The sequence below is a fragment of the Lemur catta genome, chromosome 17 (assembly GCF_020740605.2).
Source record: "Lemur catta isolate mLemCat1 chromosome 17, mLemCat1.pri, whole genome shotgun sequence".
Lineage (NCBI taxonomy): Eukaryota > Metazoa > Chordata > Mammalia > Primates > Lemuridae > Lemur > Lemur catta.
In genome coordinates, this window is record NC_059144.1 from 46,579,718 (window position 1) to 46,633,011 (window position 53,294).

A 53,294-nucleotide genomic window follows, 5' to 3' on the forward strand; every position below is an offset into this window, starting at 1 on the left:
GATGCACTTCCTGTGGGTTTCTACTCAAATGCCCCCTTAAAACATAGGACTTTTGTGTCAGGCTCAGTTATACTGCAGTAACTAACAACCCCACACTTGCCATGTCTGGACACACCAAAGGTTTGTTCCCACACACACTACCCCTCCAGCACCACTGCCAGCGGGCCGTGATGGTCACGCAGACACCCCAGCTCTGCCTGTGCTTTCGTGGGCACAGAGTTGGGGGCCAGGGGAAGGGAGTATGGCAAATCACACAGTGGTCCTTTCCTCCCTTTCATATTTTGTTGGCCAAAGCAAGTCGCAGGTGTCTGGAAGGAGAGCCGAAAACATAGGTGAACAGCTCCATGCTGCCCCTTCCTTAGTCACGCTAATCACAGCGGCACCTGGCTCTAATGCCCTTCCTCACCGCTCCCCTCCTGACGGTTCAGTGCCTCGATTCCCCCGAAAATACAGCCTCCCTGAGGCAGGGCTCTGTCTGGTTCTGCTCACTGGGCCTGCAACATTGAGAACCCTTCCTGGCATACAATACGCACTCGAATTGTAGATGAATGGATCAATAGTAATATGAGTAGCTACGATCTGAGAATCCTTCCCATGTGCCCGGCACTGTGCTGAGTGCTATTCACGTATTTACTCATTTGATCCTTGTCTCAACCGTGTGGGGGATGTAGGTCTATCTGACCCCTATTTTCCAGGTAAGGAAACTGAGGCTCAGAGAGGTTGAGACATTTGCCCGAGGTCACGCAGCGAGTAAGTGGGCAGAACCAACCTCTTGACCTCTGAGGGGCCATGATGGGCCCAGCTACTTATGAGGAGGAGGGCAGGGTCACTATGTCCAAGCACAGCAGTGGGGACAAGGCCTGGTGATCATTTTCAGAGTACAGAGTAACCATGGCAGAAAATAATAAAAGTATCACCAGTGATTGGGCACAGACACCGTGTTAAAGGAGGTACACGCGCTGTTTGTCTCACGCACAGGTATTGCTGGACTCCCTGTTGGGCAGAGGAGTGAACTAAGGCAGTGACAGCACTTCTCGGGCTGTGCTCTTCGGCCAGGGAAGCTGAGGCCCTGGCGTAACACTGCTTATGAAGCGCTCAGCGCAGTCTCTAGTGACTCTCAGAGCTTGAAAAACGTCAGCCACACGGTCGCTGGAACAGGGAAGCCCCTCAACACTGCGACTGCAGCAAAGCTGCCAGTGAACTGGAGGCGCCCGGGGGTACTTACCGCGTGCCAGGCTCTGGCGTCATCCCACCCAGTCCTTGCAAACGTTACTGGAGATCGGAACTGTTATCATCTTCATTTTACCAGGAAACTGAGGCTCAGAGAGGTTAAGGAACTTGCCAGAGTCTGCAGCAAGAAAGTAGCGGAGCCAGGACTTGAATCCAGGCCTGTCTGCGAAACTGCAGAGCTTATCCTTGCCCTGGCAGAGCGCCTCTGCAGGGACCGGAGCCGGGGGAGGCACTTGCGTGCCATCTGCAGACCCCGCAGGGTGCAGCCTCTCCCTGGCTCCCGGAGAGCCCAGGCCTGCTCTGTGTTCTGGTTGTTCCTGGGCTGCCCGGGCAGGGAGGAGCCAGCACCCCCGGCCCCCGATGCCCCTGAGAGAAGGAGAATGTTGTTGTCGGGAGGGTTTCTTTCGGGGGTGGCCCTGGAAGCCACAGACTCAGCTGCTGGAGGCAAAAGACAAACGCGATGTGTCACCCAGCAGCTGACGCGTCAGTCTCCAGGGCTGGGCGCATGAAGAGGGGCCTGTTAGCTGCACACCAAATCCAACTTCGCTGGGGGAGCTGTGATTTTTGGTAAATTTGGCCTCCTTTCTCATGTTTGACATTTTCCCTCTTCTTCTGAGGCACTCTCCGGGTCAGCTTGCGAGACGGCAATCGCTGGGACAGCAAATGGCGTGACGGCCCCTGTCCTTTTTGTGGGTCTTTTCAACCAATCAGCTCATGAAGGGGAGTGTGAGGCACCTGATTTGGGGGAGGGGTCCCCTGGTGGGCTTCCCTGACCATCTTAACAAAATTTCACAGACTGTGGGGAAACCCTGGGTAGGAAACTGCTGTTTCTGCTTTTAAATTCTACCCCTGGCTCTCTCTGTAGATTTCCTTGGCCAACTTCAACCCGGACACCGCACAGCCGGTTCCCTCTGGAGGGCTAGAGCTGGACGCTAACGAAGTCACCACCAAGCTCTCCGGAGTATTCTAAGAAGGGAAAGAAGCCGGGAGGCAGCAGCTGAGGCCACCAGCCAAAGCTATCAGCCTGTGCAGGTCACAGCCCCCACAGGATACAGGCTCGTGCGCCTCGTGACTCAGTATTAAGAGATAATTGCACACACAACTGTTTTCTTTTTCTTCTTATCCATTTATCTGCAACTCTAAAATACCCACCCTCTTTTGCATAATATGCAACAAGGAAAGCTGTCCCTGTTGTCACATTGCCACGTGCTTGTAAATTCCCCTGTCTATTAGCTTTTCACTCTGTGTCCAGCTGCTGTTACTACTCGGGGGACAACACCTCCACTGTGGCCCTCTTGAACTTTCCATCTTAGGTTGTGTTGATCTTTTTGCTACTCACACCAAAGAAGGCAAACTGCAGATTCAAGAGGCCCCTTCCCGAGTCATGTAAGCTGCTGGTGAGGGGCACATGGACAGTGCCTGCGGTCCCTGTCCTCACACTGAACCCTGGCCTTGGAAGCCAGAGGGTGTGCTATAAAGATTCTACTCCCCAGGGCAGCCTGATCAGCCTTCTCTTTCTATTGCCATTTCAAAGTCCCTATTACAATTTTCGCTGCTAGATGGTGGTATTTAGTTTGACCAAAGTGTGACAAAGTCACAAATGTATTCCCTTTGGGACTTTTCTCACTGCCCCTCCCGTTTTAAAAAGTAAGACGTTTCAAACAAACTGGAACTCACTCCCCTTTCAGCTCCTTGCTGTGTCTGTCCCTTTGGGTGCCGTATTTTTCCTCCTGTCGCCATCTGACTCTCATTTGTTGCCTGCAGCTCGAGCTCCAGGAGGCCTTGCAAGCCTTTTGCTGCTTGCTGCCCGGTGTCCAGAACACGGAGTGCCCTGTGCCTTACAGGAACTCAGTCAGCACTTGAGGAGCAATGGCACTAATCCATTCACTAAATATTAGTCATTGGATGTCCCATGATATGAGCTGAGTTCTGCAGAGGACATAAATAATGAGCAGATGGCGACAGTGTGTGGATGGCTGGGCGTAGACGCTGAGCTACTTCTTCCACATCTGTTGTCGCCCTGAACCAGGGAGCAGCAGGGCTTGAGGTCAGAAAGCTGGGCTCCAGTGGCCAACTGCTTGGGTTCACTTCTGGCCCCTGCACTCAGTGGATCTGTCACCTTAGGCAAGTGCCTCAGGCTCCCTCTGTGTCAGTTTCCACATCTGTAAAATGGGGATAATAGGATCACTGGTTTCATTGGGATGCTGTCAGATTAAATGAGGCAACGCATGTAACACACTTAGAAAGACACCCTGCCGGACGCGGGGCAAAGGCAGCTAACCTTATGGCAGCCCTGTGAACCATTAAGATCCCCACTTAGCCGTGAGGAAACAAGGGAGGTACCAGAGCACTCACAGCCTGCGAGCACACAGAGCCCCGGAGCCCACCCTGCCCTCAAGGAGTTTGCAGCTCAGTCCGGGAGAGGAGACAAGCGCAAAGGCCTGTGCTGTGCATCGCACTGTTAAAGAAAGGTCAGATGCAGACAGTGTGCTTCATTTCCACCATTCAGGTCCCTCTCCTTCCAGGACTGGCTCCGAGCCTGTGCCCAGGTCACAAACCTGTATTCTGTGCCATCCTTAGGCCTTAGACCGGACTCCTTTGTCATTCCAAGGGAATCCCCAGTTATGCAAGGACACAGGCTGGGGTGTGACCTCGGTGTCATGTGGTGTTAAGCATTTTACACAAATAGGATGTTTGAAGAGTTCTCTGTGAATAGAAAAAGCTCCAGTAGTACACATCACAACCCAATCGCATGCATTCCCAGTGCAGGTTTAGGGCGGGCAATTCATTCACAGGCTGAGCCCAGTTATGGGACTGACGATGTCCTCTAGCAACATCCACGCGTTGCCTGTGTTTCTTTTCTGCCTCAAGAGTGCTGAGCCTGGGGTCCGTAAGACAAACGGCGCGGCTCCCACGAGCTCCCTACTCCCGAAGCTGAGGCAAACTGCTCCTTGCAAGGCATGACTGTTGCAGCCTCACCTAAGGAAAGTGCCATTCCCTGCAGAGCAAGCTGCAACCTGCCTTAGACCAAGGGCCCATTAGGGGTAGTCATTAGCTGGTCCTCGCCTTTGAACCTTGCCGATGGTGGTATTTATATTCTTAAACCTGGGAGGGGAAGGGAGGCATTTCATTGGGGTGGGCCTCATTTGAGGAGGTAAGCCATCAGCTAACAGACTCTGCAGAGGACTTCCCAGAGACTTTGAAGGAGATGGCCGGCTGTTTAGTGCTCAAGGTCACCAATGGCTATGGGCATGGATGACAGACTTGGACTATAGACTAGGGAGAAAAGGTAAAAATTGGCAACAGTGGTCAGTGTTAATGAGTACTTCCTAGCGGCCAGGCACTGTGCACAACTTATTTAAAACTCCTCATGAATAGGACTTGTTATCCCCATTTCACAGAAAAGGAAACTGAGTCTCAGAGAGGTTAAGTAATCTGCCCAGGTCACACAGCTGAGATGCCTGAGGGTCGGACGTCTGTGATGTCGGTGATGTCTGACTCCAGCTTCCACACTCTGCGCCTCAATTGGTCCACGATTCTCCCTTTTTGTGAAGCAGGGAAGAAGCCAGCTGCGAAGGGGAGAAGAGGGAGAAGAGCACAGGGGGAGGATGAGAGGGAGGCCGGGTTGTAGGTGTTAGGGAGTGAGTCTGGGCAGCCTGGGTGATTCGCCCCAGGCCTCCGGAGGAGCCTGACCTGTTTGGCAGGAGGGTCAGCTGACAGCCATCTTCAGAACTCCAAGGGCAAATTCAGGAGGTGTGGCCACCAAAGCAACTTCAAAAGCAACTGTGTGTGTTTCGCCCTTGGGTATCAGTGGGACTCTTTGGGTTGCAAGTGACAGAAAAGCTAATCAAACCAGCCCAACAGAAAAAGATAAATATTAGCTCATGTAGCTGAAAAGTGCAGAGCAGATGGCTTCAGACAACGCTGTTTCAGGGGTTCAAATGATGCTTTTCTCTGTCCCGTCTCCTCTCCCAGGCAGGCACTGCCCCAGAAAGATGGTCACCAGCAGGCTCAGTAACTCAGGTGGAGAGAAATGCCTCTCACAGGCGCCAAGAGAAACTCTAGGGCTGAGTGGCATTGACTCCGACTAGCTCAGCCTGGGTCAGGTGTCCGTCCCTGAACCAATCACTGCAGCGGGGGCTGGGGGGGGGGCGGGGAGGAGGCTCTCCCTAGACAGAGCCAGGGCCAGCCCCACCTGAACTCCGCAGGCTGAGAGGGAGGCTGAGTCTCTGGGCTGGTCTGCCCCGGCTGCCGTAACAAGATACCCCGGACTGGGTGGTTTAAACTCCTGCATTTTCTCACAATTCTGGAGGCTGGCAGTCTGAGATCCGGGTGCCAGCATGATGGGGTTCTGTGCGGGCTGTCCTCCCGCCTTGCCGACGGCGGCCTTGTCACTGTGCACGCATATGGCCTTTGCTCAGTGCGTGCGCAGAGCTGGGGCAGCCGGGAGCGAGCCCTCCTGCGTCTCTTCCTAGAAGGGCACTGATCCCATCACATCACACTGGGACCTATGACCTCACCTGACCCTAATTACCTCCCCAAAGCCTCGTCTCCAAATGCCATGGCCACGGCGGGTTTAGAGCTTCCGTGTATGAATTTTAGGGGACACAAGCATTCAGTTCATAACAGTCCCCAATGGAAATTTCCAGAAGAAAGTGCTAATCATTCTGAGCAGAGAAGAAAAAAACATCAAATGTCTTCTACAAAAACTTTTTATTAAATGGAAATCTCTCACAGTGTCCATCCTTCTCCACTTCTGTTGTCAACCACCGGCTGGAGGAGTTCTGGCCATAACCCCAACTGCTCCCTCTTTTGTAGCCCCTCGTAAGGCTGTGGGCAGAACACCCCTCCTAAAGGGTGGGCTTCCCCCTTTTAACAACGTTTTCTTCTCTGATTATAACGTAACCTGTGACCACAATGGAAATTAGAGAGAAAAATTTGTCCATAATCTCCCACTCAGAGGAAGCCATATTTCCTTCCAGTTTGTGTTTGACACATTATAGATACATTTTATATAATTGAGGTCATTGCATGTACACAACTGTGAGTGCTGCTTCTTCACTCAAGTAACTAACCATTTTCCTGCCTGGTTCAAATCTCTTTGTAGAGATGCGCAGAACCAAGTGGGGGGATATGGAGCTGCGAGTCTCCTGCCCACACCATGGCCAGAAGGTCTGGACAAAGAGTCGGCGGTTCACACCGGGGCCATGTAGGGAAAGCGTGTTGGGGAACAGCCGTTCCCAGATAAAGAGAGTGGGTCTGTTTTGTGCAGACAAAAGAGTAAATGTCAGTACTTACACCTTATTCCGCCAGGCCTCTGCCCTGTCCTGGCTTCCCACCGGGCAGGGGACACTCTGCTGGGTTCAAGCCTTTCCTGCCACGGGCTGCCCAACCCTGTTATTCTTCAAGGCCGGGCTGGCTGTGACACCCTCTGTCACACAACCCCTGTGGTTCCCAACTGAGGGTTATCTCACCCTCCTCTCTGGGTCACTGCAGCCATCGTGTGTGTCCATGGTCACCTGGTCTTCCCTGAGGATGTTCCTTATGCAGCACTACTTGACGAGACTGTATTGGACGGGTGCTGTGCTCAGAGCTGGGGATGCTGTGGGCGGCAGACAGACGTGGTCCTGCTCTCTGATGCTTACAGTCTGGCCTGGGGGATTGGATAGTCAATCACACAAAATGACAACTAGACAAGTACTCTGGACCTCAAGGCCATCCCTTGAGGGGTTTCTTCTGGGAATCAGAGTGGGCTTCACAGAGGAGGTGACAAGGTCTGTGCTGAGTCTGAAGGATAGGGAGAAGTTGCCTGGTCCTGAGGCAGAGAAGAGAGCTCTAGGCAAAAGAGACTGCATGTGGCCAGGGGAAGGCAGGGCTGTGGCTGCTGGGAGGATGAGCTCTTGTTGACGAAGAGGGAGCCCCAGCTAGGCCCTTTCACGCTGCACCTTGGTTTCTCCCTGCAGGACTGGCAGGTGTGTTCACGGTTCTGATCCCCTCCTCTTGCCCTCACCCAGCTCAGGACTTTTCATTTTGTGTCATAGCTAGTGAGGCTGCTGGCTTCTGGCTGAGTCTAATGCTAAGCGACATCCTCAGGAGATAGAGAAAAATGGACAGAAATGTTTCTAGTCCCAGGAGTGAGGCACCTCCCAGCAGACAAGCCTTGCTGATGTCATTGACTACTCTTTGGAGATGATGAATGAGAACCTGCTTGCCACAACGCCCTCATCCAAAAGATGAGACAACTGAGGCCACCACCAAAGAAGCCACCATGAAATGATGATACACTCCAAGCCAGTCCCTCCCCAGAGGTGTCTCATATCCTAATAGTTAAGAGCATGAACTTGGAGCCAAGGTTTAGCTCTCAGTTCTGTCACTTACCAGAAGTGCAATCTTGCACAAATTGCTCAACCTCTCCAAGCCTCAATTTCCTCATCTGTGAGATGGGGAGGATAATTTTCACCTCCTAGGGTTGTTGATTTATTTTAAGTGTACCTTTCACTCAGCCAACTGAGTTTTTCAAGTGTTCACCTGATTGTGCTCAGTTCCCCCGTTTAGGCTGTGAGCTCCCTAAAGGGAAGGACTCTGCCTGCCTTGTTCACAGTACGTCCTCAGTAACTAACACTGCCTAGTGCAAGGCAGGTGGAGAGGAAGTATTTGTGATAACGGTAATGGAAAGCCCTCAACACAGTGCTTGGTACATGGAGAACCACCACCGACATAGGCAACCATCAGTAACCCTGTCTCAAAAAGCAAACAAAAAAACCCCAGGTATTTCGTGGTTTATATGAAATTCAAACTTAACTGGGCATCCTGTATTTTATCTAGCAACTCTACCATTTCCCCACACCCTCCCCTGCAGACTGGGTGAGCCATGACTTTGTCCCACTTGCTCCAAGCCTTCCAGAGCAGAAGACAGGAATTCTGAAGCCCTAGGAAAGGAGTCCTGACTCTGGGGACGAGGTCCTTGGGAGAGGACAGTGGGGCGAGTCCCTGGAGCAAGGGGGCTCCGAGGGGCCACCTTGAACAGAGGAGGTCCATTGTTTATGATGGGAAACTAGTTTTAGTTTGAAAAGGATCAAATAACCAGGAACTGAAAGAACCAAGATTCCTGGGGTGGCCCTGTGGTCAGGTGGCTCTCCTGGGGCCAAGCCCCCCAGCACGACATCCATGCAGGCCCAGGCACCCAGAGCCCCTCGGAGCCCCCTTGCTCCAGGGACTTGCCCCACTGTCCTCTCCCAAGGACCTCGTCCCCAGAGTCAGGACTCCTTTCCTAGGACTTCAGAATTCCTGTCTTCTGCTCTGGAAGGCTTGGAGCAAGTGGGACAAAGTCATGGCTCACCCAGTCTGCAAGGGGAGGGTGTGGGGAAATGGTAGAGTTGCTAGATAAAATACAGGATGCCCAGTTAAGTTTGAATTTCATATAAACCACGAAATACCTGGGGTCTTTTTGTTTGCTTTTTGAGACAGGGTCTCGCTGTGCTGTCCATGGTGCAGTACAGTGGCTATTCATAGGCACAATAACCCTAGTGCACTGCAGCCTCCAACTCCTGGACGCAAGTGATCCTCCCACATAGCTGGGATTACAGGCATGCGCCACCACACCCAGCTACGAAATAACTTTTTAGTAAAACTGCATCCCAAATAGTACACAGGATGTAGTGATCCTTTAAAAAAAAGAAGTATTTGTTGCTTATCTGAAATTGAAATTTAACTGGCTGTTCCTGTATTTTAATTTGCTAGATCTGCCCTACAGAGTGGGAGAGCTGGGTTTATAACCCAGGCTTGCCTGACCTGTGTGGACCTTTCTCGGGTCCTGCAAAATTAGGATGGCAACATTAGGAACTCCCTGGGGATGTCAAAGGAATTAGGAGAGGCTGAGTAAAAAGGGCTTTGTGAGCCCTCAGCTACTACATAGACATTAATAAGGGCAGGAATTGTGTTTGCCTGGATCACAGCTGAACCCAGTGCCTAGACCTGTAGCTGACAGAGCCCTGCGCTTGCGCACTCCACCCAAGGGGCTTGTCCGTCCAGCCCTCCCCCGCCCCGCGCCCGGGGGCGCGGTATGCGCATGCGCCGGCCCCGTCAGAAAGCGCGGGAAAGCGCGCGCAGCCCTGCTTGGGAGCGCAGGGTGGGACGCACCGCGCGGCCTCTGGAGCTTTTTGCTGCCTCCGACGTCATGGCGTTTGCACCTATGGGGCCGGAGGCCTCGTTCTTCGAGGTTTTGGACCGGCACAGGGCTTCCCTGCTGGCCGAGCTGAGGCGAGCTGGCGGGGAGCCCTCCGGTGGGGGGACCCGCCTGGCTTCTAGGTACAAGAGCTCCGGCCAAGGCTGAGGAAGCCGGGGAGGGGCCATGGCCGGCGGCGCGAGGCAGCTGCTCTTTGGAGGAATGCGGGGCGCCCCTCGTCGCCCGGGGGCCTCGCTGGTGTAGGGGCCGGAGGAGGGGCCGGTGGCGGGCAGCCCGAGAAAGCCCTTCCTTAGTTCTCCCCCGGCACCTTCCTGGTGACAGGGGCCTCCGTGTCTCCTAGAATGTTCTTCTAGAATGTTCCACGAGCATCCCTGTATCTGGGTTTGAAGGTTTCCTAAGATCCTTACAGGTCAGGGAGTTTGGGCTTCAGTTTGGCTTTGTATTTTAATTTTTTTCAGATAAAATTTTAATTTAAAAAGCTTTCAGGATTTTCTTTGACAAGGGAGGAGCGCGAGAGCCTGAAGGCCGTGAGCCTGGGCCAGCAGCGGTTCGCTCAGAGTGCGCGAGACGTCGGCGCGTTTTAAAGGGTTCATAATGAGACGTTTTTCTTGACTTGGAAGTGAATGTATATATTTTAAATGATTTATTTAAAATCAATTACAGAAATTCTCCAGCTGCCCAGGTTGGAATTACCTACAGAAAACATGATTCCGGCCGCTTTTACTCAAAATGCTCCGCTGTTTTGCCGCCTTGAGCTGCTTGTCTGGTTTATCGGCAAAGTTTTTCCAGCCTAAATGAATTTCTTGTATTTTGAAGCGCAACGACTGAAACATCCGGAAAACGCAAGAGCAAACACGTTTTTACAAAAGGACTTGGTTGAGAGAGAACTTACAGGGCGAGGGAGGGCGAGGCTCGTCTGACCAGGGGCCTAAACCCTGTTTTGTTCAAACTGGGAAAAACACATGAGATATTTGGGTCAGTTTTTGCCCTCAGTATTAGAAAGTATTAAATGTTTTAAAGTCCATTTTTGGATGACATAAGTTTTCAGTAAAAGCTCAGCAGTTTCTGTGGAAGTTAAAGCCCTCAACACTTTGCCCATTTTCTGGATTTGATCTGATTTCTCTTCCTAGACAATATGCTAATGGTATTTATAACAGAACATTTTTTGAAGCTGATGGCTGGTGAAATTAAAAGTCAGCTGACAGAAAACTGGGCTCAGTCTTCGTATTTTGCCGTAGAGTGGTGCAGTAGTTGCCAAGTCATCTATTTGGTGCAGAACTCATGATTTATTCTTTTTATGGTAGTGATTAAACTTTTTCCTTTTTGTATCACTAAATTTCGACAGGGCTGATTTTAAGGCACGAGATCAACTAGGGTAAAGTGCTATGAGAAGTGGTGTTTCTTTTTGAAATATTTTTGCATTCCACTTTTGGGAAATACTCAAACGATTATATTGTTTTCAATTAAAACATTTATAAGTAGTATCTCAAGCCAACAAGTATGTATTTAAGTACAGCTAGAGTAAAGTAGGTTAATATGAAGAGTAGATAAAAATACAGTACATCTACTTCAGGGGTGGAGCATATCATCTAGTCCAGGGGTGGAGAACCTGCAGCCTTAAGGCCACAGGTGGCCTTCTAGGTGCTTAAGTGCAGCCTTTTGACTGAATCCAAATTTTACGGAACAAATTTAAAAGCTGCACTTAAGGACTTGGAAGGCCACGTGTGGCTTTAAGGCCGAAGGTTCCCCACCCCTGATCTAGTCATTAAGGTAAAAGGGAGATCTTAATTCAATTGGTAATTGTTTGAGAAATAAAATTATTAATACATGCATCTCAGAGCAGAGGAGAGGAAAAAGAAAAAAATTACAAGTAAATGAAATTTCTTTTTAAGTAACCACCGTAAATGCAGTTGTTTTATTGCAGTACTGATGTCAAAATTCAGTGGGAGAGATCACTGTTGATGTGGGTTACCTACTCTTAAAAAACAACCAATGGAACAAAAAGTGATTTTAGTATCATCTGGGGAAATCTTATATACTATAAAGTCATAATTTATTATTAAGATTGAATCATAGTGTGTTTATTGTTTTAGTTCTGAGGTTCTTGCATCTATAGAAAATACTATCCAAGACATAATTACAAGCTTGGCCAGAAATGAAGCACCTGCATTCACAATAGACGACAGATCAAGCTGGGAAAATATAAAGTGGGCATTTTGCATTTTTATTTTTAAATACATTATCTATGTCATTATTTGAATTTAGAGTTCTAGTCATATTTCATTCTTTTTATTGCCTTTACCCTGCCAAAAAAGGATTTAGGAAGTTACAAAATACATGCTATACAGAATATGTAAACTAGAAGTCGGTGTGAAAGATAAGGCAAAGAAAAAACAATGCTAGCAACAAAAAATTGTAGCTTCAAAAGAGGTTACAATTCAAAATGCATGTGATAAAGTCTTATAATCTTGCTGAAAATAGATACCAAGCTTCAATCTGAGCTTTCTAGCACTTAGAGGGGGAGATAGGATGGGTGCAATTCTCATCTATACTGCAAAAGCAAACACTTTCTCAGGGGAAGTATTTAATGTAACTAATCCTGATACCCAGACGGAAATAAAAGTATCCTGAACATCAAGCACGTTTACAAGGCTCTTTTTCCTGGAAGATTTTCTACCTCTGCTAAGTCATTTGTCCAGAAGGGGCAAAATCAACAAACAGCTTTATCAAAAGTTCTTGAACGTAGTTATGTAGTTTTTTGTTTTTTTTTTAGCTTGTAAAATCTTCTCTGCTGAATAATGAAAAACACTGCACAATGGTCTCATATTTTGTAAGAGTTGCAGAAACAAAATAAAAGGAATTTTGAGGCTCCTTAGTCACTATTATTTTGTGATCAATGTAATTAATATTAACTGTATACTTTGACTCATACTTTGCATCATATTTGGAAAGATGGATTTCATCTAGCTTCTAAGCAGCTGACACCTGACATCCTTGCCCGATGTCTTCTGCCACCTTTTGGAGAGGCTAGGTAGTTCAATTTAACAACCTAATATAAATTGTTATTTTATGTAATGTAACTCTGCAGGCAAATCAAAAATAAAATATTTCAAAACTTACTGTTAAATGAGTAAATTTTAAAAATGAGTAAAATGCTAAAGATTGTGAAATATTTGAGAACATTTTACATAGACTAAAAATATCTTCCCAGGAAAGAAGTACACCTATACACACACACACACACACACACACACACACACACACACACACTCCCTAATCAAAGATATTTAACTCATTTATTTTAAATACTTTATCTTAGTGCCTCTGTATGTCACAAACCTAATTACCTAGTTACCATCTGGAATGATCTAAGCTTACAAACCAGGTGACCCTAAAGCTTTTATGCTTACATTCAGAAGAAATGTGGGATTTAAATGATGTGCAGAAGACCTAGGTGTATATTGTCAGACAAGTGAAGTCATATCCACTTTATTCTCTTGCTTTAAACAAAATCACAGGTTTGAAGATTCTGTGGGTCTTCAGATGGTATCTCATTGTACCACAAGAAAAATCAAAAGTGATTCACCAAAGTCAGTTCAAAAATTTGGTAAATTAATCTTTTTTAGCTTTTAGTCATAAAGAATAAATATATTTGGTTATCTTCTAGATTTTATTTGTTTGTAGTTAAACAATTTTACTTGTTCTTCAGTAGATCACCCTTGTACTTGAAATAAAAGTCTAGAATTTTTCATTGTCAATAACCATGGAAGTAGATTATCATTTCAAAATAAATGTATTTTTCAAGGTATGTGATTCAGTGGAAAATTATCCTCTCAGTTTTGCTGTCCATAGAGCAACTAACTTTATCTGATTCTTCAGGCAATTATTCTGTACTTAACCCTTCTATCTTGGAAAGATAATTTTTTAAATATTATGGAAAGCAACTGAAAGTAAGTTAAAATCCTAGATAGCAGTGTCTTCTGAGTTAGTAGGAGAAATGATGAGTAACTTGTTTTCTGCATCTTATTTTCCAGCTCTAATTCTGAAAATATTGTCAATGATTTATAAATTAGTACAGAGCAACACTTATGCAACCAAAAGGTAAATATATTGTTCTGGTAAATTACTCTTTTTTTTTTGTTCTCTTTTTTTTATTTTTTATTGTTTTATTTTTTATTTTTTTAAGACAGAGTCTTGCTCTGTTGCCCAGATTAGAGTGCCATGGCGTCAGCCTAGCTTACAGCAACCTCAAACTCCTGGGCTCAAGCAATCCTCCTGCCTCAGCCTCCCAAGTAGCTGGGACTACAGGCATGCGCCACCATGCCCGGCTCATTTTTTCTATATATATTTTTAGTTGTCCAGCTAATTTCTTTCTATTTTTAGTAGAGATGGGGTCTCGTTCTTGCTCAGGCTGGTCTCAAACTCCTGAACTCAAGCAGTCCTCCCACCTCGGCCTTTCAAAGTGCTAGGATTACAGGCATGAGCCACTGCACCTGGCTGTAAATTACTCTTTAAAATGTAATATGAGATTTAGTTGGATTAACTATTACTATATGCTTTGAAAAGTTATGTAAGCCTAAACTATGGGCAATACATTACTTTTTTTATATGTTGTGTTTTCATTCAGTTAAAGCTTTCTTCAAATAGCACTCCAGTACTTGTCATATTTAAAGAGAATATGGTTAACTAAAAGTATATTTTTTAAATTTTCATAGAGACATATATTACACTGACAGCCAACTCTTTGGTAACCAGACTATTGTGGACAATATTGTCAGTGACATTTCTTGTATGTTAAAAGTGCCAAGGAGAAGTCTGCATATAGTAAGTAGTACTTGGTACAAAATATTTTATTTTAAAACAAAATGTATAAAATTATAATAAAAATAAATATAAACTTTGCCTTCTTTTGATATTATTTGATACTGTATTTTGTCTCACTATAAATTTAAATAATCTGTTCTCAATATATTCCTTTGGATGAATGGACCAGAACATATGAAAACTACCAAATACTTTTACAACCTAAATACCTTTACATATCTTCTCCTTCATCTCCGAAATTCGAATCTGATCTAATACACAAATAATTTAGCAGGTGAACACAAAGAGTGACTTATCAGCATAAAACATATTAGTGAAAAAAGTTTCCAGTATGTCTATTATTTTTTCTAGTTATCTACATCAAAAGGCTTAATTGCTGGCAATTTAAGATACATTGAGGAAGACGGCACCAAAGTGAACTGTACTGGTGGTGCAACAGTAAGCATCATTAATGTTTTCACACTTTACTCCCTTTCAGTTCCTTTGATTTTGAAATGTATTTTATTTCTTGTTTCTTTATGTAGTTCAGAGCTTAAGATTTTAAAATAAAACTGAAGACTAGGTGTATGCTTTACAGGGTTGTACATTACGTAGTTTCAAAATATGCTAATTGTCAAATGTCATATTGAAGTAAACATACACATTCCTTTTTAAAATGTACTATTATTTTCAGTAGAGTGTGGCTTGACCATTTTAGCATGGTTATTTAGTAATCTTCATGAAGGTTTGTAGTTCTGAAAGTAATACATTTAATACTAAACTATTTGGTGGGCTTTGGTAGTAGAGAGCCCACAGTCCTAAGCCAGTACTCCTGCTGGGAGAATTGCTGTGGGTCATGTGTCTGTTTTCTTATTGAGGGGTAAATCTGTTTCCTACTACTTTCTTACTGGGGAATAAGTCTCTAATGACTGGTATAGTCAAAGAAAAATGAAAACATTGTGAAAAGTTATAAAATGTGGGTATACTTGCATTTATTTGAAATAAAAACTGTCTCCTTTTAAAACTTAGGCTGTTGCTGTGCCTTCTAATATTCAAGGAATTCGGAGTATCCTTTAAGTGGGACAACTATTTAAACTTATGGAGTGTTCATTCATTCATTCCTTTGGCAAACCAAACCTTCATAATGCATAACAAACAAGTTAGACCCTATAGCAGTCACGAAGAACACAACATGGTCCCTTCTTTAGGACTCCTTTAGGAGCTCACTATCTAGTGGGAGAGACAGACACCTGAATATAGGTATGTTTATATTTTTGAATGTAAAAATGAAAATACTATATATATAGCTGCTTTTGAATTGATCTATATGGCACTGTAATTTAGTTGGTGATTAAATTGAAATGCTCTTGCCTTCAATTCATCAACCTTAACTTCACAGATTTAATTACAGATGCAAAATTTGTATTAATTGTAGAAAAAGATGCAACATTTCAGCGGCTCCTAGATGACAACTTTTGCAATAAAATGTCTCCATGCATCATGGTTACGGTATATTATCTACCTTTCCTACAATTCCAAAGCTAACGTACACCATGGTGGTTGGTTTTGTACAACATCCTGCTTTCAATATTTGCATCATTTGGATCATAGAACAGGAATTTCCAAGGTGTTTATTTAAACATCCTCAAATCTATCACCTCAAGATCATATTTCTAAAACCACACTCAAAATCTTTCTTCCTGAGTGTTCCTGTCACTTGTCCTATAGTTATCAATGGTCATACTGCAGTGAGGTCCACACATCAGAGTCATTTTGACTCATTCCTTACTTCCCACGGTCAACAAGTCCTTTTGAATTGGCCTTGGGACTGTCCTTTGTTTCAGTCCTTTCCCCGTAATCACTCCCCTTTCATCCTTACACCAAGACGACCCCCGATATTCTCCAGAGAGGCTGCCGACTCCAGTTATCTCTCACTCCACCTATTAATAATTGATAAGCTGCCACACTAATCCTCATCATTTCCTTCCTCTCCAATTCAAAAACTTTTGTTAGTGCCTGGTATTTCTACACTAAACTTTCCGGATGCCTCCTAGTTGTCATTTCCCAGAGGAAAACATTAAAATACACTACTGTTCACTAAGTGCTCATGATGAGCCAGGAACCCTGCTAAGCACTTCACATAATAAGAGTTCACACTTACTGATATTTATCACACACCAACTTCTGAAGACACTCAACAGCCTAGTGAGGTAGGTACTGTTGTCATCCCCACTTTAATAACAGGGTACTGGGATGCAGGTAAATGGTTCACCACAATCCTATGGCTGATCAAGTCCAAGACTGTGATTCAGAGAGTTGAGCTCCATGTTGCTATAATGTCGTAACTCTATGTGGCAGGCATATTTATCCTGATTTTATAGATAAATCCACAGCCTAAAGAGACTAAGCAATTTGCCCAAGATCACACCACTAATGATGGGCAGAGAGGAAATTCAAACTCAGAGCTGTCTGATCCAAAGCCCATTCTTTTTTTTTTTATTTCAGGATATTATGGGGATACAAATGTTTAGATTACACATATTGCCTTTGCCCCACAAGTCAGAGCAACAAGCATGTCCATCCCCCAGACAGTGCACACCACACCCATTAGGTGTGAATATCCCCTTCCCCACCTCCCCCTTCACCTGCCCAACACCTGATGAATGTTACTACTATATGTGCACATAAGTGTTCATCAATTAATACCAATTTGATGGTGAGTCCATGTGGTGCTTGTTTTTCCGTTCTTGTGATACTTCACTTAGTAGAATGGGCTCCAGCTCTATCCAGGATAATACAAGAGATGCTAGTTCACCACTGGTTTCTGTGTCTGAGTAGAACTCCATGGTATACATATACCACATTTTATTAATCCACTCATGTATTGATGGGCACTTGGGTTGTTCCTTCATCTTTGCAATTGTGAATTGTGCTGCTATAAACATTCTAGTGCAGATGTCTTTTTTATAGAATGTCTTTTTTTTCCTTTGGTAGATGCCCAGTAATGGGATTGCTGGATCAAATGGTAGTTCTACTTTTAGCTCTTTGAGGTATCTCCATATTACTTTCCATAGAGGTTGTACTAGTTTGCAGTCCCACCAGCAGTGTAGGAGTGTTCCTATCTCTCCGCATCCACACCAACCAAAGCCCATTCTTAATTTCTATGTGTACTCTGTTTTCCTCCTCTGCTCCATGTGTCACTTGGTTTGCTGCTTTTCTCTTAACATCATTGTAATACTTTAAATTACCTTCCTCCGTAATTATTGTTTTAATGAATTCATTATTCCACCATTTAGAATTTATTAAAGCCTAAATTTAAGCAGGTAGTCTTCTAAGTGTGTTATGATTATTAAGTAATTTAATTTCTATAATAACCTTATAGGGGGTTACAGAGCCCCAAACCACGGAGTAGTTTCCTTACTCATTTAAGTTCCTGCCACTAAGAAGTGGCAGAGCCGAGATGCCGGCCCAGGCTGTCAGGCCTTGCAGCTGGTGCATATCACCACTGTGCTATGCCACCTCTCTATGTTCCTGTTAGATATTTTGGCTATTTATATTAGTTTTTGTCATTTTAAGTAACTCTGTAGTGAGCATCTTTAAGTATGTAAAATTTTTATTATTTCTGTTTCTGCTGAAATATTTCCTTAGGCTCATTTTATAGGACTGGGATAATTCCCAGTCCTTCACCTTGTTGTATATATTATACATTTTTCACAGTCAACACCATAGTCTTTCACCACTTGAAATTCAAGGTAGGGGGATGTATCTTTTAAATTTTTAATAAAATAAGGATGTAGTTGTATTCATTTCATTCTACTGGAATTAAAATGCCTAATTTTCATCTTGCTTTTAGGGAAAGGGAGTTCCTGATCTGAACACAAGACTTCTGGTCAAGAAGCTCTGGGATACGTTCCACACCCCAGTGTTTACTCTCGTAGATGCTGATCCACACGGTGTTTATCACTGGGTTATTCAGAACAATAGTATTTGCAGTTGTGCCTTCAATTCTCAGAACACTTTCATAAAAACATTTGAAAAGAAAATGTTGAGATTAAAATTAGGACTATAATCATTTGAGGCAATTTATAGTGGTTTTTTTTTTGCCGTATTAAACTGAGAACCAGTTTAATACTGCAAATGTCCACAAAATTAAAATTGCATATGTTAGATAAAATCTGAGAGTATAGATTATCTAACTTGTAATATACAGTAAGATGAATTTTATAATTAACTTTCTTTTAACAGGCATAGAAATAATGTGCATCTATAAGTATGGATCGATGGTAAGCATAGAAAAGTAGTTTTCCTTTTTCCAATATTTAGATATTTTATATTCATTGGGGGTGATTTCTGCATTTACTTATCACCACCAAGTAGGCTGAGAATTCCCCAAAGGTACCAGAGAGCCTAGTATCCTATTCCAGGACCAATCTGTGTTTCAGTGGCTGTGATTCCAGCTTCCAGCATGACCAGTGCAACCACAGATGGCAGTGGGAGTAGCTGTGGGCAAGAGGCTATTTATTATCCTGCACTCTCCTAGCCTATTGAAGTAACAACAACACTGATTGCCAAATATACTCTAAATATTTTTTTTTACTCTAAATATTATATATAGCCTTGAATTCTGACTTTACCAGTCCCTTTTCTCCCACCATAGGGAGAAATGAAAACACCAAATTCCACTAGGGTCTGCAATTACCATGTATCAGTAGTTTTCAAAGCGTGGCCCTGGGTCAGCAGTGTCAGCATCACCTGGAGACTGGTTAGAAATGCAAATCTCAGTCCCCATCCAGACCTACTAAACCAGCATCACTAGGGGGGCTCCAGGTGATTCTGATGCATGGTGAATGTCATAGCAGATAGAAAGGATAGTGGAGCAGGTGTAAGATATGGAATCACAAAACATAATAAATGCAGGTTGAAGAGGTTAATTTTTAGTTTTGCTTTATAGAAAATTAATAGAAAAATACAGAGAAGTTTTAACACCTTCACTAAAACCCAGGTCCTAGTTTATTGTAGCTCCCAGTGATTTTCTTACTTCTGTGGGCTTTGGGCATGTGAAGCCAGCTTTAGATTTTTTGTTTTTGTTTTGTTTTATTTGGAGACAGGGTCTCACTCTCTCACCTGGGCTGGAATGCAGTGGTGTGTCATCACAGATCACTGCAGCTTCAAACTCCTGGTTCAAGTGGTCCTGCCTCAGCCTCCCGAGTACCTTGGGACTACAGGCACATGCCACCATGCCCAGCTAATTTTTAAATTTTTTGTAGAGATGGGGTCTCACTCTTGCTCAGAACTCCTGGCCTCAAGCAATCCTCCCACCTCAGCCTCCAAGAGTGCTAGGATGATAGGCATAAGCCACCATGCCTGGCCCTGTTGTTCTTTAATAAATAGAATATTTGACTGCAAAAACAAGTATGCTAGCTTTCAGCAATTTAGCCTCACTTAATATACTTTTGTTCTTTATTTTAGTCCATGTCTTTTGAAGCTCATAATCTCACAGTTCCAGCTATTAGATGGCTTGGTCTCCTCCCTTCTGATCTTAAAAGGTTAGATGGTATAACAGAACTAGAATATTTAAAGTGATGATTCATTGTTACTGTAAGGTTTTTGGAGTGGCCGACACCAGAGAGAGAAAGGCAAGCAGAGTTGAAAGGAATAAGTAAAGAGGCTTTATTGGGGTGCTCCCTGGTGGGGGGTAACGAGTCCCAAGAGAGGGACCCAGGCGAGCTTCCTGGTCTCACGGAGTGGGACCAGAGAAGTTGCCCCGCTCAGAAGTCTGGGTGGGCTTATATAGGTTTTTAGGGCTGGGGGATGCGAGTTTCTCAGGAGGGAAGGTTTCAGCGGGAAGAGTGAGGAATTTCTTTGTTTCAGCTTTAGCGCAGGTATTGAGGAATAGGAGGGGCTTCTTTTTTCATTAGGGAAGGGAGGGGTACCTGCCACCAGCCTTACAGTTACATGTAACAATGAGCCTAAAAAGTCAATACAAGGGAAAGCTCTTAATGTTTTTTATTTATATTGTTCACTATGACTCAGGATTATATAATTATGAATTAAATCCATTAATGTTTCTGTTTCAACTACTAAAATACTTAACACATGAATTTGGTTAATTGTACTTTCAGCTAGCTAAAAAATGTTCTTGTTTTCCTCTTATGGTTAAAACATTTTATAAATTTTTTATACTTAAAAAGCATAGTCTTTTTACTATTTTAATTGAATCCAATTAAATTGTAACATCGACAACATCATTTGCCATATGAATCAATTTTATTATACATTTTAAATTTTAACTTCAAAAATATCATTTTAAGATCATTAAAGTTTAGGAACCTCAAATTTGACAAGTCTATTATTGATATATATGTTCATTATAGAAAAAATATCATTCAGTAACAAGATAAAAATCGTCTACAGATGAGCAGCTTTACTTTTGTAGCTGTTTTGTGCATGGCCATAACTTCTTCACAAAAATGCAATCATACTCTACTGTTGCTTTGTAATCCTCTTCTTTTTACACAACACAATGTGATCACTTTTCCATGTCAATAAATATTCCTCCTTTCAATGTCTTCTATTACTGAGTTAAGATTCTGGATATGCCAGTGTTTATTCAGCCAATCCCTCATAGCCAGACATTTAGGTGGTTTCCAAACCTCTGCTCTGATAGATAGTTACAAGATTGGCCCTCTTGTAAGTAAATCTCTAAGAGCATCTTTAATTAGTCCCTTAGGCTGAATTCCCAGAAGAACTGGTGGGTCAAAGCCTGCAAGGCTTTGACTGCCCTCTGGGTAGGTTAATTATTTTGCATTTCCTGGAGAGTAAGAGTTCACCTGTCCCTCAGCATAGGGCATTAATACTTATTTTAAATCTGTGCTAACGTGATATTTTAAAATGTCTTCTTATTGTTTTAATTGGCCAGTAAGAATGACTTCATCATGTTTATTGAATTTCTTTAAGCAGTGAGCAATTCTTGATAACAGGTGCTTGTTTCCTAAATATGGTATGTGAACAGGTTTGGGGGGATCAGCTACTTGTTACAAAATGAGGGCACAAGAGGAAACATCTCATTTTTGACTTTTGAGTATTTATACTCCCATGAATTAAAGTTTTGTTCAATTTAGTGTATGTACCATGGTCAAAATCCCTTGGGGGTGATCTATTTGTTTGAAGACCATTTTAAACACAAATTCAGAATAAATGATCTGATAATTATTAAGGTGGACGGCCTGGAGAAACTCTAGCTGCATCTCATAAATTCCATCAGTGCTCTCAAAATCCATTCCAAATAAATATACTACCAAAGGAAAAACAGTGTAGTAGCTACACAAGCCTGATTTCAAGGCAAATCCTCTAGGCCTCCCTTTCAATCAAATTGTCACCCCTATTCGGGAGCTGCCCCTGGCAAATGGTCATAATTATGGGGACATCGAAAAGACTATTTGAAACTGGAACTCTTCTTGGGAATCTAGGATTTGTGACTTCAAAAAGTAGCATGTACAATAAATCCTGGACCTCTCATGTTCTATTTTTGAAACACATATCACAGTAAAGTTATATACTACTTTTTTCAAATTTAAAACTAGATAGGTATGTGTGAGAGTTTGAGAGAGAGAGAGAGAGAGAGAGAGAGAGAGAGAGTGTAAAGAGATAGACTAACTTCCATGGCCCAGAATCTTTAATGAATTACAAATAATTAAGTACTCAGTGTTATCTAAAGTCCGTCAATCTCAGTTGCTGGCCATGTGTATTGGAGCTCACTGCTCAAACCATACAAAGCTCTGGGAGGCTTAACTGCACCGCCATTGAGCAGCCTTGGTGTCGACACACATGACGTTAGTGCTATTGGCCTTTGCTTAATAACTAACATCTGCCTTCCTGTCATCATTATCACGAATGTGACCTGAATAAAAACAAAGACTTAGAACAGAATCTTATGTTCTGTGGAAACACAACTTCCACTTGAAACTTTCTGGTCTAGGACATGACAGTTCCCCAAATGCTGGATTTAAGAGGTAGACCTGTACTAATTTTATCTGTTATTTCTGAGTTTCTTGAAATAGTACAATAGATACAGGCAAAATATATGTGATATTCATGTTATAGGAACACTTTGTTTTTACTGATTTTTTTCCTCTATTTTCTACAGGTTAAATATACCTAAAGATAGTTTGATTCCACTAACAAAACGGGACCACATGAAACTTGACAGTATCCTGAAGAGACCTTATGTTACCTGCCAACCATTTTGGAGAAAAGAAGTATAAGATGTTTTGTTTTAAAATTCAAGTGTTGAATATTTGTCTTTCATTTATTCACATAGTATTTTGAAAATATCCTTCTTGAAATTTTATATAACCAAAAACTAACATTAGTGTTGTTTGGCAGTAAATAGTTGTTGAAATTCAATCATATGAATGTTAATAGATGATATCAAATGAATGGAGCTGGTCTGTTTTTACGCTCTTCATAGTTAGATACCTATTGTCAATGGCTGTATTACAGTTTTGGGGATTATAAAGAAGAAGAAGAAGAAAAAGAACTCATTACAAAGATCTCAGACCTTTCCTAGTTATTGAAGGCATCCATACTGCGTATTCTCAAGCCTGATATTTTTAGCTGTAGCAGCTCTAGAATATTCCAGGTGACCCTAAAGGCTATTTATTGCCTGCGGTTTTAGAGAATAAAACAAGTGTAGATTTACTAGTTTGTTGAAATGATAGAACTGCAGCAAAGAACTTGGTATGACTATATTTTACTTTTATTGACAGATGGAAATAATGGCAGATTCTAAAATGAAGGCAGAAATTCAAGCTTTGACCTTCCTATCATCAGATTATCTTTCCAGAGTATACTTACCTAACAAATTAAGATTTGGAGGGTGGATATAAAAATAAATCAGAAGAATTTGTGACTGCCAGAGGCTTTTCCTTAGTTTTGTTTTAGTTGGTAAATACTGTTGCGGAAAGAACATATATTCTTAACTCTGTAAAAGTAAAATAATTTTTCATTAATTAAATTTTTTTCAAAACAAATGCTATGCTCCAATTTTCTTTAGAAAGCTTTATTTTATCCTCTGTAGATACTGATTTCTAGCCTAAGTTCTAAAGTAAATTATAAGAGGATATATGTTACTTTGACTTTTGAATTTTATTTGAAAAAATAATATTTTATACATGTCATGAAAGTCTACAAAAATATTTTATTTACCTTCTACAATATAACTAGTGTTAAAGCATGAAGAATCTTATTAGTAACAATAATAATCATCTAAATTTGAGATGTTGCTAATGAATTATAGTGTCCAGTATTTCCTTCTTATGTTTCCTTTGCCTTCAAAGTGTAGGGGATTTAGTGTAGGGAATTAACCCTACAAATTCATTTGTTAAATTAGTAAAATTTATTATGAATAAATACTTGGGTTGATGTAGTCTTCAGTGTTTTGTTTTATTTTGTATTGTGTGTACTTTTTATTGATAATATTACTTATTTGAAAAGGTTCTCCAAGGTCTTATGGGTTATCACTCAAATTCAAGCATTTGAATTCTTCTCTAGTCTAGCTCTATAAAATGAAGAACTTCTTCAGTTTTAAGATTTATAGAAGCCTCAAATTTTAATAAGGCACTTCTCTAATAATAAAGATGTGATCTTTCCCCCCTCCATAAACGTACCTTAATTTTGCCAGAGAATAGTTTTATGATTTTATTCTGTACTTTCGGTAAACCTTTAACTGCATTGAAAGTTTTAAGCAAGAACATGAATTTATAGAAGTACAGAAATGTTAGGGTAGTTATTTTGTAAAGATAAATGGTAATAACAATAATGAGATACCATTTCCATGAACTTATACATGTCAATCACTGCTCATACAGTATCTCACTTAATTCTCCCAAGAACACTGTTCTTACTCAGCAATTATACCATAGTTCACAGGTGAGAACACTGAGGATGTTACTTGTCCAAAGCCACAATAATAATACTAGGGCACAATAATAACTATCTACCTCAAGAATACATGGGTCCTAGTGCAAAATGTAAATGCAGGGTTCCTTGTTCAAAAGTTATTAAGAATTTCAAGACAACAGCAGCAGAGAATTAAATCAAGCACGGGCCCTTAGTCTTGGGGTCCTGTGGACTGCACAGCTTGGGCTGGCCCTTCTCAAGAGGTTGTAGTAAGGATTAAATAAGGCAATATAATAATAAAGGAAAGTACTCATATAATAGCATTTATTTTGTGCCAGGTGTTTTTCTAGGTGTTTTGTAAACAATATGTCATTTCATCTTCACAGAAACCCTATGAGCCAGGTACTCTTTTTACCATCCCCATTTTACAGATGAGGAAAGGTGCAGAGAGGTTAAAGTAACTTTCCCAAGTCCCATAACTAATAAGCAGTGGAGCTGGAACTGAAATCCGGAGTCTGGGTACATGCATTACACTGGTGCATGTAATGTGCTTCACATGTGGTCTGATGTGCACACTGCTGGGGAAAGATCTATCAATCTTATTTTTGGCCAGTGTCAAATCAAGACCCTTGATGCCATGCCTGTGACATTAACAAGTATGTTGTATTCCCTGGTATCACTGAAACCAAACATTTAATTTTGAGAACATTTTGGTATGCTGTTAATTTGACTGACTTGTGAAACTATTAAAAATTCTAAAAAACATTTTTATGAATCACAGAAGTTTTTTTTTAAATTTATACCATACTTCTTAATATGTAATAATGTCACTGAACTTTGACAAGTTTTGTAAAGGAGGAAATTACTAACTTAAAAATATGTTTAACCTACAACACGTGTGGATTAGGATATACTATCAAAATGGGAGGGAATGACAAATCTACAACAGTTATTCAAATTAAAAAACAAATTTTAAGAAGGCTTGCAGACATATCCAATTTGGATAATTAAATCATTTCAAGTTTGTTATTGGAAATTTACTTAAAATAATTCTCAGTTACTTGGGAAATGAAAATGGAAGGAGAGCAAAATACACTATAGTTTGACTTTACTACCTATCTTTATTAGATGAAGATGAAAAATTAATGCTAGTTGATATTTGGGAACCATCTAGAATTATAGTTTTTATGATAGGTTTCTAAAAAGGATTACTGTAAAATAGATATTTAAGATGGCGACTGCTGACAGTCATCCCATCTACCATCATCTACTTAACTAATTTGAATATTTCCATAATTTTAATCAGGAAAATAACATTAGATTGGAATCTGTTTGTAATTAAAATGAATAAAAACTAGTACAATAAAAAACACATTCAGAGACTGTTTTTCCTTAAGGGTTCATAATGACCCTTATAAAATAAAAGCTGCTTGTAATAGCCCAAGATTTCCAGGAAATTTAACTGTTATCATTGGTGATGTTAAATGATTTCAGAAGTTATGATTTCATGAAAAAAACAAAACAGTGCACGTGCTACAAAAACAGGTAAAACCTGCCAGGATTTCTAGTATGACTTCCTTACTAAGTATCTCTGTTGAACTGCTAGTTTGATGTAGGTATCTGTTCAGTGCTGCTGAAAAGAACAGATGCTTTCAAAACTAAGCTTCATGCACATGTACATTAAAATGTTTTCTGTGGAATGTTTTTGTAACGAACTATTGAGAAACATTTCTGTTTGCTAAATGAACTTCTGTTCACCAAGAAAATGATCCTATAAAAACAAGCCAAGGTCACACTCTGCTGGCAGAAGGTCACTGTTCTCTCAAATTTATTTTGAGTGGAAATTTCTTTAAAATATTTTTGAGTCATTTTTTTAAAGGAATGGGATGGAAGAGTCTGAGACACAACAAAAGAGTTTGGGGAAAGCAGTGAGAATTTCTGTGTGATACTGTGTACTTCTTGACGGAAGAAGTTTCTTGACAGATGTTTTGGTCATCAGCTTTGGATGCCCCGATTCACTGCAAAGCTATGCTTTATGTGTGCTTTCCAACCAAGCTATTTACAAGACTTTAAACCACCATATTAGAACTTTTCAATTAACATTGCAAAACTAAATATCACTTTAAATGAAAATTAATTAATTATAAGCATGTTCAGTTTCTATTCACCTAGAAATGGAAATATAAACTGTAAACATTCATAAATATCCTGTGTAAAAATGGCAAAAAAGTTTACTAGTTTGATATCCACTACCAAAATTTAATTTTAATTATTTTCTATTTTTAAATGATTTTTCACTCATACTGTATGGCTCAGTAATCACCCATGTATACAAATTTTATTGATCTTGCTTTGTGATGAACTATCACAGGATAGTGCTAGTTATTATATCATCTAGACTAGAGGTTCTCAATCTTGGCTGCATTTTAGAATCATCTGGAGAGCTTTTTAAAAAATATTAATTCTCTCCATTCCACCCTAGACCTACTAAATCAGAATCTCTGAGCGTGCAGTTCAGACATCAGAGTTTTTAAAAAGCTCCCCGTAATTCTAAATACCTGATCTAGATCCTTGGTCCTTACTGTGGTTTGGGGCCCAGCAACCTCAGCTGGGAGCTTGGTAGAAATGTGGGTTCTCGTGCCCACACTGGATCTACTGAATCTGTATTTTATAACAAGATCTCACAGGTCCAAAAGCTGCCTGAGGAGGTCAAGGTACGCAGACCACAAGCAGAGTAGAGGATCCAGTGTTTGCACCACAGCCTCACGAGATCCCTTCCTCGTGCTTTGTCCTTCCCTCCCTTCTCTTTCTTCCTCTCTTCCGTCTCTCTTCTTTCCTTCCCCACCTACTTTCTTTCCTTCTCTTTCTTCTTCAGACACTTCTAAAAGGGGAAGAAACACCAATAAGCTGAAATATGTGGAGAGGGCCTGTGTATGAGTCATAACAGTTCCTTAACATTTCTAGAGAATGTTACATTCAGCAAGAGTTGTTCACGTGTTGATTTCACTTGACCCTAATTAAGAGCAGCCTGGAAATTAGGTATTATCCCCAACATGCAGGAGGAAACTGAGGCCCAAAGAGCCCTGGGGTGGCTCAAGGTACCCCAGTTTGCAAACAGAGAGGCCAGGGCGGGAACCCAGGCGGCCGACTTGACAGCAGCTCCTCGGAAGGACTTGCACGTGAATTGACAGCAATCAGAATTTTTTCAGACGTTTAAACACGCTAATTAATTCACAAGCGAAAACAGCTAACTGCCATCCACTAGCCCAAGCTGCGGATTTACAAAACCGGTCGCTTAGCAACTTGCAGCGGCTACACCAACTTTCGACCAATTCGCAAACTGCTGGCATAAGGACTTCCTCTCGCCGTCAACAGGGCTTTTGCGCATGTGCGATCTCCTTGCGGGAAGAGGGGCCTTTTTCTTGGATGCCTTCCGGGCGATACCGGAAGTGTCTCTGGGGCGCATGCGCGGTGCTTCGCGGTTGTTGGGGAAGAGTCCACAGCCGGAGTGAAGAGACCCCGGGCTACTGGGGTTCCCGTACGCGCCGCCCCGCCCTCTTCTCCTCCGCGCCGAAACAGCTCTTGAGGCTCCCCAGTGCCTTCCGCTCCCCGCTGCCGCTTCCCGCCGGGGCGCGACTCTTAGGTAAGCCCCGTGCCGCGTCCCCTCGGTGCTCGCCGCTATGGCTTCCGTGGAGGCCAGATCCCTTCTACTGGGAGAGCCTCGCGGCGAGATGCTGGGGCGCGAGCCGGACCGTTGACCCAGCCCCATTAGTGGCCCCTGGAAGCGAAGTCAGTGCTGGAAGGGGCCTTCGGGGATCACCTAGGGTCTAACCCGTCGTTTTGCTCTTGGGGAAAGTGAGGCCCCCGGGAGGGGCTTCACTGAGTTAATAGCAATGTCTGTCGCCTCCATCCTTCCCTATACATGTGCGGCTTCTCGTCAGACACATGTCACTTGCTCAGAAAAGCCTTCCCTGACTGTTCCGCAGAAGGGCATTCTCTTTTAGTCGCTCCCGTGCCAACCTGCTTCATTTCCTTCGTAGCACTTACCACTCTCTGAAACTGCTTCGGTCTTCGCCAGCCAAGTATTTATTGTATATGTATATGTGTACAGTTGTACAGGCAGTATTTCTTCAGGCAAGTATTTATTAAATACTAGCGGCTCTGGGCCAGGCATTGTGCTGTGGGACCAAGAGTACATTAAGGCAAGAATCCAGGCAGGTCCCTGCCCTCTTGGCGCTGGCATTCTGTTCGGGAAGAGGTTGATTGTAAAGAAGAAATTCCAGGTCGTAACAGATGCTGTGAAGAAAACAAGGGAATGCGATTGAAGGTTGGGTTGTGTTAAATTAGGGAAGCCTCCAAACAGGTGACTTTTAAAAAGAATATGTCTGACAGCTTTGTTGAAGTATAACTTACATAACATAAAATTTTACCCATTTAAAGTGTAAGTTTAGATGAGTTTGGGGAATTTCATGTAGTTGTGTAAACATCATAACAGGGCAGTTTTAAAACATTTCCATCACTCCAAAAAGTTCTGTGGAGGCAATTTCTGCGATCTGAAGAGGCAGCTGCGGGGTGGAGCGAGGGGGCAGGCAAACCATCCCTGCTCCGAGGCAGGGATGAGCTTGCAGTGCCCACTGGCAGAAAGGAATGGAGGGAAAAGCAAGGAGGGAAAGTGAGAAGAGGTTAGGTAGGTTCCACAGGTACCTGTGCCTTCTGAACTTTCTGAAGCTTCCCAGTGCTCAGCATGACACGTCCAAATGGGCTGATGAACACGAGGATATGCCTCTTGCTACCATGTTCTTTTCCCTAAGTTCATCCCTAGTGCAGAAATGTTCTCTCCCAACTTGATTCAGGTTGAAGAAGGGGAATAGAATGGAAGTAACATTTGTTAAGAATCTACAGTGTTTTGGGCGCTGTATGTGCGGAACCCTGCGAAGTTGATGATATTAGCGTCTCTCTTTTGCAGATGAGAAAATCAAGGTTAAATAACTTGCCCAAAGCTATATAGCTGGCTCCTGGATCTGATTGCAGAAGTCTTGCCATCCATTCACATGGTTAACTATAGTGTTTCAAGTACATCTCTACGTTTAAGGGCAGAGGTGTGGTTGGCAAGCACCATGTCCTCTTGCAAAGTCGCTTTCTGAGGTATAAATGTGCTCTTAGCTGTCGCTCTGACCTTTGCTTCTGCACATGCTTATTTTTTATGAAGCCGGGGAAATTCAATGCCTTCCCAAATTCCTTGCGGTTTCTCCATTCTGTGTTGTCTTGTTTAAGATGTTATGCTTGTAAGCAAATATGGCACTCAGCTGTTATGCTCCTTTTGGAAAGGTGACACGGTAGACTTCTGGGTGTAAAAATTTGCTAACTGGTTAACAGTTACAATGTGGCATCAGTGTATGTGAATCATTGGGGAGTTACAATACACAGACTTTCTCCTTGGAAGGAGATAAGAAGAGAAAATTGTTCATTGCACCCACTGTGCGTTAGATGCTGCATTTTCTGCACAATCTGATTTGATCCTCAGAGCAGCCCTGGAGAAGATGTTAATATTCTTTGTGTTTGCAGAGCAGGAAAATGAGGCCTAGTGAGATTAGACTCCCAGCTCTCGTGAGTGGCAGAGGCCCTGTTCAAATCCTGATGGGTCTGCTAGACCATGATACCCAGGAAAAACCTTGGGGTAGGGGAAATTCTTGCTGGCTAAGCGTGCACAACATAATGGCAGATATTCTGGTAGTCTAGCGGATTAAAGTGGATTACTTTTTAAAATTCATCCGACAGAGAAATTGCTGAATCACTGCCAGGACTAGTTATTCTTGGAAATTTCATGCAGAGACATTGACCTAAACCTAAACTAATGTAGAAATTAGTAAGAAGAAAGTAAACTCCTGGTAAGTGGAAACATGAAAGAAAGAATAGGGACCTTCTGTGTTGTTTACTGTTGTACTCTTGGTGTACACTAACTGTGTAAAGAATGAAAGAATTTATTTTTCTAGCTGGTAACTGAAAAAAAAATCTAATGTATTGATACTGGTTCATTAATGGTGATAAAGGTACCACACTAATATAAGATTAACAATAGGAGAAACTGAATATGAAATGTGTGGCAATTCTATCTTTACAATTTTCTGTAACCTAAAACTATTCTGAAAAAGTTTATTTTTAAAAAGCACTCTGCAGCCAGGTATGGTGGCTCATGTCTGTAATCACTCTCAGCACTTTGGGAGGCCTAGGCAGGAGGATCGCTTGAGGCCAGGGGTTCAAGACCAGCTTGGACAACATAGCAAGACCTCGTCTCTATGAAAAACTTTTAAAAAACAAGCCAAGCATGGTGGTGTGCACCTGTAGTCCAGCTACTTGGGAGGCTGAGGCAGGAGGATGTCTTGAGGTCGGGAGTTCAAGGCTGCAGTAAGCTGTGATTGTACCAGTGCATTCCAGCAAGGCTCTGTCTCTAAAAAAAATAAAAAATAAATAAAAAGCACTCTGCTTATTGCTTATTTAGATCTCTTCTGAAGAGAAGCCTAGACTCAAGCCATTTAGAATATTTCTCTTCTGTGACTTAATTATCTTTACACTTTCTATCAGTGATATTTATTACTTAAGAAAGAACCTGTCCTTAACATTTCCCATTATTTTTTAGGGCCAAAATGAGTCTGTTTGGAACAACCTCGGGTTTTGGAACTGGTGGAACCAGCATGTTTGGCAGCACAACCACAGATAATCACAACCCTATGAAGGTACCTCACAAAGCTTCACAGGATTTGTAGAAAGAGTTCAGGCCAGAGTTTCTCACATCAAGGACAGAGGGAGAATCCGAGATGGCTTGGGAGCCTCCCTTGGTGTGAAATCTCTGAAACTCTGTCTGGCCCAACTTTCTCGAGCATTAGAGCACAGATAATATGTGTCCCCTGGACTAGTGTCCTATTCCTCTCGACTTGCCACATCTCCAGAATTACCCAAGATCCTTATTAATGCAGCAGATTCCTAGGGCCTGGCCCAGGACTGTTCAATCCGAATTTCCATGGTTGGGGAGAAGGGAGGGCAGTTGATAACTGTGATTAAGCACTGGAGCAAGGGTGACCTGTGGAGCATCATGTAGAAAACAAGGCTGAGGACATTCATTTAGAGTGCTGCTTCCAGTCCCGGCAGTGCTAATGCTTTCACTGGTTTGTGTATTACTCCTCTTTTTAATAAAGTAAGGAAAGGTCCAATTCAGTTGGTTTGTGAGCATAAGGAAAGTCTGCTGTTAGGTGATTAATGAGACAGAAAGCAATTTTGAATTAAATTGTGATTATGCATACGTTTTAACATTGACTTTTCCTTCCAGGATATTGAAGTAACATCTTCTCCTGATGATAGCATTGGTTGTCTATCTTTTAGCCCACCAACCTTGCCTGGGAACTTTCTTATTGCAGGATCGTGGGCTAATGATGTAAGTGCTCCTTAAATGCGTGTTTTATAACTTACCTCTTTGTATGGGCATAGTTAGCTTTAGTTCCATTTTTTTCCCAAGTGAGTGAATCAGAGTTAAGACTTATGCATAGCCTTTTTAAAGACATCAATTTAGAGGGTATGAACCCTTCTGAACAGCAGACATCACGTGTTCTTAACGCTTATTTTTGTTAGGAAAGCACAATTATTTGCATTGTTCAGAAATTCCTACTGTAGTTCAGTATGTTGAAGTATATTCCCAAATCAAATGTAATATTTGTCAAGAATGAATATTATCCTTGATGCGCACACAAATTTCCCTTTTGGCATCCTGAAAGTGTTCTTTAGGTATATGTTAAACTCTTCAACTTAGATGACACAAATCCTTTAACATCGTATTTACTTTTGTGTACAAAAACAGATAAAAAAAAATCATAGTGTAAAAAAGAAAAACAGGTGGAAAAATAAAGAATGTGATGAGGCGCTTCACAAAAGGGAGAATAAACTTAACCATTCAGTCAGACACTTAAATGCCAATTTATAAGATAGACTCTTTTTTTCTTATCAAATTAACAAAATTAAATTTAAAAGAATAATAGTACCAGGAAGGGTAAGCTGAAACCTTACATGTGCTGCTGGTAGGTATATAAGTTGGCAGAGCTCTTCTGAGGATAATTGGCAACATTATTCAGAGATCCTTAAGTTTATACCCTTTGTCTCATTGGTTCCCCTTCTGGGACTTGAGGAAATCTGATAATGTGCATTATATGCATTGTCTAAGATTATTCTTTATAACAGCTAAAGCACTGTGAACTTACTGTCATCTCTATTTTATGAATTGGATGCTGAGGTCCCGGGAAGCAAAATAACTGGCCTTGGGTCACCTGTCTGGGTGGCAAAGCAGGAGGCACCAGCCAGCACAGTCCAACTCAGGGTCTGTGCTCCTAGCCGCTGCCGGGTATTGCCTGTCATAAAAACATGATGCTAGTGAAAATTGTGATATCCAACAGTACAGTCAGTTTGTGGTGTGCAAGTGTCTGGGAAAGGATCCACACTGGCCTGCAGCAGCGAGGCCGTGGGTCTTGGGCCAGGAGAGAACAGAGGGAGGAGCGTTGTCCAGGTTGAACAAGTTGGCTTTTTACATGCAGTTTCTGGAAATATTTCACTTGTTTTGCTGCTAAAAAAAAATGTTAGAATGTTTAAAGATGAATAGACTAATGATACAGGTGAGATAAGTAAAGATACTGAATAATCTAGTGTTTTCAAGAAAATATGTGTACATGAAAAGAAGACTTGAGAGCACACGAGCTGTTAACTGCTTGTCTATGGTGGGATTAGGATGATTTTTATTTTCTTTTCGTAGTTAGAAAAATCTCTAAGTAAATTGCATTGCTTTTATAATCAGGGGGAAAATTACATAAAGTATTCGGAGAGGTAAGTTTCCACTTTGGTCTTGATTGTCCTGATGGTAATGGGTAAGTGATATTCTGCTTTAGAAGACATACCTTGTAGATGCGATGGAAAAAGTCTCTGCAGTTTTAGGTGTAAGCAGTAGACCGTGTATATTTTAATGGCTTAGGGAAAGGAAAGCAGCTGCTTGGCATATTTATTTCAGTTGCTTTGTTTTTAAAGTTAGATAATTAGGTTGATATGAGAAGTCCATGTATAGTTAAACTGTACCCCGTTAATCGTTAGGTGTTAAATGTAGGTAGTATTTCATGAATTGCTTTGTTTGCATTAATTTGTCTGTTACCACAGGTTCGCTGCTGGGAAGTTCAAGACAATGGACAAACCATTCCAAAAGCCCAGCAGATGCACACCGGGCCTGTGCTAGATGTCTGCTGGAGTGACGTATGTTTTACTCCATTTCTAATGTTCTCTTTCACTTAAAGTACTGTGTAATTCTGAATATTTAATAATCTGAACACAATTTAGCATGTGTGTATCTACATTGTAGGAATTCTAAGTTTTTGAATGTAAATATAGTAATTTATTGATGTTTTTAATGTTAGCTTTAGTTAGGTGCTCGCTCTGAAAGCTTTTCTTGAATTAAGTTTTGTGTGTGTGATTGGGGAGAGTTTTTTGGTGAAGGGCCCATTTACAGAGAAACCAACAGGGCAGGTGAAGCACCCAGGGCAAGTGCGCAGCCTCCTGGAGCACAGCATGGGCTGCGGCTGTAGAGGGGCTCAGCTGGTGTCGGGAGCCTGTGTGCCCCCCCTCCTACCACTGCTGCTGGTGGCTGAACCCAAAAGAAGAGAAAATATAAAGGGGCCTGACTGACAGTCAGGGGCAGATGTGCTGTGAGGCTAAGGAAGCTAAGCCTGAAGGCCCCTCACCTGCAGAGGTCCCCACCCAGGCCTTGTACCTATTTTTTTTAAGTCATGTTTCTTAGGTATGGTTTGCCTGCCTACAGTAAAATTGAACATTTTTAGTGTACAGTTCTGTGAGTTTTAAGAAACGCATAGAATTATGGTTCAAGGTATAGAGCAGATCCATCAGAGATTCCCTTCTGCCCTTTTGTAGTCGAATCTTTCCCACTCTTAGCTCCTGGAAACCACTGATCTGTTTTCTGTCCCTAAAGTTTTACCTTTATGAAAGTGTCATAAATGAAATCCTGTAGCATGTAACATTTTGAGTCTGGCTGCCTCACTCTGCACATTGCATTTGAGATCCATCCGTGTGATTGTCTGTTGGTAGTTTGTCCTATTGCTGAGTAGTCTTCCCTTCTATGCACGTGTCACCATTTATTCAACCGTCTGCCAATTGGGTTTCCCGTTTTTGGTGCTTATGAATGATGCAGCTATAAATGTTTACATACTGATTTTCTGTGAACATAGTTTTCATTACTTGGGTAAATATCTAACAGTGGGGTTGCTATCTCATATGGTAAGTGTATGTTTTAACTATGAGAAATTGTCAAATAATTCTATTTTACATTGTCATTTTTTAATCTTATTATTTCTTTGATCTTATTTAGCTTATATATGAGAAATAATTATTGTATTTATAAATATTTTGAGATGGCTTAGGAGCCAGAGTTGCTCCGATTTTATTCATTAGCAGTGATGGGCTTCTCAAGGCATTTTTGTCAGTCTATAAAATGTATTCCTGACATACCTGTTTGAGTTATTATGAGACTAAATTAGTAGATATATGAGAACAGTTTGGAAAGTGAAGTGTTCATTACAGATGCAGCCTGCTTTTCCTGTAGTAAAGTAGCAGCTTGAATAGATATAAAATATTTCTAATTTATTTTGCCTATCTTTCTTTACTAATTGGGTAACAGGTCAGAATTTCAAAGTTTCTTACAAAGTATGACAAGAAATAGAATGAACTGATAGAGGAATTATGATGCTCAAATGTTATCAAGTGGCTATGGCATTTCTATTAATAACAGTGAATATAACCTATTCCTGTCTCCCAAATTACAGACCAGCTAGTAGGGGGATCAAACGCAGGAATGGACTCAGTGAGCTAAGTTCTGAGGGAGGCAGGATGAATGGTGCAGGCGGGAGAGAACACAGGAAGCAGCTATGAAGTTTGGGAAGAGTTCTGTGAATGCTTTACAAAAGAGACAAGAATTGGGCTGAATCTTAAAAAGAGAAAAGTAAACCACATGCTTACAGCTTTTTAGCATTGCCTCATCCAGGCTCGGCCTGGCTTCAAATTTCAGCTCAGTCTCTTTGCCAAGTTAATTATCAGGCACCTATTGTGTGCTAAGCCCAGGGGATATAGTGGAAATCAAAGTAGGCCAAACAAACAAACAAACAGACCTGTGCTCAGGGAACTCATGGTCTCCTAGGACAGATACAGAAACAATTAAGAATTACAGTTGGTGGAAAGTTGTGACAACTAGATTAAATCTACATAGAATCAGAAAGTGGTTAAGGGGTTTGCTTGAGAGATCACAATAAGTGAGGGGCTAAGCCTAAGCCCAGACCTTCCTGGCTGCAGAGCTGTGTGCTTAGCTTCCCCCACAGAGCCTTAGAGGAGGAGCATGGGCTCGCCTGGGAGGAGTAGGCACAGCTGGGAGTGGAAACCACATATGTAGAGGCAGCAAAGACCCACTTGCCTTGAGGCATGAAAGCCAAACTTGGTGAAAAATAAAAATTGCAAAACAAAATTTGCCTCAGTATGACTAACCTATTAATATCTATATATAGAGATTTAATTTTCCTTAGAATGCAAAATTTTGTACATTTTATTTTAGGATGGGAGCAAAGTATTTACAGCATCGTGTGATAAAACTGCTAAAATGTGGGACCTCAACAGTAATCAAGCAATACAGATTGCGCAGGTAATAAAAGCCGCCTGTAAAAAGGTTGGACGAGACTGGTACCCAGTATTGTGATGATTCTTTAATTATAGTAGTTCTCTATTATAGAAAATGCAGTTTGACTCTATTAAATCAATTAGACTTAATATACCAGAAACCTCTTTAGCACAAAAATACCAGTTTTATAACCATTCTCACTCTTACTAGTATTTCAGATTATTTTGTCCTGGGTCTTCCATATAGGTGTAGATGGCATCCTAAAGAGTTAGTGACATTAAAATCTATAAACGACACAAGTTACAGGTGGTCCTTGAGATTCCCGTGTTTGACATTCCCACACCCGTGTGTGGCTGCCTTCTGCCAGCTACATTTCGTTGCTCATCCGTGCAGCCAGTGTTTATTGAATGACTGCTATTTGTCAGACACTGCACTGGGACTCAGAAATACAGCAGTGAGCAAGAGGGACACTTGCACACGCCCTTGGGGCTTTTACAGTCTGCTCAGGGACATAGGCAGGTTCTTGTGTGAAGAATGCTAAGAGAGGGCAGAAGTAATGAAGGTGAGAGAACCTAGACCCAGACCGTCCAGCCTGGTCCAGGGGTTCAGGAAGAGCTGCTTGACAGAAACATTTTCACTCGCTGCTGAGATCATACTACTGTATACTAGAAGCATGTCCTTGATCTCTTAATTCATGTCACCTTTGTGAAAAAACTGGTGGGGTTCTCTACTAGTTATTGCTGAATATCTTCCTGGGGAGGGGTACTTTCACTCTCACATATTACTTAACTATGGATAAAAATCAAAAACACTTTTGTGTTAAATTGAATGTTTTGGTCATGGGGAAGCAACTACTATCCTTTGATATTTGTTGACCTTTGATATTTGATAGCACTATTATCCTTTGATATTTGATATTTGTTGACCTCAGCATTTAAATTAGCTTTCTCTTGGAATTCCAGAACTAAAGCTGTTTAGCACCTTGTTACATTTACCTTAACCTGTTTTATTTTTGTCTTCTTGAAAGCATGATGCTCCTGTTAAGACCATACATTGGATCAAAGCTCCGAACTACAGCTGTGTGATGACTGGGAGCTGGGATAAGACTTTAAAGGTACGATATGCAGCTGAGGTATCATATGGCCCAATCAAGCTCAGCGTTTGTTCTTACGCCATTTGGATGTCGGCTCCAAATGCTCACTTACTAGCTCCTCTTTTTTTTTTTTTTTCCTTTAGTTTTGGGATACTCGATCATCAAATCCTATGATGGTTTTGCAACTCCCTGAAAGGTGTTACTGTGCTGATGTGGTAAGAAATATCACTTAATGTATATTTCCTTTTATAAAACAAATAAGCGTTTCTCACCCTATGGCACCTTGCAGTTAGCGGGTTATCTAAAACTCCCTCTCGCTTTAGTAAGAGATGCGAGGGATATAGTTCAGATTGCCTCAGTCGTCTTAAATTGGGAGACTGTTGTGCTGCATTTATTCCAGAATTAACTAAATACTGGGTGTCAAGGTATTTGGTCACTCTTTTGAACATATGCAGCCAGCTACATACCATCCCTAGTGTGACATTTATTGTGTGACAGTAGAGAAGCTTGTCATAACCTTGTGGTGTGGTACTGGGTCTTTGGGGACTGTCTCTGAGTGGGATAGAAACTGAAGAACTTTGCCGGTTCATTTAGTCATACGTCTTAAAGTTTTGTACCAAGTGCCCCAGTAATTCCACTTTTAGGAATGTATCATGAGAGAAATAATCAAGGATGCAAATGGTCTTTGTCTTATATAATATAGTAAAACACTGGGTTCATTTGAGGAACAGAAGACAGCCGCCTCTAGTGTGTGATATGGGCCGATGCTCATGTAATGTTTGGAGTAAAGGACAGGAATTACCCAGAAGTTCACGCACACATATAAAATACACTGTAATGTTAGCAGTTATCATTTGGAGAGATAGTACAGATGATTTTTATTTCTTCTCAGTTCCTGCGATATTTTCTAAATATTCATTTATTTTTATAGTTAGTTTTACAAAACAAGTCTTTTAAAAATATATTAAGGTTCTACTTTCCAATACCATTTGTCTAGGTTTGTGAAACATGTAGATATCATTGGATTATTAAACTTAAAAAAAATTCAGACAGTTTTGTGATTAAGGAATTGATCTAATATGTTGGTATGAAAAAGCACATTCTCTGCTTTCCTCCATTCCCTAGATATACCCTATGGCCGTGGTGGCGACTGCAGAGAGGGGCCTCATTGTCTATCAGTTAGAGAATCAACCCTCTGAGTTCAGGAGGATAGAATCTCCATTGAAACATCAGGTGGGTCATAAGTCAACTCAAGAAGCATGTATTTAGGCCGGGCACAGTAGTCACACCTATAATTCTAGCACTTTGGGAGGCTAAGGCCGGGAGTTTTGAGGCTAGCCTGAGCAACATAGTGAGACCTCCTCTCTACAAAAAAATTTTTTTAAAAAATTAACCTGGGCATGGTGATGTATGCCTGTAGTCCCAGGAGGCTGAGGCAGAATGTTCGCTTGAGCCCAGGAGTTTGAGGCTACAGTGAGCTATGATGAAGCCACTGCACTCAAGCCTGGGTGACAGAGCAAGACCCTGTGTCGAAAAGTTAGAAAGTAATGCTTCTTTATCCTATGTGAGTAATATGTTTCTGGTTCTTCTAAAACCTAAAAATCAGGTAACAATGATTTTCCTTCACATTAGTCATGAAATCTTATATTACATCATGATAATATCCTTTTTTTCTTTTAACTGTAGCATCGATGTGTAGCTATTTTTAAAGACAAACAGAACAAACCAACTGGTTTTGCCCTGGGAAGTATCGAGGGGAGAGTTGCTATTCACTACATCAACCCCCCAAATCCGTAAGTTGGACTCAATTAGCTTGCAAACTTGCACTTGAGACTTTTTTTTAGAAAGGAAAACTTAGGTGGGCCTTTGTTTTTCAGTGCCAAAGATAACTTTACCTTTAAATGTCATCGATCTAACGGAACCAACACTTCAGCTCCTCAAGACATCTATGCGGTATGTTTTTAGAAACTTTTACCTTGAAAATACATCTAGAAACTTGACTTGGAGGTGGCTGAGTAATTATGGGATCAGAAAAGATTAATCATTGAAGAGCACTGAAGAACCTGTATGTATTCATGTCTGGAGATAAATGGCTTATGCTGTAGGCTCTGGTTTTCTGTTTTTATGAACATATTGACTGGCTTACTTCTCTTATTTCTGAATGCAAGCTTAAGGTGTTTTGGGAGAGTCTCTACCTCTTCTGACAGTTTACACACATAGCTAAGACTGAGAAGTGGCTGTTTGCTAAAAAAGAAAAAGGCATTTTCCTGAGATACATGCCTCGGTGGTACTTGCTGAATACACACATTAACTTCTGCTGATGTGTGCTCATCACAAGAGACAAGATTTAGTTCTGGGCTGGCAGTTGATGCAGGAAGCGTGGCTAGTTTTTCTTCTAATCAGTGGGCAGCCAGCTCAAATGAAATGTGTGTGTGTGTGTGTGCACTTGGTTTCCTAACTCAAACAGGAAGCGTGCATTGACGAAACCCGCTTCTCCATCTGCTGCCTTGGCTTCTCATTGTGTATATCAATCCTTGCAGGTAAATGGAATCGCATTCCATCCTGTTCACGGCACCCTTGCAACTGTGGGGTCTGATGGTAGATTCAGCTTCTGGGACAAAGATGCCAGAACAAAACTAAAAACTTCAGAACAGTTAGATCAACCGATATCGGCTTGCTGCTTCAATCACAATGGAAACATATTTGCGTATGCTTCCAGCTATGACTGGTCAAAGGTGAGAATTCCCAGCCCTGCTCTGGGTGCCCTAAGGCAGCAGAATCGGGCTCTGGGTTGGGAAAGCATAGGCTTGAGTTGTGATTCTCCCTGTAAGGGGAGATAGGGCTTCCTTGATGGGTTGTGGGGATTCATTACAGCCTTTGGTCAGAGCCCGGCACACAGGAAGTGCCCACGTAGTGTAAGCGGTCACAGGCTGCCCTGTCCCTGGGTACAGAAGGATGGGCAAGCTGGAGGGGCTGATGCTTTGGGAGAGTGATTTATGCAGTTGGGAGCGCATGAGGGGACCGCAGGGTGCGTCATGCAGCTTTGGTTGGTTGGTTGGTTGGTTGGGGGAGTCAGAAGCTGGCAGGGTCATGGCTGCGTTTTTGAGGCCTCTGGGAGCCGTGGTGAAACGTGCAGACTCCGCCCAGACCCCGCATGAAGTGTGTCATCTACCGACCAGCCTGCAACTTTCCCGGCTTCTCAGCTGTTAGTTCTGAAGAATACGCCTTCATTATGTTTGTGGTTTTCATCTTTCTCTTCCCACACCCCTCTGCCTTTGGCTTCCTAGACCTTCCCCTACCATAGTGTCTTCCACGCATGTCCACCTTCACTGGCCACTGCCTCCCTTGCCCAGCCCACACGCGGTCCCTCACACACTCCATTTCTTGATGCCGGCCTTTTCTCCCACCATCTTCTATCCCTGTCCCCGAGCTGCTTCCCCTGTGTTTAAGTGCACAGGAAGCCTTGAGAAGCCTGTAGCCCTTCACTGCTAAGCTTGCTGGGGGAGTGGGTAGCACCTGCCCTCTTTGTTCCCTGCCCTCTGGCCTCTTGTCAGTCCACTGCCAGGTACTTTCTGGCCTCCTGGAGTCATGGCCACATCCTCCTTGTCCAGTCCAGAGCTTCCCTCCTTCCTGTGTCAGGCGCTGTGGTCCCTCCCTTCCTCCTCTGCAGTGCTCTCCTCCCTTGGCTTCTCTCCCGTTATCTTTCCTGGTTCCTCCCAGCCGCTGCTTACCATCCTCCTGTCATCCCTTTGGGCTCCTACCTGCCGGCCTTCTCCTGCTGTCTCAGCCTGAGCTGCTCCTCAGGTTCTTCCAAGTGTTTGTTCCTGAGGCCCCGGCTCTGCCCACAAAAGCCAGTGACTTGCAGTTTCTAACTCAGTTCCTGGCCTCTCCCCCTTCTCTCTTCGTGTTTCCCAGTCTCAGCAGGATGGCTATGCCTGGCCCCTGAGGCCCTTCACTTGAGACAGAGAAGTCCAGCCGTTGCCCCGCCAGGCTGCTCCTGTGTCCCTCTCTTCCAGGGCTTGCTTAGCAGCAGCTTCCTTTTTTTTTTTAAAGCAACTTTATTGAGGTACAATGAAATGCAGTAAATTGGACGTGTTTAAAGTGTACAATTTGATCAGTTTCAACATCTGTAAATACCCTTGAAACTGTCACCACAGTCGGGAGTTTAACAGACGTGTTCATCTTCCCCAGAGGTTTCCGTGTATGTGCTGTAATCCTTCCCCCGCGTGCACAGAACCATGGATCTGCTTTCTGTCACTGTGGATTAGTGTCCTTTCTCTAGAATCTACATAAATGGAGTCATATACTATGTACTCTTTTCCCCTGGCTGCTTTTGCTGAGCTGAATGATTTTGAAACTCACGTGTGCTGCGGCGTGTGTTGCTCGTCTGTTGTTTTTGAGTGCCGAGTCGTATTCCGTGGCATGGGGATGCCACCGTCTGCTTGTCCACACACCTGGTTCGGCCGTGCACGCAGTTCTGCAGAGAGTGTGCGGTTTTGGTTCTGCCTGGCTGAGGCTGTGCAGGTCGGGGCCTGCGCGGGGCTGAGGCCTTGGTCCCTCCGTGGGGCCCTTCACTGAATCTCTCAGGCGCTCGGCGCAGCAGCTGCATCCCGTGCCGCATTTCAGCTCACATCACACTCGGGGCTCCATGCATCGTAAGCACTAAAAACAGTAGTAAATTGAAAGAAGCAGGAAATCTCACTGCACTGAATGCTGCTTAGAATTGAAGTAGTCTAATTCCTCGAAGCAATTAATGTCAATTTATCGTGGGGGTTACAAAAATTCCAGTTTTTATTTAAAGAAAAATTTTGCTTCAGGAATTTTTCATTGTTCTTAGTTCAAGGACTGTTATCTCTGGTATAAAATCGTGATCACATATGATTAATATTATTAGCTTGAACATAGCTGTTCACAAAAGCTGCACTTTGTATGTTGTGGTGGGAATCAGTGGTCACAGCTGAGCACAGCAGCTTGCGCCCTCCCGCCGGCTGAGGCTGGAAACACGGCTCTGCAGCGCCACGCCCCTCTGCTCTCCCAGCCTTGGATCACCTGCCCACCTGCCTGCTGACTCTTGCAGATTGTCTGCCTTGTCCACCCCACTCGCCTTTCTTCCTAAAACTCAGATCTCATCACGCCACTGACAGGCTTCCTTGTCCCTGTGGGTAACGTTCAGAGGCCTCGACCTGCCATTCACGGCCCTTCCTGGTCTGGCCTCATCCTGACACTTGGGGCCCCTCTGACGTTGCACAGCCCTCATCCCCTCCCGCGTGGCACGAGCAGACGTGCTCACTGCCTTGCATCCCTGTGTCTGTGCCACTGCTCCTGTGTGGGCAGGTCGTCCTGGGTCCTCATCCCTGTGACGCGTCGTGGGCCAGATGTCCTCTCCTCTGCGAAACCCTCTCAGGTCAGAGCCAATCCTGACCAGGGGACCCCAGGGCAGTTATCTTAGCATTAAAGGCGTAGGGTGTTAAAAGGGGGCTCAGTACCAAAGAGACAAACAAATGAAGACAGTCCCTCCCAGCAGGGTGTTGATGACAGACTTGCACCAGGTCCTTAGCCTCTGAGGACTAAAGTTTTTTTGTACCATTTGACTTGTATTTCTATATTTGTTGTCTTGTTTTGTCCCCCTGCACCCTGAGAGATTTTGCTTCAAGCACATAGCACAGGACTTGACAGATAAAAAGTGGCCACAGAATGCTGTTGATTTTAATAATAAACTCATTGAGTTTTTTTTCTTCTTTAGGGACATGAGTTTTATAATCCCCAAAAGAAAAATTACATTTTCCTACGTAATGCAGCAGAAGAGCTAAAACCCAGGAATAAGAAGTAGTAGTAGCCTGAGACTTCTGGGTCGTCTGGAGTCATTCTCTCTCCACTCTGCCTCGTCTCTGTACGAATTTGATCCCAGCTTTGGGTTGTCAGCCACAGACATGGATTTCAACCCCTGGAGAAAACCATGTCATTGTTGAGCAGTCAAGAGCCCAGCTGTCCACGGCGACTTGCCATCTCTCCATTCCACTGCCTGTTGCAGAGTTTTTCTGTAACTCTGAGGGGATTGAAGTTATTATAGAAGTTAGATTTTTGAGGGCGATGCCAGGTTATTTTGCAGTGCTTCATTCGGCAGTGTATGTATTAGAGAATATTGGAAAACAGTCTATGAACCCTGTACTGTATTTTGTAATAAAGTATTTTGAAGATTGCCTACTCAGCTTCCTTGTCCTTGTCTCCCTTTGCCCCACCCAGTGACCTCAGAAATGGTCATCCTGCCTGGCATCAGTGTTGGGTTTTGAGTTATGGTTTCATACACCCTTCGGGAAATGCAGAAATCTTGTACCTTAGGGGAAAGGGAATCCTGAGGTTCAATTATTTCTGCCATGTGGAGTGTCTTAGCCTCTCCAAGTGTTGGCGGGCAGAGTTTGAATGTGCTCTTCCCTTACTTCCTTCATTTCCTTCTTCAAAATCTCCTGCGCTTTCCGGCTCTGCTGTGCAGACTTCCTAGTGACTCTGAAGTGGGGACTGTTCCTTGTGCTGAGTGACAGGCCTTTTGTGGGTTAGCCTTGCAAGGCCCAAGTGGGTGACACTTGTATGTCTTTCAGGGTAGAACCCAGGTCCTCTGCATGGGCTTTGCTCCAAACGTGTGCCCCCAGTAGTGATCATTTTGGTGTTGCTTTTTTATTTCATAGTAATTTAAAATTCCCGATTGGTAAGTATTCAAAATGAAATTCAACTTAATGTTTGACTTTTGAGTCTATTGTATTTTTACCCTGTGATCCCAAATGCTTCTTACGCCTCATTGTTTGGGGCTGGTGTGTGAACTCTGACTTGTTGAGTGTGAAATTCTGGTATTAATGCTGTAAGATGTGTTTCCTACTCATAAAAAACAATGAAAATAAAATTTTCTACTGGAAGAGACTGTCTGCGCTCAGTGGTTCAAATTCTTTGGTAGTTCACAAATGAATTCAGACCTATCAATTCTTTGACCCTGTTTTTTTGGCTGAAAATCTATTTTTTAGATATAAAAAGGCAGGTGCACTAGAAAAATGTGAATTTTCAGGTTAACTGTTTACAGCTAATTTTTCCCTTCCCTTTATGAATCAGGCATGTGGTTTTATGATCTGCACATATGAGAAGATCTAGCGAGTAGAAAAGGCTGCCATGGGGAGAGATCCGAGCGTGACGGTCTCAGTTGCTGACTTTCATTTGAGGTGGGACCAGACTAGTCAGCTTCAGCTTAGCTGGAGTTTCGTTACTCTTATTACAGGCTGGTGACTGGCTCTGGCTGAAAATGACAAACTAATGAGTCTAAAACCATGGGCCTTTTAGAGTGTTCTTTTCCAGGATTGGGCTTTGCTACCTCACCAAGGGGGTAGTTTTTGTGATTGGCAAATTTAAAATATTTGCTTAAAACCAAGGGTGGACTTGGGCTGCCAGAAACCAGGAGTCGGGAGCTCTTTGCTGCCACCAGGATGTGCAAGACTCATTTCTCCACCTCCCAGAACCTAAAGCACAAACACACCCTGCGTGTTTGCCGGTGACGAACCAGTAAATGTTCACTGAGATCATTACACTGCTCAAAATACTGTCAGGCCTCCTAAAACGTATGTGGCGTCTTCGAGGAACTCTTCATCCTAAACTTCATCATCCCTGTGCTGTAAGTTGCATGCAGTAGGTGCTCATTTAGTATTGGTAAATTTGATGGCATCTCCTAATTCAAAAAGATACCAGTGTAATCTTGACTTTTTGTTTTAATAAATGTCAGGTCATATTCTGCCATTAAATATTTACTGTACACCCTGCTAAAAATAGCGCCGCTCTCATCGAAAGTGGAATATGTAAACCTCATGGGGAAGACATGCTGTGCCCTTTCACCTAATTTTTCCAACCTTTTATTATGAAAATTTTCAAACACAAAAAGTTGGAGGAGTTTTTACGGTGAACATACACCTATCCTCTGTCCACCACGCGGATTCCACTGTAAGCGTCAGGCTTTCACTTGATCTTTCCGTTCGGTTTTGCCAGGCTTTTCTCCTCCTTGTTTGTAACGCCATTTCCTTGGCAACTAATTGTGGACGCGGGCCTGGTGGCCAGGACTGAGTATACAGATGGTGCTGAAATGAGGTGTTTTGTGAGGTGTTTCGGATTTGGGGTTGTGTACAGGAAGGGGTACTTCTCCGTTCCTATTATGTTTGGTCTGACCCTGTGTATTGGAGACAGATAGTGGAAACAGCGTGGAAGTATGATGGCTGTGTGTGACGCCTGTCTGCGTGTGCCCACGTGTGTGCACAGGCCCCTGCGAGCCTGCCTCCTGGGGAAATCCTCTCGGGCGGGGGCGGGGGGGGGGCGACCGAACCCTGCCTTCCCCAGCCCTTGTTAGTGCTCGAGTCACGCCAGAGGCTCCTTTGGTGAAGGACGATTCGGTGGAAGAAGGGAGGATGTGCGGGTGCCCAGCTTGCTGACAGTGAGCAGTCGCCGTCGCCAGCAGGGAGGGGAAACAGCCGGGCGCAGCGCACTTGCCCAAGCTCGCTCACCCAGCCGCGCCCTCACTGTTAGGAGTTTTCTTTAAATTAATCCACTTTAAAAATGTAAGACAAATGTGTTGCTACCATAAATTTATAGGAAAATTCACTATATGGAAAACTAGTATCTTTTATCTAAAATAGAAAGTAACCATAAGAATTAATAAAATGCAAAAAACCTGGGAAATGAAATAATACTATGGAAATGAAATGTACCTCCTAAAGTCATCTCCACCGGACAAATGTACCTCACTGCACTGGCAAATTCTATTGAGATGACATTATGTATCTTAGGTGCTTGTTAGAGCCCATCTGTCATTTTGGAGGTCATTTGGGAAATAATGTTTTTTCTCATTCAACCAAAATTTGAGTCTCCTTTGAAGGAAAGCCTCTGTAAGAAGTGAATTAGACACATGCTCTTGAACACACAGAAACGTCTAAGCCAGCATTTTCCAAATCAAATCATGCCCCGTTCGTAGGTTGTGAAATGAGTGTTGTTGCAACCAGCATTTTTTTAAAAAATGGAGCCACAAGTACGGAATATATTCAGGCACATCACAAAGTAACGTGCTTGGAGCTGGACTTCCCGCCTTCACGCCCCAACTCTGTCACCAACTCTGAGCCTCAGTGACCTCATCTGTAAAAGTGGAGGCATTAAAAATAGCTGTCAGAAACCACGGGTGAAAAGTGCCCCCGTGGCTGGCCGGTGATAAGTGCTCACATGTCAGCTGCTGCCACCGTAACTGCCAGAGGGGATGGCGCTGGTGAGAAGTTCCTCTTCTTAGGCCAAGCTGGCGTGAGATCTCGGTGTCCCGGAGCACCCTCCCCAGGGAGGCTGTGTTAGGTCAGACCAGCAGGTGGCACCAGTGACCCCACTGCCTTCCCCAGTGGAGCAGATTGAATTTCCAGGTTGCACCCTGGCCCCTCCTGACCTCGCACTTGCCATCACTTGCACTCCCTGTGGATCTTTCTGGCCCCAGGGTTGGCCTTTAAAGCAGGTGCAAGAGAGGCTGTCATTTGAAGCATGGTGCTTCCTGCTGTTGTCAACTAAGGCAGGCTTCCCTCCGGTGCTGGGGGACCCGTGCATCCTTTAGGCCTCCATTCTCCTCATCTCTTGGGACTTCATGTCACCTGAGTCCACCCCTCGGGCCCCATTCGTGGGGCTTTGCTGCAAGGACACCTTGACCAGTTTGGGAGGCCCCAGCGTGATTCTGGTTAACAACTGACAGTTGCCTACAAAAGCAAACTATGATTTATTACACATGGGCTGACTTGTGTCCCCCCAAAAAAATTCATGTTGAAGTCCTAACTCCCAGTCCTCATTGTGACTGTATCTTGGAAATAGGGTCTTCAAACAGGTAATTAAGTTAAAGTTAGATCGCTAATCCAATGGGACTGGTATCCTTATGAGAAGAGGAAATTTGGACACAGACAAGGACAGAGAAAAGACCACCTGCACGCCAAGGAGAGAGGCTTCGGAAGGAACCAGCCCTGCCGACACCTTGATCTCGGACTTGCAGCCTCTGGAACTCTGAGAAAATACGTTTCTGTGGTACTTGGTCATGGCAGCTCGAGCCGCCCGCCATGGTATTCCTAGGTTCCTTTTCCTTTCTGCAGTGTGACCCAGTGACGCTGCAGGGTCTGCAGAACCAGCCTCAGCCCGTGGCTGGCTCCCAGGGCAGGCAGTTCTGGGTGGTGGCAGCGCTGCGCTGGCAGGGCGGGCTCCCCGGGCTGGCGCCGCCATCACTGCCCCTGCAGGGACGTGCTCGGCCCTTACCCAGTGTCAGCTTGCAGCCCGGGGATTAGCTGCCACCACACTGTGAAAACGGGGCTTCCCTCCCCTGCTAACCTGTGATGTGCCAAAAGATCAAAAGCAAGTAGGCTTCAGGTGACACTGTCGCGTTCATGGTTTTCAAACCAGCAGCGGCTGCTTTTCTCAGCCTGGCTGAGGAGGTGCCCAGATGCCTGGCTCGCCCGACTTCCTGTGTCTCTGCTCGAGAGAGCCCTTGTTCTCTGTGGCACTTCCTTCTGGAGCTTTTCTCCTCACCATCCGGACGAAGCCAAAGGATCAAAGATCAGCACAGCCAGGGGAGGCGTCACCGTGGAGCTGGGCTCCAGGGCTCCCTCGGTCCTCACGCAGCTCGATCCCTCGCAGACACACCTGTCCGCACTACACACAGGGACCCACCACCCTCTCTTCATGGGAAAGACCCCAGGCACGGAACGACTTTCGGGACAGGAGACGGCTGAGGTCATTCCACTATTCAAAGAGAAGAATATGCTGTCCCGGGTTCTTATTCTGCAGTGTCCCAACTTGTCACTGGGACTGTCTCCCTTTCCCTGGGGGGACGAGAGCTCAGCTCTTGACGTGAGCTACAGTAGCTTCTTGTGGCTGCTGTGACATTACCACACACTTAGTGGCTGGAAACAACAGCAACATGTTCTCTCACAGTTCTGGAGGCCGGATGTCCGACATGAGTCTGAGGGGACTAAAATCAAGGTGTCGGCAAGGCTGGTTCCTTCGAGAGGCTTGAAGGGAGGAGCCATCTCTTGCTCTGGTGGGTGCTAGCATTCTGCGGCTCGTGGCGCGTCACCCCAACCTCCGGCTTCCTTGGTCACGTCTCCCAAAGGGCCCACCTGGGTGATGCAGGCGACTCTCCCCGTCTCTAGACCCTTAACTGCATCACATCTGCAAAGTCCCTGTTGCCATGTGAGGTGACATGTTCACAGGTTCCAGGGATCTTTGGGGGCTGGGGCTCAGTGCCCTGTGGGCCAAGGTCTTTCTGTCTGTGCAGGTCCACACCAGGGGCGGGTCTTGGATGACAGAGCCGTCGAAAGATCGCCTGGTCCCATCGGGAAACATTTCTTTGGGACCTACCATTTTCCTGGCGCTCTTGGCCCCAGCATCCAGGGCTCCCAGGGTGGGACAAAAGGCTGCAAGAGACCCCAATCCAGGCGTGTCAGCAGCTCCCGGGTGTTTCCCCTCCTTCCCCTGGTTTAGAAGTGTACACTGGTGGAGACCGCCTCTGGGAAGGCCTCTCCTGTCGGGGCCAGAGCAGGCCTGGAATCACTGGGCAGAGCTAGGCAGAGCCACACATGCTACGACAGCCCCAGGGAGAAGCCCACCCTGGGAATTAAGGGTGGTGACACGGGCAGTCTTTGCCACGGAGGGTTATCGTGTGGCTGGAGGGGTGGTGGTGCAGGGACGGGGCTGGACCCCAGGAGAGACAGGAGCTCCGAGGAGAGCAGCAGGCAGAGGTGAGGGGCTCTGCGAGAGGGGCGGGAGGAGCTGGCAAGGGGCAGGGTTGTGCATTCAGCTCGGATGGCATTTAGTGACCAGAGGAACCGACCCCAGCCAGTTTCATTCTCTCTGTAGAAAGAGCTGGCCTCTCTGCTCCTTCGATCAGTCGGGAAATAGAAAATACTTTCAGCGCATGTGTGACTCGGGCACACTGCCAGGCCCAGGGGTGAAAAGCACCGGATAAGTGCAGGGAAGAGGTAGGTACAGAAAGAAGGACAGGCGGGCAGAATAATCCCCAGCCCCCAGAGGTGGTCACCTGTGCACGTGACCTTCCGTGGCCCAAAGTCCCCTGCAGCTGTGATGAGGCTGTGGGCCCTGAGGCCGGGGAGTCTGCTGGGCTGCTCCGGGCCGTGGAATCACAGGGTCATTAACAGGGAAAGAAGGAGGCAGAGGGAGGTGCCACCTGCCCCTTATGGCTTTGAAGACAGAGTACTCCGGGAGCCAAGGAAGGTGGGTGGCGTCTGGATCCTGGAAAGGGCCAGGAAATAATGGATTCTGCCAACACCTTGGCTGTAGCCCACTGGGACCCGGTTCAGACTTTCGACCTCCAGAACTGTACGAGGATAAATTCGTGCTGTTTAAAGCCACCAACCGTGTGGTGATCCGTTACAGCAGGAGCAGGAAACGAACACTAAAGGGTGCTTACCTGGGGCCCGGGGACCCACGGAGCGCAGGGGGAGGATTCGGGGACTGGAAACTGCTGGGGAAGGTCTTCACCTTCTGCAGCCGAGCCCGACTGCCGTGGGGCCGGCCGCCCGGGCTCGCAGCAGCACCTGCCACCCTGAAGCCACAAGAAATCACAGTGCTTCCCGCCGCCACGTACAGTTGTCGCTAGTATCTTGACAAAGTGGTTTTGCTCCCCAGTACTTCCCAACTACAGCATCATTAGAGCCACTGCTCGATCTTGTTATTTAACGCGTTGATGAAGCACGCACATTACTATATCACACGTCTGCTTTTCAATATTTTAATCGCTGCATTTTAGCATGGTTGTCTTCCTTTGCTAACCTAGGCATTTTATTTTTAAGTGTTTAAAACCATCACTCTAAGAAGGGTCCTTAGGCCTCAGCCGGTGGCTCCATGGCCCACAAAGGAACCCTGGGAGCGGGGCACGGTTTGGTGAGGTCGGGCTGGGAGCCACTCTGGGCAGAGGTGACCTGGGCCCCTCAACACCCACTGCGGAGGGGAAGGGAGGGCTGGAAACTGATGTGTGTTGGGTGAGAAAATGCAAAGTGCAGGAGCATGCACTTACGGAGCTATGACTCAGTGTGAGGATGAGCTCAGCACTTTGAGTGGTATCTTCTTTCATCTCGCAAAAGCCCTGTGAAGAACGTACTGTCATTATGCCCATTTTACAGCTGAGGAAACAGGCTCAGAGAAGTCGTGGCTCACAAAAATGCGTGATGTATGCAGGACGCAAGTGCAGAACTGTCCACCTGGACCTGCTCTCTCAGGTGCGGCTCCTGGGCTGCCCTGCAGAGAAGGGAGGGTGGATCTTGCTGCCTGGTGAGGCCGGCCACTCTGCAAAGCTGGAACAGCATGGCCAAGCCAGGCTCAGCTTTTGTTTGAAAGTCTTCAGGCCTGGCGCTCTCGGCTTCCTCTTTTTGCCTGTTGTGCTGGGGTTTATTTCAAGACTCTCAGGGGCTCAGGTTTGGGTCGAGGGTGGTACAGGTGGCCTGCAGGCTCCCGTCCTGCAGCCCGGCTCCTCTGAGATGAAGAGGTGGCTGCTCTGGTTTGAATCCACGGGACCCGGCACCGCCTTCCCGTCTGCACATGCAGAGCAGCCAGCCTGGGGGACCATCCCTCAGGGAAGCAGAGACAACATGCGGGCTCCTGGGTGCTTAATCCAGGCAGGCCCAGTCGCAGTCACCACGCCTGTGCACTTCCACACCCGCCTCCCAATCCCCCAGTGCCAAAGGCATCGCGTTGTCTCCTGTACGATGAAGGGGCTGACGCTTTGGAGGGAGCCAGCTCAAGCTCACAGACAGAGGAGGGCAAGGGGGACCACCACCCCACCAAGCCGCAGGGAAGCAGCAGGGAGACCTGTTTCCAGGCCACACGGCCCCCTCAGTAGCAGTTATCAAACTGCATCTCCATTATTTGGGAACACTTTTGGTTGTCATCATGGAAGACCCAACTAACAGTGGCTTAAACACTTCAGGATTTATTTTTTTTACACAACAAGGAGCCTGGTTGTTGGCACTGGTTTGGAACAAGGTTTCTCAATCTGAGCACTGTTGACATTTTAGGCCAGATTAATCTTTGTGGTGGGGGCTGTCCTGTGCACTGTAAGCTATTTAGCAGTGTCCCTGGCCCCCACCCCCTAGGTGCCAGTAGCACCCCACCCCCAAGTCATGGCTACCAAAAGTGTCTCCAGACATTGCCAAATGTCCCCTGGGTTTAGACTCAGGACCAGCGTCTGTGAGTGTCTTGGATTTTGCCTCATGGTCACAGATGGCTGCCACAGCTCCAGACGTCCTGCCCATTGTCAGGGCAGAAACAAGGAGGGACTAGTACCAGCTGCCTCTGTCTCTTTTAGCTGAAAAGTGGAAGCTTTCGCAAAGGCCTCAACATCCTATCCAGAGAGGTTAAGTGAAGTGCCCAAGACCACACAGCTAAGCAGGGCAAGGCAAAGTCAGGATTAGAATTTTGGGGAGGGAGTGACTCCATGCACCCCAGAGGTCACCTAAGCTGGGGCGGGGTCACAGGCAGCTCTAGTACAACTGGCCTGATTCCTAAATGAGTAAAGGACAGTTAGTCCAAACCCCTATTTCCACAGATGGGCAAACTGAGGACCCAGGAGAGATTCTTTGTAGCAAGCCCAGGGCAGAACAGGCACTAGGCAGGACTCATCCTGGGCTCTCTGTCTGTGCTGCCTGCAGCCATGGCAGAGGGGACAAAAACCATTTACCAGAAAGCCCCTGGGCCACACCCACACTGACTTGGTTCTTGATGGTGGTTCTGAACAGGCAGCCTCAAGGCTGGACAGAGAAGGGACAAGGGCCAGGCTGGAGCTCCCGGCCCCACCCCCACTAGCTGTGTGGCCCTGGGCACTGTCCTTAGCATGCCTTCCTTAACATGGGGATAATTATAGTGCCTGTCACATGGGCAGTGCGAAGATTCTGTGACTCTGCGGGCACCAGCCACCAGATCTCAGCCACCCTGCGGGGTACTGTCAACCACAGGACGCTGACTTGGGAACCTCCTTTCGGCCCTGGGCGCTTCCCTTAGCCTCCCCCAGGCTCCACCTGCCCAGCCCTCAAAGCAGGGAGACAAGGTTCTCCTCTAAATGCTGCTGGGAGGACAAAATGGGATTGTAGATCCAGCCATTTACTGCCATTGGTGGCCTTGGGGAAGCCACTCTGAGCCTCGGTTCGCTCCCTAAAACTGGTCTAAGACTACCTGTCAAGGAAAAGGCTGCTTCGAGGTTAAATCGCCTAATTTATGCAAGTCACTCAGTCCAGGACCTGGCCCCAAACAGGCACTCTAAGGCAACTGACCTTTGTAATTATCAGTGATGTGAGGAATTAACCACGTATGTAAGAGTACCCAGCACTCTAAAAGTACTCATTAAATGGCGGTGGCTCTGTCACCTGTTAGCCTTTGTATTCTGTTCCCCTCACTGTTCCCTCTGTTCGAATGGCCCCCGATCTGACCAATTCCCAGAGGCCTTCCCTGCCTCTACAGGGCACCGGTCACTCTTGGCCCTCGCCCCTGCTCCTCTTGAGCCCCACTCAGTGCTTGCCTGGGAGATTTTACCCAGTATGAATACAATACGTATACGATCTTTCATCTGTGCTTTGTCTCTGCCCCTCTGCTGCATCCCCGGGGACAGGCCACTAATAAGTGTGTGTTCGGGGCAACGGATGCTTGTCAGGCAGGAGTTGGTGACACGTGCGGACGTGGGGCCACCGGACACGCGGAGAGGCTGGTGACCCAGAAACCCAAGCGGGCCCGGGCAGCGGCGTTCCCAGACCCGCAAGCTCCTCCCGCCCCATTCCGGGCCGACCGCAGCCCGTGGAGCGCCCCCGCCCCACGCCCCACGCCCCACCAGCCCCCGCGCCCCACTGCGTGGCTCGTGTTCCCCAACCCGGCCGAGCTGCCAAGCTCCCCGCGGGCCGTCCCGCCGGGGGTGGGGACCGGGCGGGGCGGAGCAGTCCCGCGGGGCGGGGCGGGCGGCCCTGGTGGCGCTGGGACTTGTAGGCATGGGCCCGGCGCCTCTGGGCCGCAGCGCGCGCCGATCGTCTCCCAGCCCGCCCCGGCGACGCGACGGCTGGGGACAGCCTCGGAGAGGCGCTGTGCGTCACAGAAGGGGAAACTGAGGCCCGACGAAGGGACCCAGCTGGCTCAACGTCGCGCTGCGGGGCAGTGGCTGCCTTCCCTGGCCTCTAGGGGGCAAGTGAAGGTCACACTTGAATCCAAGTTTTCAAAGGGCGCTTCGAGGGGACTTTGGCTGGTGGGGAGCCTTCCCTGCCCGCCTTGTTCCATCGTGGATTCACTCAACAAACGTTTTCTCGGGGGCCCTCTGCTTGCCAGGCCCTACAGCTTGAGCAAAACACCCAAGG

At 44.7% G+C, this 53,294-nt stretch overlaps 2 protein-coding genes across 3 annotated transcripts; both read left to right on the forward strand.

Annotated features, from left to right (window-relative positions):
- Positions 1–9,290: 9,290 nt before the first annotated feature.
- On the forward strand, positions 9,291–23,645 carry SPO11 (SPO11 initiator of meiotic double stranded breaks). 2 transcript variants are annotated; one of them, XM_045528252.1, is made up of 13 exons: positions 9,291–9,537; positions 11,509–11,622; positions 12,934–13,022; positions 13,450–13,516; positions 14,131–14,239; positions 14,591–14,677; positions 15,248–15,284; positions 15,618–15,727; positions 18,072–18,171; positions 18,464–18,501; positions 19,688–19,764; positions 22,365–22,476; positions 22,987–23,645. In XM_045528252.1, exons 1-13 carry the CDS (start codon positions 9,293–9,295, stop codon positions 23,104–23,106), a joined length of 1,305 nt encoding a protein of 434 aa, XP_045384208.1. In that variant the 5' UTR covers positions 9,291–9,292; the 3' UTR covers positions 23,107–23,645. The 2 variants fall into 2 exon arrangements, with proteins under 2 accessions (XP_045384208.1, XP_045384209.1); XM_045528253.1 differs by lacking the exon at positions 11,509–11,622 and having other exon boundaries at positions 9,375–9,537.
- A 3,935-nt stretch (positions 23,646–27,580) lies between these two features.
- On the forward strand, positions 27,581–43,116 carry RAE1 (ribonucleic acid export 1). The gene is made up of 12 exons (XM_045529596.1): positions 27,581–27,761; positions 30,756–30,852; positions 31,443–31,547; positions 33,305–33,397; positions 35,757–35,843; positions 36,847–36,933; positions 37,056–37,127; positions 38,038–38,145; positions 38,599–38,705; positions 38,790–38,865; positions 39,453–39,647; positions 42,656–43,116. The coding sequence occupies exons 2-12, from the start codon at positions 30,763–30,765 to the stop codon at positions 42,740–42,742; spliced, it is 1,107 nt and encodes a 368-aa protein (XP_045385552.1). The 5' UTR covers positions 27,581–27,761; positions 30,756–30,762; the 3' UTR covers positions 42,743–43,116.
- The last annotated feature ends 10,178 nt before the right edge of the window (positions 43,117–53,294 follow it).

Excerpts from the sequence above, each read along its gene's own strand:
- SPO11 (XM_045528252.1), top strand. The coding sequence starts at position 9,293 with ATGCGCATGCGCCGGCCCCGTCAGAAAGCGCGGGAAAGCGCGCGCAGC. Across the intron at positions 11,623-12,933 it reads TCAAGCTGGGAAAATATAAA|GTTTGAAGATTCTGTGGGTC; the intron begins GTGGGCATTTTG and ends ACAAAATCACAG. Across the intron at positions 13,023-13,449 it reads AAAGTCAGTTCAAAAATTTG|CTCTAATTCTGAAAATATTG; the intron begins GTAAATTAATCT and ends CTTATTTTCCAG.
- RAE1 (XM_045529596.1), top strand. The coding sequence starts at position 30,763 with ATGAGTCTGTTTGGAACAACCTCGGGTTTTGGAACTGGTGGAACCAGC. Across the intron at positions 31,548-33,304 it reads CAGGATCGTGGGCTAATGAT|GTTCGCTGCTGGGAAGTTCA; the intron begins GTAAGTGCTCCT and ends CTGTTACCACAG. Across the intron at positions 39,648-42,655 it reads CCAGCTATGACTGGTCAAAG|GGACATGAGTTTTATAATCC; the intron begins GTGAGAATTCCC and ends TTTCTTCTTTAG.